The 67,300-nt window shown below is 45.0% G+C and overlaps 2 protein-coding genes, 4 long non-coding RNA genes and 1 pseudogene across 6 annotated transcripts; 4 read left to right on the top strand and 3 right to left on the bottom strand.

Moving 5' to 3' along the window:
* Positions 1 to 5,845: 5,845 nt before the first annotated feature.
* LOC123129941 (uncharacterized) lies at positions 5,846 to 7,165 on the top strand. The gene has a single exon (XM_044549900.1). It carries the CDS (start codon positions 5,846 to 5,848, stop codon positions 7,163 to 7,165), a length of 1,320 nt encoding a protein of 439 aa, XP_044405835.1.
* A 5,572-nt stretch (positions 7,166 to 12,737) lies between these two features.
* Positions 12,738 to 16,972, top strand: LOC123129276 (uncharacterized). Its single transcript, XM_044549503.1, has 6 exons — positions 12,738 to 12,788; positions 13,199 to 13,258; positions 13,369 to 14,015; positions 14,221 to 14,341; positions 16,007 to 16,066; positions 16,184 to 16,972. The coding sequence occupies exons 1-6, from the start codon at positions 12,738 to 12,740 to the stop codon at positions 16,970 to 16,972; spliced, it is 1,728 nt and encodes a 575-aa protein (XP_044405438.1).
* Positions 16,973 to 19,352: 2,380 nt separating this feature from the next.
* Positions 19,353 to 21,079, bottom strand: LOC123129275 (methylthioribose kinase 1-like; annotated as a pseudogene).
* Positions 21,080 to 39,527: 18,448 nt separating this feature from the next.
* On the top strand, positions 39,528 to 41,848 carry LOC123131620 (uncharacterized). The gene is made up of 3 exons (XR_006464221.1): positions 39,528 to 40,066; positions 40,153 to 40,389; positions 41,764 to 41,848. It is a non-coding gene; the product is annotated as an uncharacterized lncRNA (long non-coding RNA).
* Positions 41,849 to 42,448: 600 nt separating this feature from the next.
* LOC123131623 (uncharacterized) lies at positions 42,449 to 43,420 on the bottom strand. The gene is made up of 3 exons (XR_006464224.1): positions 43,313 to 43,420; positions 43,174 to 43,210; positions 42,449 to 43,094 (listed from the first exon to the last, which is right to left on the bottom strand). It is a non-coding gene; the product is annotated as an uncharacterized lncRNA (long non-coding RNA).
* A 676-nt stretch (positions 43,421 to 44,096) lies between these two features.
* LOC123131622 (uncharacterized) lies at positions 44,097 to 46,316 on the bottom strand. Its single transcript, XR_006464223.1, has 3 exons — positions 45,127 to 46,316; positions 44,790 to 45,032; positions 44,097 to 44,353 (listed from the first exon to the last, which is right to left on the bottom strand). It is a non-coding gene; the product is annotated as an uncharacterized lncRNA (long non-coding RNA).
* A 2,429-nt stretch (positions 46,317 to 48,745) lies between these two features.
* On the top strand, positions 48,746 to 49,527 carry LOC123131621 (uncharacterized). Its single transcript, XR_006464222.1, has 2 exons — positions 48,746 to 48,873; positions 48,962 to 49,527. It is a non-coding gene; the product is annotated as an uncharacterized lncRNA (long non-coding RNA).
* Positions 49,528 to 67,300: the final 17,773 nt, after the last annotated feature.

Here is a 67,300-nt window from a genome sequence, read left to right as displayed (position 1 = left end):
AATATTTGTAGAAACTATGGACACCACCCGAGACGAAGCAAAAGAAGCATTGTTGAGGGACATAATCGCACAAGGAAGTGATGCCGTCTCGTTGTTTCTCAACGACACCGATGGTCTGGAAGGAGAGGGTGAAGAAGCTGGCTACGGTGACCTAATGCCGGTGCAAGAAGAAGAACATGAGGACGGCTCCGGTGACCTAATGCCGGTGCAAGAAGGAGACCGTGATGACGGCTCCGGTGACCGAACCGAGTCCGGCCAGGTATATATATTAGTTAAGCCCGTGCTAACTAGCTGATTGATGCATTCATTATTTTGGTATGTACACATATTAATTAAGTCTTTGTTCTTTTTTCTAGCCCTCCGGATCGAGCACAACTTCGGTAAAGAGACGAGGCCCGAAGAAAAAGTTGAGCTCGGATGAAAAGCTTGAGATCATAGCAATCGCGCCCGACGGCCAACCGATTGAACCCCTCCAGACAAAGAGCGCATTTGTTGCTCAGTGCGGGGTTCTGGTTAGGGACGAGATCCCGATAAGCATCCAGCAATGGTTTAAGCCGGCTACAGAAGACCCTGAGGTGTCTTATGTCAATGATATGCAGAAAAATGATCTTTGGACTGAGCTGAAGTCAAATTTCACCCTAGCGCCAGAGGATAATCCAGAGAACCCAGTTAAAGAGCAATTAATCAAGTCTTTTGCTCTTAAGAGGATGGCAGAACTATTCAGGAGGTGGAAGAAAGAGCTGAATAAGTTTGTCGAAAATAATGAGACACCAGAATTCAAGGGCAGATATGAGAAGATCAGAGATCACTGGCCCGCATTTGTGGCCCACAAGACATCGGAAAAGAGTAAGAAGATGTCGGCGACAAACAAGCAAAATGCTGCGAAGAAGATGCTTCACCATCGCACGGGGTCAGGTGGCTACCTCGTAGCCCGGCCTAAGTGGGCCAAGACTGAGAATGATCTGGTTGATAAAGGGATCGAACCAGAGACAATTAGTTGGCCAGACCGTTGCCGGACTTGGTTCTTCAGGGCTGGCGGAACCTTGGACCTTGTAACAGGGAAGTGCATTTGGACGAACGGTCAAATGGACATACCAGTCAGGAAGCTTAAGCAGTATATCGAAGCAGTGCAGCAAGGGAAGTTCTTTCTAGACAGAGAGAACGACAAGCTTACAATGGCCCTCGGGAATCCTGAGCACCCTGGACGGACACGAGGCACGCCAAGCTCCATTCCATGGAAGGTTGGGTTTCCGGACGCAGGCGGTTACAAATCTCATGAGAGGAGGAAAAAAGTGCAGCAGACCCAAATGCAGGCGCTGCAAGCAAGGGTAGACGCGATAGAGGAACGAGAAGCAAATCGCAGCAAACGTACTGCCGAAGCTTCCCCCGAAGCTACCCCGCCATCTCAGCGCAGAAGCAGCGTGGCTTCCACCGAGCTGCTTCAGCCGGAGCATGCCTTGATGGCTCCTGCCAGCTATCCCGTGGATGCTATCACGGAGTCTCAAAATTGCCACCTTATGACGCAATGGATGAATTTGAAGGTCAAGGCAGCTGTTGGCTCTGTTTATCCTACTGAACCCGGAGCAACTTTTCACTGTCAGCCGATTCCAGAAGGATATGCTAGGGTGATGGTGGATGAAATAACGGAGGGATTTGAGGACCTCCAGCTTGACCACCTTACCGGTGAAGGGGAGACTCGGCTGGGGTTTGCTTTGAAGACTCCATGCCTATGGCGGAAGGAGCTCATCAACCTTCTGAACTGGACGCCTCCGCCTCCTCCTCCTCCTCCTCCTCCGGCGAGTCAGGGCACTCCGCCTCCTCCACCGCCTCCTCCTCCGGCGCGTGGCGGCACTCCGCCTGCGCCGGCGCGCCCGAGCAGCCAGCCTCCTCCTTCTCTGCCTTGTCAGCAAGGGCGGAAGAGACCCGCCGCCGCTCCAGTATCTGCTCCGGCGCGTCGTAGTCCTTCTCCTCCGCCTCGTAAGCAAGTAAAGAAGACAACCGCTTCGTCTTCTCGGCCGGCGTCTAGCAATACAACCAGAGGCGGGAGGACATACAGATTCGGTCCTTCTTTGAAGAGTCCACAGAAGTTACCATACGAGAGGACCTCGGAGGAGAACGCGAAGATCGCGCGAACCGAAGTGGATGACTGGTTTCAAGGGTTGAGAGCAAAGAGACATCCACCTCCGGAGGAGAAGGTAGATTCGGTGAAAGTGAAGCGCACTCTGGCTGCCCTGGCAAAATCACCCAAGTCTCCGCCGAAAGGAAACTATGAGCGCATTATTGCAAAGACATGGGCCGAAGCGGAGCGGTCGGGAAGTACAGTCAGTGATCAAAGGCTGAAAGAACGACGAGCGGCTGGGAAACAAATTGCCCAGCTTGGCAAACAAGCGAAGCAATCGTGCCCCCCCCCCTCAAGGTGCCTAGCGACATCGTCGATCCGAGGATGGTGCCCGGTTATGGCAATGTTGACGATTACCTGCCCAACGATGTACATTATGATCCCATGGAGGTGCAGATACACAGATACGAGTACGGGAAGCCTCTCGTCAAAGATGAAAAATCTTTAACAACGATGATGCGAAGATTACATGATTGGTACTTGAAAATCTGCAGAGAGTCTGGGGAAGGAGTACTTTGTATGCGAGAGTTAAACCGGAGCATGACCTCATTCGAATTGAACTGTTGCCTATTCCATTTGAGGAGTTCTATCAGTTTTTCAATCAATTGGCCCTCAATAAAACAACGATCACCTGCTACTGTCTGTAAGTACTACTACTTCTGTCATTAAGTCTCTCTATATAGCTCATCTCTTTCATTGCATGTATTTATAATTATCCTCACTATATTATGCAGAATGAAGATCGCCGAATTGAAGAAAAGACAAATCGGTGATATTGGGTTCGTTAACACATATCTCATAGATGCAACTGAGGTTGAACATCGTCCCGGAGATACCGAGGCCAACTTGCTACGATCATTAAAAACAATGAAAACAAAGATATAATACTCTTTCCTTACAACTTCAAGTGAGTGTTACTGTCTTGTGCATATTCGGTTTTCCTTATATATTAGTCCAGGTTATAGTAATGTAATTGATGAGTTATGCATGCGTGTGCAGTTTTCATTATATTCTCCTAGAGATTAGGCTTGAGCAAGGAGTAGTAACCGTCTTGGACTCTAAACGAAAAGATCCCCAGGAGTATGTGGACATGACTGAAATCCTCAAGAAGTAAGTTAAATCGATCATTATCCACCATATTAGCAACTTTGTTCATTTCCTGATATCAAGTAATTGTTTTCTTTGTCCGGCAGGGTTTAGAAAAATTCACCAGAAAAGTTCCGGGACTGCCGAAGGAGCTGGAATTTAGACACCCGAAAGTAAGTACTATAGTAGCATGTTCCGCGCATCTCCTAGTGATTCAAGCGCTAGTTTCATCAATACCATTTAGCATTCTTGCTTATCAGTTTGATTGACCTCTACTTCTTGTAAAGTGGTTGTGGCAGGAATAAGGGAATGATTTCTGTGGATACTACGTCTGCGAGTCCATCCGCCACACGACCTGTGAGCGGGGCGGGTACTCTGACGAACAATATGAAGTACGTAAATAACAACATTCACAATTTTATTGTATTACCATCATTTGTATTGAGTTTCATTCATTCATATATATATGTATTGACCCCCTTCTTCAAATTAGATGTTTCGGAAGCGGGATGAACTCCTAGCACCAGCTCGCATGCGAGCAATTCAAGAGGAATTGGCGGCATTCTTTCTTGACCACGTGATCGCTGAAGACGGAGAATACTATGTGGACCATGAGTCCGTATGATTATATTTGTAAGAGATAATTATTGTATCTATGTAGCCGGTAGTGTCGGATAGATATACGAGAACTTGTTGTTCGACCAATCTCTCGGAGAAGGAGAGGTGGTCGATATCACTTCTCTCTGTATGCATATATGTTCATGACGATCTTCTGTTTCCTTCGTTTGCTTACTAGCTAGCTAGCGTGTCTAGTCCTCTCTATACGTATGTATAGTACGTAGCGTCAATCAAGCACGGACATAAGAGAGGACACTTCTCTCTATTAATCATAGCTAGCTAACACAATATATGAAACACCTAAATTAACCCCCCAAAACCCCCAAACCCCCCCCCCCTTTTAAAAAAAACAAAAACCCCAGCCACAGAAATGCTGACGCGTGGATGCCTATTGGTCCCGGTTGGTGCCACCAACCGGGACCAAAGGGTCTCCTGCCTGGGCTCCGCGCACAGGCCACGTGGAGGCCCATCAGTCCCGGTTCTGGATTGAACCGGGACTAAAGGGATAGGGCATTAGTACCGACACTTTAGTCCCGGTTCAGGAACCAGGACTAAAGGCCCTTACGAACCGGGACAACAGGCCCTTTTTCTACCAGTGTATCTAGGTTAAATAGATGATGTGGCATGCAATAAATGAAAAAAGAGATGAAAGTGGTAACATAGCTAGTTACTAGTAGTATAAGTAACATCACACATATCAAGGCAAGATGTGTCTATAGCCTAATAAATGAAGTGCTCCATGTTACACACATATGTTACTCCCCACTATAAAGGTAGTAACATAGACTAGTAACATGAACATGTTACTAGTCTATGTTACTATCCATTGTGGCTAGTCTTGCACTATAAAGGTAGTAACATAGACTAGTAACACATGCATGTTACTAGTCTAAGTTACTCCCCACTATGACGAGTCTTACTCCCATCGTGGGTAGTCTGAGAGGGTGCTTGGATCCAAGAGACTTATTTTAGTCTGACTAAAAATAATCTCTTTAAGAGGCTAAAGTTCCAAGCACCTCTGACTAAAGAGGGCTTAAACTAGTCTTGAGACTAAATTTATTTAGTCAGGGGTACCCCTACTAAAATGTGAATTAGTCCTCTCTCTCCTCATTTAACTCTTCTCCTTTAACACAGGCGAGTTCTGGATTGTAGGGTTTGGAGGATAATAAATGCTCATTAACTTGATTTTAGTCTTTTTAGTATTTGGATCCAAATATAGGTAAGGATAGCAAGTTTTAGTCTCACTAAAGTCATGAGACTAAGAGGGTGCTTGGATACGTTTTATTCTCATGACTAAAAGTAGTGGGACTAAACGTTTTATTCTCATGACTAAAAGTAGTGGGACTAAAACTTGCTAGCCTCACCCATGTTTGGATCCAAATACTAAAGACTAAAATCAAGTTAATGAACATTTATTATCCTCCAAACCCTTTAATCCAGAACTCGCATGTGTTAAAGGCGAGGAGTTAATGAGGAGAGAGAGGACTAATTCACATTTTAGTAGGGGTACCCCTAACTAAAAAAATTTAGTCTCAAGACTAGTTTTAACTCCTTTTTAATCAGGGGTGCTTGAAACTTTAGCCTTTTAAAAAGACTATTTTTAGTTAGACTAAAATAAATCCTTTGTATCCAAGCACCCCTGAAACATGATATCGCTAAGGGGCTAAAATTGAAGCTTTGGCCCCAGGCGCGAGCTGCGTCCAAGGAGTAAAGATCGGGTTGAGGGAAAATACTAGTATTAAAAAGGAAACCCAAGCGTCAGTTTTGCCCACGCCGCCGTCTGCTCGTCTTCAAATCCTCGAAAAATACAGGAGAGCGAACCCTAGCACGGGACTCCGCTCCGCCATCGCCGCCCTCCGGCCTCCGCGCCGGGCTCTACGCCGCCTCCACCCTGTCCGCACCGAGGTGAGCTCTCCGGCACACGCCTAGCAGTTGGTTTGGTATATGGCGTGGTAGCAGAACCCTAGCCAGTTAACTCCCTTCCGCCATGGATTGGTCTCTCGTCTCACCTGTAGCAGCGCGATGGAGCTCACGAAGCAGGGGCGGCCGCCATTGCCTTCGCGGCCGCGGAGAAGCTCCGTGCCCATGACGAGCCAGCAGCCAGGGCGGCCGTCGCAGCCGTCGCCGCCGCCCAAGGCCAATCCGCAGATGCTCGAGTCCCTGAGATCCAAACTCAGGGAGGCTCTGGCCGCTGCCTTGAGCATCATGGATTCTGGGCAGCAATCCTCTGGAAATTCGGGTTCAGCTGGCGAGTACAGGATCCGTAAGGCCCGAAGCCTAGCATCTAACATTGAAGAGGAGCTGTTCAAATTGTTCGGAGGGGTCAGCAGGAAGTACAAGGAGAAAGGCGTGTCGCTCGTGTTTAATCTGGAAGGTGAACACAATCCCGTGCTGAGGGAAATGGTTTTGTCCGAACAAATATCACCTAAATGGTTGTGCGCAATGACTATTGGGGAGCTTGTAAAAATGTTTCGGCTTAAGATACAAGTTGATGATAGAGGCTTGGTGAGGAAACCACACATGGGAGAATTTCTAGTTGAGGAGGAAGAAACTGACGACGATGTTTTTCGGGTATCAGCTCGGCCTCGGGGTGATTCACTTCCTTGTGTTGTTCCATCAGAACCCATTATTGCAGCTCAAACCAAATCTGAGGATGATAAAACAGCAAGTGCACAATGCAGGGAGATCGTCAAGGAATTGGAAGGCAGTACTGTGCAAGATGATGAAGTTGTTGGGACGTGGAACAGCAACACATCAAGTGATTTAGAATATCTAGCGGGTGAGATGAATGATCTTGTGCTGCAACCAAGGTATGATGTCTTGAATGGGCCAGAGATCGTCTCATTCTCTGATTTCCTGCGGATCGTTGCTTCAGAACCACATTCTAAACATCGGCCCATTGGTGCCCCGCTGCAAGATGATCGTAATACTAACAAAGCTGAGAAAGTCAACTCAGCAAATTTCCCCAAAACTATGGACACGGCTGCTGAATCAGAATTCCAATTTCATTCTGACGGTGTGTCATCTCCACAAGGTTACTGTCAATCCAAGTTAGAATCACCCATAAACAAACCAGCTTCAGTTCGGGATCCAGTTGATGAACCAAAGGGAGATGTGTTAGCCAAATCCTGCCCACAAATGGTGGATGCTGAAGAATCACGTGTTGTTAATGGCTTGACTGCTGAATTTGGTATGCAGTGTGAGATAACTCCTGATGTTGCATTGACGCATGACAGTATATGGGAGGCAACGCTTCGACAAGAGTCTTCGCGCACAAATATTGTTGCTCTCTTCAAAAAGTTTGTTTCATTAACCTTGCTTATAGTAATTGTACGCAATTAAATTTTGGTAAGAGAGATACACAATTAACTACAAGATGTACTTCCTTTGTAATTTCTATATGCATTTTTAACAAACAACACACCAGTTCATTAAGTACGTAGAGCATCACATAAAGTTTTGGCAGCATTCTTAATTCATTGTTATGTTGTTTCCGTTTTGCAGTGGTGAAAAACCATGTACACGTGAGTGGCACCGCTTTCTTGAGATTGAGGAACCAGTGAGGCTCAGTGCTCTGAAAGAATTTCTTATAGAGCTTCGTAAATCGAGGAACCATACTATAATGGTAACTATTATTTCCATGTGTGGTTTCATATTTACTATTCTAGTTTAGTGCATCCATTGCTTATTAAAATTGGCAACTTGACTATATTCTTTCTATTACTGACATATACACATCCTTGCACTTGTTTCCTTGCAAACAATTATGTCTATCACTTTGACAGGAAGATAATTGATCGTAAGAACCCAGTGGAAGCATGTGCTCCTAAGTTTGCTTTGTTGTGGTTAAATCATAGCTACATAAGCACTAAGTTGAAAAATAATAAATCCCAGAGATTCCATCTGATGTAAGCCCGTGCTACTTACAATTTACCAAATATCTGAAATGCCACGGCAAAACAGACCCTCCTTATTTTATCACCACATCTTGAAACTGTATCGTTTTTGTTAGTATCATGGACAGCGACAAATGCCCAACTTTAGTTATTATCATGTGATCAATTTATTATAGATAGACTACGTCATGTCTTAGACTCTACCACCTTGGACTCTGAGTCGTATGGTTGCTTTTTTTAAAATTACTTTATCATAGCCAGTTATACAAGCTATGCTTTGTATCATAAAATCATAATGAAGTGATAACAATTATCTATTGTGGTCTCTCATCTCCACCCAGTCAAGTTGTCTTGGTAATCCTCTCAGCAATACCCCTCAGGAATATGACCGGGCAAATGCGGCGCATTGGATGGCTGGGCGGCATGCCTTGTATGGGTTGAGGAGAGACTGTATTAGAGAGACAACTTAGGGCTTAGGGGGAGAAATGCAGATAACTCACATTGCTTGATTACAGAAGCAATAACACTCTATAATGCAGGTATCTAATTTGCTGTAAATATTAACTTGCTGATAGCAAAATGATAGGCAAACTTGGATATTTCCCTGTCGTACTTTTATATAGTACCCATCTCGCCGTGTGGCTAGGGCCCCATCCCCTAAAACCCTAAACCATTGAAGCTGGTACCACCATCCTACATGTAATTCCTTCATCGTTCAACCCCATTGCTGCAATACAGTTGTCGCCTAGACCTTGTTGCTCGCCCTCATCATTCTTCCAAGCCTTGCCACCGCTATGCTTGAGCCTCGTCTTATCGGCTCTCTCTCTCATTATGAGGTCCTGCCTCTTGGCATTCAAGCTGCCAAGAGACCTTCCTCGTGCTGCCACCTGCTGGAGTTAGTCGCTGCATTGCCAGGTTATGATCCTAGTCTGCCATTGCATGGAGAAGATCTCTCCAAACAGACTTTCGTCCCGCTTTATATATAAAGCCACAACCGAACAAAGTACACGGCTGAATGATACAAGTTAAGGGGCATCCTTCTTACAAAGCCGATCCTAGGATAACCGGATCACGCAGAATGCACGCGACTTCAAAACTGAAAGATCACAAAGGAAGAAATGATAACAACGCCATACTATGCCCTCAGCAACTGGAGCCCACCCGGGCCATGAAGCAGCACAAAGGTTGTGGAGGAGCAACTCCACTTTGTTGCTACAATGTGTACAACACAAGTGTTGAAGGAACAACTTCAACGTGTTGCGCTAGATATCACTGTAGAGGCAAGTGTAGGCCGATATGGCAGCAAGTGTTCAATCCAGAACTCCTAGAGCACAAGATCTACTCCAAGACCTTAGATAAGAACAACAAGTTCTATTATAGGTAGTGGGTACATAGTCTGGTTTACAAAGTAGAGGTGAGGACCTATATTTATAGGGCTTTGGGAAGCCTTCATGCACTTCTACTTATAGCTGGAACACTCTAGAAAACATTGTTTAGGACTCATCTCACAACTACTTATAACTAGAGAACTCTAGAAACATCGCATAGGGTAAAGAAAACAAAAGAAATACTACGCTAGAAGTGGAAGCATCTAGAGGTAGCCAAACAGATCTGGCATGTGTTTTTCTTTCTTCTCATCTAGTGTTCCTCATCATTCTCCCCCTGGTTGTTTGGAACTCGCCCCCGAGTTATCTTCATAGAGCGCTTCTTTTGGATGGTAGAGAGTCAAGTCCGCAACATTAAAAGTGTTGGAGATACCCAGCACAAAGGTTGTGGAGGAGCAACTCCACTTTGCTGCTACAATGTGTACAACACAAGTGTTGAAGGAACAACTTCAACGTGCTGCTTCAGGCCACCCACCGCTAACTCGCTCATCGCCCACACGGCCAAGAGATGTAGCCGTCACCGCAGCCATGGAGCCCGCTGGAGAGCTCATCATGCGACCACCTTCCCGGGCGGCTGCCTCGGCCTCCAAGCCATGAGACAGCGCCAACTGCCCGCTTCACAATGCCCAAACTGTGACAGGTAAAGTCCGGCATCAGTCACTGAGCCAGGGTCAGCACCACCATCGTAGGTCACTCCAATCCTGGTGAACCGAGGGTGACATAGCCTAGTGACTGTCGATGACCATCGTTGAGAATAGATCAGACGACGCCAAGCAACCTAAGACACCGGTCTGACAGTCGGCACACCGTTGTCCTGTCCACCACATCCATGGATCGACACCGATGCTACAACAAAAGGATGACTCCCCAACCAAGCCGCAAGCACCCACCTCGGCTTAACCGGTGGCAACCCAAAGCCGAGAAGCCCGACTCTAAGGCGACACTGTGCAGGACCTCATTCAGGGAGCACCCAACCTCGGCCATGAGGACCATGTTAAATGCCATACCCGGTGGCCAGTCTGTGTCACCGGCCCACTGACAACAAATGAAACTGGACGAGGTGAGAGCCGCCCCATCAAGAGGGGGGCGCTCATGGCGACTAGCAACTGCTTCCGCTGAGCAGTCACGCCAACGCCAGCCTCGCCTCCCCATGCCAAGATCCGCCACCACCAGTCCAAGCCACGACCACCGCCCACCTCCCACTACCCCGCCTCCACACCGGCGGGAAGGCCCGCCGAAATCCACCGCTTTCAACAGTCGCGCCAGTTGCCCCATGGACACTTGACCACGCCACTTCCAGCCCAAGCCATGGGGTCACGCAGGGCACCACCGTCGCAAGCCTCCCCCCATTAGGTGCCAGACGAGCCCCACCCTCCGCCCCGCGCCACCTATCGGCGCCCCGACGACAGATCTGGTCGGGGACGAGTAGGCTTGCTACCACCTGTTGGGGAACGTAGTAATTTCAAAAAAATTCCTACGCACACACAAGATCATGGTGATGCATAGCACCGAGAGAGGAGAGTGTTGTCTACGTACCCTCGTAGACCGGCAACGGAAGCGTTGACACAACGTAGAGGAAGTAGTCGTACGTCTTCCCGATTCGACCGATCCAAGTACCGAACGTACGACACCTTCAAGTTCTGCACACGTTCAACTCGGTGACGTCCCTCGAGCTCCGATCCAGCAAAGTGTTGAGGGAGAGTTTCGTCAGCACGACGGCGTGATGACGGTGATGATGTTCTAGCGGCGCAGGGCTTCGCCTAAGAACCGCTACGATATGACCAAGGTGGAATATGGTGGAAGGGGGCACCGAATACGGCTAAGGAACGATCACGAAGATCAACTTGTGTGTCATGGGTGCCCCCTTGCCCCCGTATATAAAGGAGGGAGAGGGGGAGGTGGGGCCGGCCCAAGGGGTGCGCCTGGAGGAGTCCTACTCCCACCGGGAGTAGGACTCCCCCCTCTTGCCTTGTTGGAAAAGGAAGGGGGAAGGGAGAAAGAGGAAAGGGGGGCGCCCCCCCCCCTTCCTTGTCCTATTCGGACTAGGGGGGAGGGGCGCGTGGCGTGCCCTGGCCGACTCTCCTCTTCTCCCTTAGGGCCCATGTAGGCCCAATAACCCCCGGGGGGTTTCCGGTAACCCCCCGGTACTCCGGTAAAATCCCGATTTCACCTGGAACGTTTCCGATATCCAAATATAGGCTTTCAATATATCAATCTTTATGTCTCGACCATTTCAAGACTCCTCGTCATGTCCGTGATCACATCCGGGACACCAAACAACCTTCGGTACATCAAAACACAAAAACCCTAATTACGATCGTCACCGAACTTTAAGCGTGCGGACCCTACGGGTTCGAGAACTATGTAGACATGACCGAGACACGTCTCCGGTCAATAACCCATAGCGGAACCTGGATGCTCATATTGGCTCCTACATATTCTACGAAGATCTTTATCGGTCAGACCGTATAACAATATACGTTGTTCCCTTTGTCATCGGTATGTTACTTGCCCGAGATTCGATGACCGGTATCTCAATACCTAGTTCAATCTCGTTACCGGCAAGTCTCTTTACTCGTTCCGTAATACATCATCCCGCAACTAACTTATTAGTTGCAATGCTTGCAAGGCTTGAGTGATGTGCATTACCGAGAGGGCCCAGAGATACCTCTCCGACAATCGGAGTGACAAATCCTAATCTCGAAATACGCCAACCCAACAAATACCTTCGGAGACACCTGTAGAGCACCTTTATAATCACCCAGTTACGTTGTGACGTTTGGTAGCACACAAAGTGTTCCTCCGGTAAACGGGAGTTGCATAATCTCATAGTCATAGGAACATATATAAGTTATGAAGAAAGCAATAGCAACAAACTAAATGATCAAGTGCTAAACTAATGGAATGGGTCAAGTCAATCACATCATTCTCCTAATGATGTGATCCCGTTAACCAAATAACAACTCATGTCTATGGTTAGGAAACATAACCATCTTTGATCAACGGGCTAGTCAAGTAGAGGCATACTAGTGACACTCTGTTTGTCTATGTATTCACACATGTATTATGTTTTCGGTTAATACAATTCTAGCATGAATAATAAACATTTATCATGATATAAGGAAATAAATAATAATTTTATTATTGCCTCTAGGGCATATTTCCTTCACCACCGGCACCCCAGAACGCCAGATCAAGAGAGGAGGTTCGCCGCCGCCCGGATGCACCACGCCTAGCGAAGCTCTCCACGCACCACCACAAGCTAGCGGCACTGCCACGAACAACGAAGCCACGTAGTTGCGCACCCATCAGCGTTGCGGCATCGGCCAAGCACAAAGCCCCGCCCTGCTGACAACCGAGCACTCGCGAAGGAACCTCGCCACTACCAGCACTAAACTGGCTATGCTCGACGGTGCGAATGTGCGACGGCGAGGGAGGAAGACGGAGGGAGGGGGTTCTGGCCGGCCTGCGGCACCCTAGGGATCCCCCCCCCCCCCCCCCCGCGCGGGTCGGCCCGTGGGGATGACGCGGGAGGGAGAGGACTGGGCCGGGCTTGAGAAACAAGGACAACTGCTTCGTGCGTGGAGAACATAGGGATGGTTAGGAAGGGATCAGCTGACTGGTGGCCCAGTTATGGCGTGTGAAATATGTTGCCATGTGTACTGCCTTGTGGAACTGGAATCTGTATGCATGTATTGACATCCAGTTTTTTTTGTGAATTTGAATATTTCCTCTAATCCATATTAAGTGTCACTGATTTAGTATAAAAATGTACTAAATCAGCGACATTTAATATGGGTCGGAGGAAGTAATAAATAAACTACTCCCTCCGTCCCATAATATAAGAGCATTTTTACACTACATAATATGTAGTGTCAAAAATGCTCTTATATTAGTGTCAAAAATGCTCTTATATTATGGGACGGAGGGAGTACTATCTGGACTTCTAGTAGATTGCCATGTGCACATTGTACTGAATTCAGATGTTGAATATTTTGAATCATCTGTGCAATTTCTCGCCTTTCTAGCTTTCTTGAGTTTTAGTCCTGAAAATATATTTTTCTTACATTGATTATCTGTCACTTGTTTTATAGGTAACCGAGTTACGTTGGAAGGAGGGCTCTCCTGAGAGTGGTCGACATCATCTCTTAAAGGTTCCTCCCTACTATCCTAAAATCACTGTTCTCTACTACCCTTGAGTCAAAGCTTAGCACGGCAACCGGTCGAGCTCCTGATTTGCTAACCATCTATTATTCTTCTGCAGATTATTGACTCGTATGTCGCCGATGAGACAGTAGGGCTAGTGAAGCCAGCTCAAGGGATCACATTGTACCTATGTCCTTCTCAAGGGAAGGCAGCTCAGATACTTGCTGACCACCTGCCAAAGGAACACTTGGGTAGTTTAACCGTGCTTGGAACATCTATCATTGGAGTCGTCGTGTGGCGAACGTCCCATGCCTCATCTATGGCGCAGAATATTAATCCAGAACCACATTCTACAGGTCAGCCCATTGGTGCCCTTCTGCAAGATGATCGTAATAGTAACAAAGTAGACAAAGTGAACTCAGCAAATTTCCCCAAAACTATGAACATGGCTGCTGTATCAGAACTCCAAATTCATTCTGAGGATGTGCCATCTCCACGAGGTTATTGTGAATCCAAGTTAGAATCACCCATAAACAAATCAGCTTCAGTTCTGGATCCAGTTGAAGAACCAAAGGGAGATGTGTTAGCCAAATCCTCCCCTCAAATGGTGGATGCTGAAGAATCACGTACTGTTAATGGCTTGACTCCTGAATCTGCTATGCAGTGTAGTATAACTCCTGATGCTGCATTGACGCATTACAGTATATGGGAGGCAACGATTCAGCATGAGTCTTCGCGCACAAATATTGTTCTTATCTTTAAAAGGTTTGTTTCATTAACCTTACTTATAAAAATTGTATGCAATTAACTTTTGTTAGAGAGATCCACGATTAACTACAAGACGTACTTCCATTTGTAATTTCTATATTTATTTTTAAAAAACAACACACCAGTTCATTACATACATAGACCATCACACAAAGTTTTGGCAGCATTCTTAATTCATTGTTACGTTGTTTCTCTTTTGCAGCGGTGAAAAACCATCTACACGTCAGTGGCACCGCTTTCTTAGGATCGAGGGACGAGTGAGGCTTAGTGCTCTTAAAGAATTTATTATAGAGCTTCCCAAATCCAGGAGCCGTACTATAATGGTAACTATTATTTCTGTGTGGTTTTATATATACTATTCTAGTTTAGTGCATCCGTTGCTTATTAAAATTGGCAACTTGACTATATGCTTTCTATTACTGACATATACACATCCTTGCACTTGTTTCCTTGCAGACAATTATGTCTATCACTTTGACAGGATAATAATTGATCATAAGAACCCAGTGGAAACATGTGCTCTTAAGATTGCTTTGTTGTGATTAAATCATAGCTACATAAGCACTAAATCAAAAAAATACTAAAATCCCAGAGATTCCACCTGATGTAAGCCCGTGCTACTGGCAATTTACTGAATAGCTGAAATGCCACGGCAAAACAGACCCTCCTTATTTTGTCACCACTTCTTGAAACTGTATCGTTTTTGTTAGGTTCGTGGACAGCGACAAATGCCCAACGACTTTAGTTATTATCATGTGGTCAATTTCTTATAGACAGACTATGCCATTTCTTAGAGATAGAGTTTGTTCTTTTTATGTATAGATTAGACTTTACTACCTTAGACTCTGAGTCATAAGCTTGCTTTTTTCCAAATTACTTTATCATAGCCAGTTATACAAGCTAAGCTTTGTATCATAAATTCATAATGAAGTGATAACAATTATCTCCTGTGGTCTCCACAAGTCATCTCCCATATCAATATTCTCTCATCTTCACCCAGTCGAGCTGACCTGGTAATCCTCTCAGCAATACCCCTCGGGAATATGACCAGGCAAATGTCGTGTATAGGATGGCTGGGCGGCATGCCTTGTAACGGATGAGGAGAGACTCTATTAGAGAGATGGCTTAGGGCTTAGGGAGACAAGGACAGATAATTCACATTGCTTTATTACGGAACAATAACACGATAATGCAGGTATCTAATTTTCTGTAAATATTAACTCGCTTATAGCACAATGATAAGCAAACTTGGGTATTTCCCTGTTGTACTTTTATATAATACCCATCTCGTTGTGTAGTGAAGGCCCCATGCCCGAAACCCTTGAAGCTGGTACCACCTTCCTACATGTAATTCCTTCATCGTTCAACCCCCTTGCTGCAATACAGTTGTCGCCTATACCTTGTTGCTCGCCCTCCTAATCATTCTTCCAAGCCTTGCCATCGCTATGCTTCAGCCTTGTCTCATCGCCTCTCTCTCGTTATGAGGTCCTGCCTCTTGGCATTCAAGCTGCCAAGATACCTTCCTTGTGCTGCCACTTGCTGGAGTTTATCGCTGCATTTCCAGGTTATGATCCTAGTCTGCCATTGCATGGAGAAGATAGGGATGGTTAGGAAGGGATCAGCTGACTGGTGGCCCAGTTGTGGTTTATGAATTGTGTTGCCATATGTACTGCATTATGGAACTGGAATCATTATGCTTGTATGGACATCCAAATTTTTGTGTGAATTTGAATACTCCCTCCGATCCATATTAAGTGTCACTGATTTAGTATAAAGTAGTACTACTAAATCAGCGACATTTAAGATGGATCGGAGGGAGTAAAACTACTATCTAGACTTTTAGTAGGTTGCTAGGTGCACATTGTACTGAAATCAGATGTTGAATATTTTGAATAATCTGTGCCTATGTCGTGCCTTTCTGGCTTTCTTGATTTTTGGTCCAGAAAATATTGTTTTCTTACATTAAGTATCTGTCACTTGTTTTACAGGTAACTGAGTTACGTTGGAAGGAGGGCTCTCTTGAGAGTGGTCGACATCATCTCTTAAAGGTTCCTCCTCCCTACTATCCTAAAAACACTGTTCTCTAGTATTTGCCCTTGAGTCAAAGCTTAGCACGGCAACCGGTCGAGCTCCTGATTTGCTAACCATCTATTATTCTTATGCAGACTATTGACTCGTATACCGCCAATGAGACAGTAGGCCTAGTGAAGCCAGCTCAAGGGATCACGTTGTACCTATGTCCTCCTCAAGGGAAGGCAGGTCAGATACTTGCTGATCACCTGCCAAAGGAGCACTTGCATAGTTTAACCATGTCTAGAACATCTATCATCGGAGTCGTCGTGTGGCAAAGGCCCCATGTCTCATCTAGGGTACCCAGCAGGCAAGATTGCTCCAAGAGGCAGGCTACGATTTCCAGCAGTTCACCCATGATTTCCAAGCCATCATCTCGCTCTTCCAATGCTTCTCATCACGAAGTTCTAGCCGCTGACATTCCTCCGGGCGTTGGTTCTGGTGTTGTTAGGCACCAGGATGGTCTATCTGCTGAATACAATTTGGTTAGCGTCTCAAACTCAGCTGCCGATGTGACAAGGACACAGTCCTACAGGAGCCATCAGCATCCAGTGCACACTTCTGACCCGATAGAAGAAATTATTCGCAAGTATGACAAGCCATATTCTGAAGGTAATCTCCAGCAGGAGCGGATTGTTCAACAACCACACCACCCTTATCAACAGTATCATCAGCAGCTGCAGCACCATTCCATGCGTCAGTATCACATGGCACGGAATTCACAAAGCCCACTGGCATACACTCAGCACCAGCATACTGCCATGCCTGTGCGTGCACGACCCCTGATTTACGGGCACCCCATGCAGCCTGCTCAGCAATCCAACTCTGGTGTGCCCGACGATGGCAGTCAAACCCATGTCACCCGGCCATGGTATCTACGGTAGTTTTGTGCGATCTGTTTGTCATAGATCGCTCGAACCAGGACCTGTCAAGCAAGTGGTGAACTTAGCTAGTATGCTTTTAGTCGTATATTTGTTGCAGATTGCTCGAACTATCTATCTTTTGTGTATGTCCGACGCTATGCTATGCTATATCGTCTATGTGTTACAATTTGGTACTGTGTTCATATATGTTGCATTTGGAGTTGAGGGTTTGGATATGAGCAGGGCGGCTGTGGATGTGGGCAAACGAGGGTTTGGACGGGTCACGGGTGATGTCCGGTCGTTACTGTGAGGAAGAAACCGAAGAGATTATAGTGAGGTTGATCATTTCGTGTGTCTGTGTAACTGGGAGGTCCAGCTGGCAGAATTTTTGTGGCCATGGGTTTGCTTTATGTGTTAAGTTGCATGTGCTAGCCCTGTTTAATGGTATATGCCTCATTCATTGTGCTTTACACTTCTATTGAACTTTTATAATTAATAGATTTCATATTTCGCAAAAACAAATGGCCGAGCCAAACCAAATAGGTCGGCTGGTAGGGTACACTTTCCAGAAATGTGCAAGTGCTGTCCCGGGATGGCGGTCGAGCTCATCGGCGGGCAATGCACCATTGCAGCCTGGAGCGCCTGCTTAGATGCTGATTCAGTGTTGTCAAGTTTCTTAAGGTAATAGCTGAATAATGGTGAGGGTGAAGGTATTTGTTGATAACCTTACAAGGAAGCTGCCTCACGCTGCTGAATGGTATGCTGGCGCTTGCAGAAGGCAATTGAGCAGTAGATTCAGATTTGCTTGAAAAAAGTAATCAGTGAGTTCTTTTTCCCCGACTAAGGGCATTTCTAACCGACCCCCTATCCGCCGTCAGAGAAGGAGAAATTCGTTTTTCCTCTAACACGCACCTAGCCGATCCCCAATAACTGTTAGCGGAGGATAAATTATCCTCCGGCCCCTATCCCACCCCTATTTTTACTCCACAGCTTCGGTTCGGAGCAAAATTCATGGCCTCTCTCGCAACTCCTCACCCCCCACTACCTCGCCGCCTCGGCGCCTGATTTCGACCGGCTCCACTGCCCCCGTTGTCCCCAAGCCGCCACTGTCTTGGTCGGGAATCGTCCCCAAGCTGCCGCCGTGCCATATCTCCCTCGTCCCCGCACGCCTCGTAGATGCGCCCGTCGTGCTGGGATGCTCCCTGGCGGATGGCGGCGCAGGGCCGTAGCACTATGACGGGCTAAACGCCTTAAAAAAAGTTAGTAGGGAGCATAGTTTAGCACACGTATCCAACAGGACAACGAATTTTCTGGTTCAAGAGAAAGAAGAAACATTCACTTGTATGAGAAGCAAGGTATCATGAGTTTCAAGATGGTCATGGAATTATAAGGCCGCATCAAGTTCAGTGTGTTCATGAGACTACAAAAACTAATCACTTGACACTAAATCAGTTTTAAGAGCATAAAATATGCGAGAGCAAGTACTAAGAGTAAGAGCATTATAAACTGCACTTGAGACATACACCAAGTACTACATACAAAACTTGGAGGTGTCTTTTCTTTTCATAGGTACACAACCTTTAGTATGTCTCAACCAGAACAAATAAAACTATTTCGTAAGAGAATGCTCTACTGACAGAATGGGTATGGTAAAGTCTCACTGGCACATTGATGCAGAATCATCTTGTTACAAAAGAGGAAAGTCGTAATCACCAGCTGACCTGACCAATGGCCATGATTTTGTCTGTTAATCAGTCACACCTGCAATGAAGGTATAGTAGATCTATAAGTCACCAATTGTCTATTTACATAAAGCTGGGTAGAATTATGTATTTGACCTGTCAAAAGGAAAAAATGAATCATATATTCGTACTGTTTAAAAAACTAAACTTTGTATTGCGTGACGATACTTGTCCTCGGACTCAATTCCAAGCACTTACTGCCAATCTGAAGACCAAAAACTAAATGGAATCATTAAGTTTAGACTTTTGTGCTTGCTCTGTGACAATGTTAGTGTAGCTGTGCAAATATAAGAACCAGCCAATTCCTCTTATGCATTTTCTTGGAAGAGAACAAATATATATAGTTAATTTAGTAGACATAATGGGTTTGGTTTGTTTCTAAAAGCAGAGGTACCCAATAAGCAGGAAGGATGAAATGAACCTGTTGGTAGGCTATGCTCTTAGAACACAAATGTCCATTTGTAAAACGAATCAAACTATTATTGCACACAGAATTGAACAAAGTAATGGTTTTAGTTCTCCCATGGGGCAACCTGGTGAACAATTGATCATGGAGGAAGGGGTAGGGAGACTAGTAGAAGCGTCTGGTATACCTGGAGGTGGTACAGAGATGACTCGGGAGCGACGTCTTCTCGACGCCGAGGAGCGCGGCGAAGCAGCTACCAATGAGGCTGCTTCAACATGTCCCCTTCTCGTAGCCACAGCTGTGTCCTGCAAAACACATTGAGTTATCAATTCCTATTTTCATGACATTACCCGATAGAAGGAAGAGAGTACCAAGATTTGATCAACAATTTTATACAACATATGGGAATCTAGTTAAACCCCAAATACTCCCATGAATCCTAAGAAACAACACATAGATTCTAGCATGACATATTAGTTTTATTTGAAGACGCAAGGTATCAAACATCTAGCACCAAGAGAGATTTAGTACAATTCCCACCTAACCAGTAGGCAAATACCAAGCTAGTGTGCAGGTGTACAAATAATAACGCACCCCCCACCAGAGCTGTGGCCGACGGTGTTTCCCTTTTGGGCCTTCTTGATGGTGTGCTCCTCTATGCGGAGCACCGACATAGAAGTGCACCATGTCATGTAGTTCTTCTGCACAACACTCCAAAGCTTTGGGTTTTTGTATATGGCAGGCAGGTATGCCTCCCCATTCCCATATTTGAGTTTATTTCAGAGTCCCAAAAATTTCTGATGGAACAAATCCCGCGATTCTTCTATGTTCTTCAATATACATTACTTATAAGCCTGCAAAAGGTGGGCAGTCAAATCGCTTATTTTATAAATGGGGCAACAGGAAAGAACTAACACTTCTGCAACAGCCATGACGTAATACTGAAGATACCTGAGATTCTTATGGACTTCTAATAAGGCAAGTCATTCCAAACACGACAATCTTTTTAGGTGATAAACTCTTTCGGCAACCACCCTCCTCTACATATCGTACGACATCAGTTATTCATTCTAGTAGTAGAGAGCAGTGGCGATTCTACTAGGGGGGCTTCAGTAGGCTGAAGCCTACCCTCCAAAATTCCTATTTCAACTAAATATACTACTTGCCAATTATACCGAGGTGTTTTACATCCAATAGTTGCAATGCATTGCTAATTAGACCTAGGAACTTGCTTTGAGCCTACCCTTCATTTCCGTGCTAGATTCGCCACTAGTAGAGAGGACCATCGTATTTAAGCTGGGTATATGCCTTCTTTACAAAAACCATATTCATTCCTAAATAAGAAAGCCATATTCCAAATATTTATATTAGGAATTTCTAAATAAATAGTAAATGGTTGACAAGGTAATCACATACATGCATTAAAGAAACAAATTAGTTAACATAAAAGTACTACCGCAAAATGCATGTACGAGTAAAACTGGGTGCCAGCAAGACAATGTTAACATAGAGTTGCTGTACATACTTTATGATCAATTTTTTTATTAGCATGCCCATCTTGTGCAAAGTATGCCATTAATCAGGTTCCCCAAGAAGGCCCAATGTCGTAACCCATTGGTGCGTAGAAGGCAAACTCTGGATCAATCACTTGAGCGAAATCTGTGGTCACCATGATGAAACCAGTATGGAAATCTCCATGAATCAGAGCCTTGGCTCTCTCAATAAACCTGCAGTCCAAACTTCACATAAGAAACACAACATATGCATCACCAACCAATCTGCACAAATTCAGAGCTAGCTGATTACATTTACTTCAATTCAGCAATTTCCATTTCAGCCCATCATCCTCTCGAACCGCTTCAGCGTCAAGAAGAGGCGAATCCATCAACTTTATTTAGAAGCCATGTATGGATCTGAGAATACAACCTGCTCCGTGAGCCAGCACATCTCCACGTTCTCACAGTACCGAGCAACTGCAATTCAATCACAGCAAAACAAGTAGTTTGGTGATTGCAGTCTATTTTGAAACTAAATTCAGATTTAACTCATGAGCATTGTTCAGTACAAAAGCATAAATATGTTAGGTACCATATAGGATGTAGAGGAAATCAAAAGGAAGAAAAATAATTTCCTTTCGGCAAGATGTGTGTAAACAGCCTATAAATCAAAGCTATCCTATCTATTTATTATATTATTAAAGCGATAGAAAACGAACGGTAATGATTTGTCGTTTGAGAGTTAAGATATTTGTATGGCCATGATTCATTAACATATGTGATAGTATTATTTGGTACATACAAAACACAAGGTAAAAAAGTAACCTGAAAGACCAATGTACGTCCCGTGCGTGATCAAGAGTTCAAGACGGACACATCCTGCAGCTCAAAAAAATAAAATAAAGGACCGAGACAGACAGGGTACGGACTAAAGCAAACCGTAAGGACTCACCTGATGTGCAATTAAAAAAGGAGTATCCTGTCATGTGTCCATTGTAATCCAAACAGGATCCCACTAAAAAATAGAATTCAAACACGATAAATCAAGCAGTAAAAAAGGCCCTGTACGGGGGCCACCCCACCGTTCCATTACAAAAACAAGCACTAAAAATTCACCGTTGGCGAATCCAATATTGAGAACACTCATCAGTATTTGAAGACTCAAGTATTCAAGCCAACCCACAGAACATCAGTATGGTACTTTTATCCGCTGGTCAAAACCATCGGACCAACTCACATCAACATGAATAGAACGGAGGCCAGTGAGAGCCTGCATCGGTTGACTAATGTCCAGGATAGTGACAGAGAAAAGTGGCACTAGGAGGAACTAAAGGTTGTATACATGTTTTTAAAAGGTAAGACACGACATCGCTGTATCAACCAAGGATCACTCGAGTCATGCTCATGTGCCATAAGCAGAAGTAAGAATATTGCACAAATAAATTATTGTGTTTGTCACAAAAAAAACTGTTGCGGCCATATCAAGAAGCAATAAATTATATCATTATCAAATAAGTCACTTTGGTTGTCCACTGAAAAAATAAGTGGGATTAATTTCAGTTTCGCAAACAAAAGCTGAATAGAACATGGACATGAGATGACACGACAAACTATGAAAAGATTGCCTGGGATAATATTGATTGATGTTTGAATTTTAAATTATAACAATCCGACAAAAAAATGCAAATTCCTTTTCATAGAACATTATTTTATAAAGCATCTAAAGTACAACCAGCGCCAAGGCAAGTAGTATAAAATACATTATTCCCATACGAGTCATCAACTTTTTCAGCGAAAAATCTTACAAAATATTGGTTGGATCAATAAAAAGTAAATTGATACAAAAATAAATGGTTATGCAAGCTAGGCTGCTGACCTCGGTCAAACAAGCCAGTACATTCATCTATATTTAGGCTAATACTTATGTTTGTTGACTGCGCGAACGACCACCCAAATATATTCACCATGAGCTGATTGGGCTGTATCCTACAGGCACATGGAAAAATGCACATAAACATAACATGTGTCCTACGCTATTGTTCAAACATGAAGATTTGTGGTATAATTAGCATCTGCACTCCATATAAATATGGTAGATATGAATCTGATTGTTCATAATTATAACCCAGTAACGAGTCATATCAATTGTAACCCAGAAATCTGATTGTTCACAAGATCTTTGGATATGGCACTCTTTTTTCGGCATGACTGGTTCTCACAATGATATCAACATGCTTCAATGTTATCCGGTGTTCGCAAGGCTTGCAGAAGGCCACTGCCTAGAGGTCAACTTTAAGATCATTGGCCACCAGTACAACAAGGATACTACCTAGCTGATGGTATTTATCCTCAGTGGTCAACTCTTATGAAGGCAATATCCAATCCGGAAGGAGAGAAGAAACAAAGATTTGCCCTATAACAAGAGAGTGCTAGGGAGGACATGGAGCGTGCTCTTGATGTGCTTATCGTTCTACACGCTGCACTGACATGGAGCACCGAGAAGCTTTGGGGGTGATGACTACTTGTGTGATGATGCACAACACAATCGTGGAGGATGAACGTGATAAGAACATGTACGACCAAGGGTTTGAATTTTAGGTAGAAAATATTGTGCCTAAGAACCAAGAATCGGCAACATTTGAACAGTTCACGAGTTTCATCATGAAATGCGTGATTAGCAAAGTCATATACAATCAAAAATGACTTGGTCGAGCACATGTGAAATCACATTGGCAAACAATAATGTATCGATTCCATTTCATTGGATGTATTTGAGACAATTCAAATTTGATTGTAAACTTTATGATTTTTATTCGGTTGTGAAACTATTTATTATTATGATACCATGTGATTTATTATGTTATAAACTATATGCAGTGTTTCTTTTTAGTTAAATAAATTGTCTACATTTGGCCGCCGGCCGGCCGGGCGGACCCAATGCCTCGGCCGCGTTGGGCGCACTGGCACCAGATCCACATAAAAGGCCGAACGCCATTTTAGCCCCACCCAAACAAACAAAATTCGATCAAAACAGATGTCCGTTTGGGATGACGAGTTGGAGTTGGACTTACCATGTGTACGCACCTTTTTATTGATTTTGTGATGTCTGTTATATATGTGAGCTCATCTTTTGCAGACAGGAATGTGTCCAAGGCATCGACGAGACGTGAATGGCTAGATGGTCGAGCAAAGCTATGATGTCGACTTTCACCGACGTCACGTCCGTCCCGTTGCGTCACCCTTTTGTTCTGGATTACGACGTGATGAATTTCTTTCGAACGGACGACAAGACACATAATAGGCTACACAATAGGACACGACCACACTGGCCCTCAGGGTGGGGCATGCCCTTGGCGTGTGACACATTGGGCGTGCTTCTTTGAGGTGCTCCGGTCCCTAAAGCAGCTTCTCGCCGAGATGCAGGACGCCCTTCGCCACCGTGACGCCGCGCGCCGCTGCTCCGACCACAATCTCTCCGGCCCTGCCTCCACATTGCGCACCTTCTCGCACCGTTCTTCCTCCCCTTCCGGCAAGGCCGCGCTAGCTGAGGCCGTCGAGTACGTGACGTGCTCTGCGGCTGCTGCATCTGCCGCCATCTTTGCGGCGCTTGCCTCCTCTTCCTCCTCCTCTGCACTGCGAGAATTGACCTCTACGACTGCTGCATCTCCCTTGAAGGCCATGGAGCGGCTGGGGAGCCTGGAGGAGTGCGTCGTGGCGGCGGCGGACAGCTATGAGCAAGTGCACCGCACGCTCTTGAATGCGAGGGCGTTGCTGCTCAACATACTCACTGCAAATTAATCTGTTTCCACTGATCTTAACTTCTATTATCACTTGGTGTATGTTTAGCATAAAAAAGTTAAAAGTCTGTTTCGCCCTAATTTGAAACAGCAAAACAAGAGGTTCGTTACAAAGGTGCAAATTAGGAAGAAAAATCCATGGAGAAACAGTGGCATCCTCACTAAAGTTGTAGCTCATTTTCTTTAGGGTTTTTTTCGAGAATGACGGGGGAAATCCCCACCGGTTGTTATATTACTCGAAGGATTCGGCTGTCATACAATGTTTTCATGGAAATGATAAAACAACAAGGTAAGACACACAACAAAGTCGGGAGGAGAGGAGAGAAAAAACTGTCTATGCTAAGCAAAAGCAAGGAGCAAGGTGCAGATGATCATCAGCTGCCCGCGCCCATGGTCACAAAAACGCCTACACCAGATAAGAAGGTCGTCGGACGCCTTCTGAAGAACAGCGCTCGCAGGAGAGAACAAACAGCCTGTCCCTCCAACACGAGCTGGAGACAGGCCCGGAGGGGCAGCCTCACTAACAGAGCGTAGGGAGTCCAAGATCTCGGCAGCACGCGTACATGTGATGAAAAGGTGGTCGGTGGTCTCGTTGCCGCCGGAGGACTCGCATGGCGGGGTGGGGAGCACCTCTTGACGTTGAGGTTCACCCGCATGCTCAGGCGACCAATGGTGAGAAGATGCGCGAACACGTTGATCTTTGAGGGGAGGCGGGAGGCCCAAATCTCGGAGGAGGTGCGGTCAGTGCAGCTCTGTAAAGAGAGCACTCGGTACACCACACGCAAGGAGAACCGTGTATCTGGGCCCCAGGCCATGATCCGGCGATCGGGTCCGGGGGAGAGGTGGACGGAGTGGAGCATCTCATGCACCGGCTCCAGTTCCCGCGCGTTCACAGCGGACAGCTGCAGCGGACATTGGCGTGGCATTCGGCCCATGTCACAAATGTATTCACAGGATACCTTTATTCCGATTAATAAAAGGTACCGGAAGACATATCTTTGTACAAACGAATAAATCAGAGAACCAGATGAACGATCACCTCTTTCAGCGCATCCGTCAACTTGACGACTTCAAATCATCCATTTGTATTTCAGATAAAAGGATATACTATCGTTACTTACTTAGTATGTTGTCATGATGCCACTCTAAATTTGCAATATTTGACAGCCCTAGTCTGACTATGTCTTACGGATCAGAAAGCATTCAATCTTCTCCAATGGTTTCCTCGTTGTTGGCTTGTTGCAACGATGTACTTCATGGCCTGCGTCCTGGGAAGCGGTTGGCGGAACGTGGCTGCTGCACGAGGAGGCCTCCCATTTGTTGTTTATTCCCTCATCTAGGACCAAGGAGGCATCGTCAAGGCTCCCGCCTCTTCCGGGGTTCATGCTGCCTTTCTGAACTTGAAAGATTAGAAAACTAGCCTGCATTTGACCGCAAAGTTATCTGATAAGATTTAGTATTATCATCATCATCATCATCATCATCAGTTTTATGTTAGGAAATCCCACCCCATACCGCCCAGCTTTCTCTTAGACGGCACCACAGTGTGGCGTCCCAACCACTAGTCATTTGCATGTGGCAATATATTTGTGGCCTCATATGTGGAGGTCAGAACCATCGGTTGCTAGTAGCCTAGTACAGATTGATCTCAACAATGCTAACTTTCACCGACTCATGTTAGTTGCACTGCGTCATCTTTTGTTTTTTTATTAAAACGTGTGCCATGCCAAAATGAGGCCAATTTCTATCAGGGCAGACTGATGATGAGACACATGGTAGGCTAGGCAATCAGGCATTTTGGCAATAAATCGGCATCCGTTGCTCTTCTCTCCGGCAAATGTAGGCGGCGGAGCGACGACAACTCTTTGCTCGGAGTGGTAGCGTCCCTGGCAGTAAAGATTTCGGCCCGATGTTGGAGCCTTGTGGAAGATGGACCGGATTGCAATCTACACCTCCTGTCCAAGGACTTTTTTGTAAATTTTCTAGACTAGGTTGTAATTTAATTTTATCCAGAGGTCTTCAACTGACTTGTACTAAAATGCAAAATGAATGAGAAGGTATGGGTCCTTCCAGACCCATCTTCCTTTCAAAAAAATGCCAACTTTCGCCGAACTCGCATTAGTTGTGCCATGTCATGTTTTGTTTTTGATTGAGACGTGTGCCCTGCCAAAACGTTGCCAATTTCTTTCAGGGCAGGTTCATGATGAGACACGTGGTAGGCTACACAATCAGGCAGTTTGGCAACAAATCGGCATCTGTTGCTCTTCTCTCCGGCAAGTGTAGGCGGCGGAGTGATGGTGAACTCTTTGCCCAGAGTGGTAGCGTCCATGGTAGTAAAGATTTCGGCCCGATTTTGGAGCCTTCTAGAAGATGGACCGGATTGCAATCTACAGCTTCTGTCCAAGGACTTTTTTGTAAAGTTTTTGTACTAGGTTGTAATTTAGTTTTATCCAGAGGTCCTCAAATCAGCTGTACTAAAATGCAAAATGAATGAAAGGTTCTGGTCCTTCTAAACCCGTCTTCTGTTCAAAAGAAAAAAAAACAACTTTCGCGAGCGTCATGTTAGTTGTGCCGCATCATGTTCTGTTTTTGATTGAGACGTGTGCCATGCCAAAACGTGGCCCATTTCTTTCAGGGCAGGTTTATGATGAGACATGTGGTAGGCTAGGCAATCAGGCATTTTGGCAATAAATCGGCGTCCGTTGCTCTTCTCTCCGGCAAATGTAGGCGGCGGAGCGACGGTGAACTCTTTGCCCAGAGTGGTAGTGTCCCTAAGATTTCAGCCCGTTATTGGAGCCTTCTAGAAGATGGACCGGATTGCAATCTACAGCTTCTATCCACGGAATTTTCCGTAAAGTTTCTGGACTAGGTTGTAGTTTAGTTTTATCCAGAGGTCCTCAACTCAGGTGTACTGAAATGCAAAAATTAATGAAAGGTTCTGGTTACTTCCAGATCCATCTTCTGTTCAAAAACAGATACCAACTTTTGCCGACGTCGCGTTAGTTATGCCGTGTCATGTGTTCTGTTTTTGATTGAGATGTGCGCCACACTACAAAGTTGCCAAATTTCTTTGAGGAAAGGCGGATGACGAGACACGTGGTAGGCTACGATAATTAGACACGAGGACACTAGGGGCCCATGGTTATCCACTCGTTTTTATTTATTTATTGAGATAAGTTTGCTCACTCGTGTAGGAGCACGTTGGCTCCGGAGAGTCGTCGTGTCCTATAAAAGACATCTTCCGCCCAACAGAAGGCAGCAAGCCCAAGCCCAAGCTCAACTCTAACAACCTGATGTTCTATAGAACCTGACATTAGTTGTTTTGCTTCAGCTCATTCACATAGGACATGTCCTGTAGTTTCCCTCCTTTCCAATATCAATTTTCAGGGCTATATACTTCACGCTGTAAGATGTTATTGAGCGGCGCTTGTGCGCCTTTCTCTGTTCAAAAAAAAAAAACTCTAACAACAGTAGCAAGCAAGTCCACATCCACATACGCTGGCAACATCTTCACTTCACTAGCAAATGGGGTTCCGCCAACGGCTCGCGGCTCTGACCACCGCCCGCGCCCGCTCCACCAGCCTTCACCGCTGCTCCGACCCGGCCATCGTCGCCCTCCACAACTCCGCCAACGCCATACTCGAGTGGACCAAGGCACCGGCACAGGCATCGTGCACCGTGTGGATTGGTGCCGCAGCTTCGACCGCACTTTCTCCAACCTTGCCTTCAATTTGCGTGGCTTCTCACTCCGTGCTTCCTTCCCCACCGCGGCCACGGCTGGTCCCGGTGAGGTCTCGCTCGCTAGGGCCGTCGAGCACGCCACGTGCGCGGTAGCTGCTGCGTCCGCCGCCATCTTAGCCGGGCTCGCCATCTCCTCGTCTTCCTCTACCCTGAAAGCATCGACCTCCACGATGGCTGCGTCTCCCGCAAAGGCCATGGAGCGGCTACGGAGCCTGGAGGAGTGTGTCGTGGCGGGCGAGGATGGATGCGAGAAGGTGCACCGCGCGCTCGTGAACGCGAGGGTGGCGCTGCTCAACCTACTCAGTGGAGAGTAACCTTCTTCCATTGATCTTAGCTTTTATGTACAATAGCAGCACTGCACTTCAGTTAGCTACGGAGAGTGATTAGAATATACTAGATCACACTGTGTACTGATCCTGGATGTCGATTTGCACAGGTGCAAGTTAGGAAGAAAAATCCGTGGAGAAACAATAGTATCTTCACTAAAGTTGTACTAGCTCATTTTCTTAAGTTTGTCACAAATGTATTCACTGGATACGTTTATTCCCTTAATTAAAGGTACATGAAGACATATATTTGTACAAACGTATAGCAAATAAGAGAACCAGATGAACATCACCTCCTTTAACATATCCTTTACGTCTCGGTTGATTTGTAAGGGTGATGTGGCCTTCGTCTCGGTTGATTTCGATGAGGAGGAGGAGGAAGAAAGCGCGCAGGAGACGTGGAAGCTCATGAGCCTGTACAGATCGCAAAGACGGCCTAGTGCAAAAACCCTATCAAAACACTTTGAGAAGATTTGGCAACTCAGAACGGGGGTCGAGTTTCAGCCGATCAGGAACAATTTCTACACCGTTACTCTCTTCTCCGAGGGTGATTACAAGTTCGTCGCAAGAGGGGGGCCTTGGATCTATGATGGTGACGCGCTGCTAGTTGCTCCGTTTGACAATGAGGCTAGGCCATCGGAGACTCAGCTGGACGCAATTCCTGTTTGGGTGAGGGTCTTTGATATCCCGTGGAAAAAGCAGACGCGGGCATATGGTAATGCAGTAGGAGGTGCACTAGGGGAAGTGCTGGAGGTGGATGCTGCGGAGAACGGCCACGACACTAATGAGTTCTTGCGTATCCGCATCAAGCTGCCCTATAATAGACGACTGCAGAAAGAGATAACGCTGGAATATAAGGCCAAGGGGGTGATCAAGCGTAGTACTTTCAAGCTCAAGTATGAAAGGGTGCCTCACTTCTGTTTCCACTGTGGCTTTATGGGCCATGACAAAGATGCGTGCGAGAAGAGGAGAATAGGGATGGCCACCAAAGGATATGATTCCACTCTCCGCTGCTCCCCGTTTAAGAAGTTTGAGCAGAGGCCGGCGTACACCCCATCGCCGGGTCAACCTAGAGCCCGCCGGGCGATGGACTTCTCCCTGGGAAGTGCGGGATCGGCATCGCAGTACTCGGCGCGATCAGAGACGAGCAGGAGCCAGCAACAACAACAACAACAACAACAACAACAACAACAACAACAACAACAACAACAACAACAACAACAACAACAACAACAACAACAACAACAACAACAACAACAACAACAACAACAACCCGAGATCCCTCCCAGAGTAGATGTGCATGATGGTTTTGAGAACACTGAAGGTGTGGGTGCGATGGAGGCGGATGAGCTACTTGCAAAACATGTTGAAGGGCTGAGGTTGAGGCTTGAGAACGAAAGGCCAGAGTGTAGCAAGGTTCAACATATGAAGAAGCAGTTTGAAGCTAATTCAGCGGCCGGGACAGGGGTTACGCCAAAGCAACACCGGAAGAAGCCGGCCGGGGGGCAAAAAAAGGTGGCGGCGGTCAAGAAGAGTGGGACGATGGTGCGGAGAGATACTCAACTAGGAAGGGACGATATGATACCGGCGTTGCATGATCTGGACAATCTGGAGGTGTCCTTCGGCAGTGTTTGGGAGTCGATGGACTTTAATGATTCCCTGTTGGGCAAGAGACATATGGAAAGCCTGAGGGGCCGTCACTTGATAGCACATGATGGCAATGCAGTAGTGCCTTTCGAGGAAATGTCAGAGGGAGGAGACCAAAAAAGAGGGAAGTTAGGGGTGCAGCACGTCGAGGATGAGGTTAGCAGTTTAGAGCGTGAGGAGGATCGGGAGGCAACCAGCCTTGGGGCCGCTGGTAAGCTGACGGGGCCAAGTGAGGCGCCCCGTCAGTCGCAATGAGTTTCTTATTCTGGAATTGTCGAGTGGCGGGGAACCCTCGTACAGTTCGTGACCTTCGGGCTCTTTGTCGAGCCCATTCCCCGAAGCTGGTATTTTTATGTGAAACTAGACAACCAAAACAGAAAATGGAGAGAGTACGTAACAGACTTGGACTGAAGGGTTTTAATAGTGTAAGTAGTCAGGGAAAGAGTGGTGGCTTAGCCTTGTATTGGGATGAATCTGTGTCGTCAACATTGAGGATATAAATGAAAGGTGGATTGATGTTCTCGTAAAACTTTCTGATGACGAACCGTTATGGCGGGTGACGTTTGTTTATGGAGAACCAAGGGTGGAAAACAGGCATTTCATGTGGGAGGGCTTATGCAGACTAAGAGGCAACTCAGATTTGCCATGGCTGGTGGCCGGGGATTTCAATGAGGCTATGTGAGACTTTGAACACTTGTCGTCGACTCCTCGCCCCCGAAACCAAATGGTCGCTTCAGGGAATGCTTAGAGGTCTGCCAGCTTGCAGACTTGGGATTTGCGGGCCACCCGTTCACATATGATAACAAACATGGTGGACGGGCCAACGTACAGGTGCGGCCGGACCGGGCGGTGGCGGATAGCCAATGGCGTGACCTATTCCCGGAGTGCGAAGTGGCGCACCTCACGTCCCCCTGCTCGGATCACTGCCCCATCATCCTAGATGTGCGCGGGAGACTCGGGTGCGCACCGAAAAGACGCGTAGATACGAAGTTATGTGGGAAAGAGAACCGGCACTGCCGGAGGTAGTCGAAGCGGCCTGGAAAGCAGCCGGTGCAGAGGGCCACAATATCAGCGCGGCCATCGGTATTTCTGCCCAACTTAAATTTTGTTGGAACCGTGTGCTATATAAGTTTGTTCAGTAGTAACTCCCCACTTCTGCTGCTGCGCATATGTTTGCCGTTTACATTCGCACCTTATAGTTTAATAAGACCTCCTGCTCCAACCGTTCCAGCTTGTCGAAATTCAGCACCTAAAGATGACAATGCTGCATTTTTTTTTTGTTAGCTGAGTTACATTTTTCTTTATGTTCTGATGTACTCCCAAGTTATACTAAATCAGAGGGAGTATGTTGTAATAGTGATTTACAGTTAACCCTTGTTTTGACCTCTTGCTAGCATAGCTTTTTCTTTTGTGTCACTAGCACTCATGCGCGATTAGGTAACTCAAAAAGTGGTAAAAAAGGGAAAATGTGGTTACTGCTGATGGGGTCGGCGAGGAGATCCCCCTTGTAACTGATGTCGCGGCATGGTTGATGAGCCATGATGTGGCGCTTGCAGAATGCATTAAGAATGGTGTTTAGCTTTCTTTCTGCTATACTATAATGTATCTCTGAGCTTTTTTGGAAGTGGTTCAGTCAGTGCCTATATCGCTGATGCTGTAACAGGAGAGGTATAGTTTCTTTTTATTTGTTTTGCCTGAACCCTGATTTTATTTATTTATTTATTGCATTAGATTTCGACTCTTGTAGTTTTGATTTCAATGACGAAATCCACACAGGACAGCTCTCGTATTTTTTGCATGTATTTATATTCTGTTATGTTCAGAAATAAAGACCCCCAGGTTTGATGACGAACACACAAGAATCCAGTGTGGTATAGCAGATTGATGTCTAACAATTTTCTTTGACAATTTGTGGTATCAACAGGAACCATCTAGCAAAATTAAGGAAACATGAAGAGAATTTGTCCCTGTGCATCGGCCATGAGAAACTAAAAGTTGGAGGCAGAAACCACATGCAACCATTATTGTTGTCCTCATCGCGGTAATGGTACACCCTTGCCGCGCAGCTCGAAAATGTGTTTGGCCTGGCACGTCACTTGTTGCTCGTGCGTGTTCGGGATGCTCGCCTTGATGTCGGACATGATGTGGACCATGGTGATCATTGGAGCGCCGCGGCCTTCATTCACGGCGACCTCGCACATGAACAGCTTGGTGCGCGAGATGTCGTATAGGAACAGTTTGCGGTTGCGAGAGGGGCCATGGAGTTCGCCGTTGCAGAAGGCGATGTCCACAAGCTCCTCGTATGCTCCCGTGGTCCAGTAGACCTCCGGGTAGCCAACCCTGCAGAGTGCCTGAGGAAGGTCCGTCGTAGAAGACGACCTTCTTGATGGCACAATTATGGCGTCGTCGGTTCTCAGTGGGGCACACTCAACATCCCCATGCTTCGCGGAGAGCGCCGCCTGGATGGCAGGGAAGGGGTTCACGATCAGGAGCTGGTGCCGGTGGTCGTCGAACACCGGAACATGCATGTGGCAGTGATCCGGCCACCATCATGGGACCAAACAAGGGGTGTGTCGGGTGAATGTCACACTCCTAGATGAGTCTAGCAGCGTGATCACAGTTGTGGACACAAGACTGGAAGCAGAGGAAACAAAGCACATCAGGACAGATGAAACTGAAGCTGTTACAGCTTAGTACTTGGCGGGAAATGGTCTGGCGCCAGCAGAGGCAATCGTAGCAGCGAGGGACAAGTGAGTGTGGGATCAAGGCGGTCAGTGAGGGTAGCCGGCCCAGTTATAAGCCGAAGTGATGTACTATTGATTTAGAGAGGAAATTCTAAACTCCCTCTCCCTGTTCTTCTCCTTCCCCAAGTCTCCCTGTTCTTCTCTCCTACCCATGAAATTATAGATTTGTTGTCCCAATCATAGGTTAGGACGTTAGGTCATAACAAAATCATGTGATCTGTTAGGTCTCTTCGGGGGAGCAGCCACGGCTCCGCCGTTCAAACCAAGTGCACAATCACAGTTCATCGCAACAGGTCTCAGATCCATGGAAGAGAAGTTCCTCACCGAGATTAAGGAGAGAAAGGACATAAAAGTGGATCGAAAAAGATGTAATTGACTAGCTGAAATAACTTCTCGAGATCATCCCACTAATTAACCAGCCATCCAAATCCAACCAAGTAACCTCCATGACCAAAGTGCCACTTCGCGTTCTGTTGCCTCTCAATCCAGATCCAACATGCATGCAGAGAGACCAAAAGGCTATGCCAGAGCAGTATCGATGAGCTAGCCATGTTCACTATGTTCATTCACTTCCGTGTTTGCCCTACATGATGCATCACCCAAATGAAAAGAACTTAAACACTTTCTCTCGGCTAGCTTCCCAAAGCAACCCCATCGTTTGTAATTTATAGAGGTGCATTATTGCCCATGTTTTATTAATGCATGCCGACCAATAATTTCTCAAAAGTTACAAAGATTGGTACTACTTTCTTGTACAACTTGTTTGGTTGGAGATAATTGAAGACAGAGAAATAGAGATTTAGACGTTCTGCGACACAAAGTCACTTCTTTGCGGAATATGATAATATATGAAGGATTATGCATGACATGCAATTGGGAGTATAGCTCCAGACAGTCCGGGTGTCCCCAAACCTTCCCGGTATGTGGGGAAGAAATGGGAGATAACCGGGAGACCCCATTGGAGGGGAGGACAAATGTGGCTCAGCAAATAAGGGCTCAAATTAGGCACTTTACCCTTGAAGATGCTCTTAGCTAATCCCTTGTATATTCTCACAACCAAACATGGGAAGAAACTTCTCTCTCAAATCCCCAAATACAATTGCCATTAGATACGAAATAGAGGATTTGGACTAAAATGACACATTCAATGCCTAATTTTTCTATAACTCATATTCTACTTCCTTATAGTTGCCAAACATGTTAGTTGACTTTCTATGATGCTTGAACAATAGTCCAACCATCCAGAGTGCATTCATTCGACGGATAAAAGCATAGGGTTGGCATTGGACGGATGAATTAGTTTTCATGATGCTAAGGAGGCACCTAATCCGCGGCTATGGCGGGAGCTCGTACACCTTGAAGTATGAGCGGAGGTCGGGCCACTCACAGAACTCCATTGCGATTGCCACCTTGCCATGCAGCTCGAATATGTGTTTGGGCCCTAGCTTGTGCATGTTCGGGATGCTCTCCTCGAGGTCAGATATGATGTGCACCATGGCGATCGTTGGAGGGTCGCTGTCTTCATTTACGCCGACCTCGTACATGAACAGCTTGGTGCACGAGATGCCATATAGGAACAGTTTGTGGTTGCGAGAGAGGCCATGGAGTTCGCCATCACAGAACGCGATGTCCACAAGATCCCCATATGCTTCTGTGCCACATCCTTGTGTGGTCCAGCCGGCCTCCGGGCTGCCAACCCTGCAGAGTGCGAGATTGCCCCATGTGGTGATCGCGGCGAGCATGCATCCGCCAGAGGAAGGGTCGTCGGAGAAGACGACCTTCTTGATGGCGGGCCGGGTGATTGTGGGTTTGAAACCGGCGTCGATTGTGTGCGGCCACGCCTACTCGACGGCACTCTGGTTCGCGGTGAGCGTCACCTCGATGCCAGAAGGAGTTCGCGATCAGGAGCTGCTGCCCATGGTCGTCGGACGCACACATGGCAGCGATCCAGCCACCATCATGGGACCCAACAAGGCGCGTGCCGGGTGTCACGGCCCACGGGAGCGGGACGCGCACGGCCCTGCCGTCCTCGGGGCTGTGCGCCCACGCTGCATCATGGTCGCCGGCGGACGGTGAGGGTAGCATCAGCAGCAGAGGCAGAGCAGGCAGCGGCGGGTGCCATGAAGCGACGGTGCACCATGACGTGCAGACAGCCGCGAAGCGCGAGCGGTCGTGCGCCGAGGAGCAGCAGCGGTAGACGGCCGCCAGGAGGTCGCCGGGAAGCTCCGACCACGGCCGCTCGACGCCCTTGCCGGCTGCCATCGATGGGTTCGTCGTGATCGTTTGTTATTGTAGTCGGCGCCTTGGCTGCCCCGTCGGAATCGCTATATATAGATACGGACGTCGGACGGTACGCGAGTAGAAGTAGAACTCGAGGTCATGACCGGACTAGAGTTAGGTTAGACACACGACCGGATTTGTTTGAGAGGCAGCCACGTACTCTTTTCGAACTCAGGCCACTAGCTACTACCTTGTTCAACATCTCTTGACTGAATCAAATATAGGGTACCGGTAGAACCTACTTTGCAAACACATAATAAAAGAGTCAATTACACCACCGGTACTTAAACTTGGCAAGAAAAGTCACTTTAGTGCCATGACTTGTGGCATACATTGAACCGGTGCCACAACTTGGCTAGGGCGTGCAAATACGGTGCAAATCTCGTTTGAATACGCATGCGGCGCCGATGAGGCGTGACAGCATGTCGTGGGGCCCATTGTCAGTGACCTCCCCCTGTAGAGTAGGCATGTGGGTGTTGTTTCTCACAAAAACAACCTTGGAATTTTATTTATTTGCACGAGAAAGCCCCTGACAGGTGCGAAACCCAGCTGTAGCACAAATTTTATATTGGAATGAAAAAATAACATAAATTAAGACGAAGACACAAACTGGCCATTTGGACCATCCAGTCGCTCGGCTAGCCACCCAATCGCTACACCATTTGACGGCTTGGTGGATACACATATCTTATATCTTTTGCTTAAACAACATAAATTAATAATTTTAGTAATTCTGAAAAATGTTGGCGTGGGGTTCGAACCTTCGATTGGGGCAAAATTTAAGACAAGCCGATCACTGCATCCACATTCATTTGGTCTCTACTTACAAGTTTGTAAATAGAATATTCATGTAGGCTATAAAAGGGTTCATGCTTGAATTGTTTTAATGTTGCTTTACAAGTTTTTATGTGTTTTGATAAAGTTTATGTGTGTTAAAAAAATAATTTCAATAAATACAAATATACGTATGGGAAAAATATATGAGCTAAATGTGTCACCTGCAGTACAATTATATATATTATTCATAACTAGGATTCACATATATTTTTACAATTTTAAAAATGAAAATAAAAACAAAACACATGTTAAAAATAGGCCATACTAACTGCAGTCCATTTTTCGCCCATGACCGCGGTCAGTTGTAGAAATAAAATGTAACAATCGTATGCAAAGAAAAAATGCCTGCCTTTGTTGGGGTGGCATGCCCGTCAAATTGTGTCCCGCAGGTCCCGTGTTCTAACCCTCATGTCCACGTCTTTTTGTTGGAATTAAAATTCTTAATTAAATTATGTTGTTAAAAGCAACGATATAATGATGGAGTATCCTTGTAGGACATGAAGTGTATCCTTGTGTGTTGGTTAGCTGCGTGGTTAGATTAGCGGGCGTTCGCGGCTCGATACCTCAAGTTTGCGATATTTTCAATCTAACATAATTTGTGGTTTTGGCTGACAATGGGTCCCGCACATATAGGGTTTTTTATGCGGAAATAAAATAAAATTCGAGGCTGTTCTAGCAAAATTTACACGCCACACGCCTGGTCTACTGCCGGTCACTGACAATGAGCCCCCACGCCATGCTGTCATGCTTCATCAGCGTCGCATGCATATATAAATGAGTTTTGCACCGTATTTGTACAACGAGCCAAGTTATGGCACCAATTTAATGTATGCCGCAAGTTTTGATACTAGAGTAATTTTTTTCACTAAGTTTAAGCTTCGGTGGTGTAATTGACTCGTAATAAAACCCCCTATGTTTGTAACGCTCCTCCTGATGGATAGAGCGAAGATCAGCACAATACTGCTCATTGTTTTTCCTGCAAAGGTTAGAGCATCAACACGCGAGCTCGCGAAGCCCCAATTATTGTAACGCTCCTCCTGATGGATAAAGCGAAGATCAACACAATACTGCTCATTGTTTTCCCTGCAAAGGTTAGAGCATCAACACCCGAGCTCGCGAAGCCCCAATTATTGTAACTAGATGACCAGTTGCGCCAAATGGCGCAAAGACCTGTTTAAAACCATGTTTGTGTTGAAAATATTTGCATTTTTTCAATAACCGTATATTTGAGTACATTTTGTAAGAACTTATACCCTATATACAAAGAAAATTAAATGCAAATATTTTCTTAAGGTAATAATGCCACAAATTAGATCACTGGTAGGTCAAGATAGTTGAGCCTACAATTAGAAACACCGAGTAGCTGTAAACTTGCATTAAAAAAAGAGTAAACACAAGTGACACGATAAAATGTATTTAATACATGAACTCGTGAACATTACCTGGGGCGGTGAAGTTAGGATCTTTCGTCATGTGACGAGTGGTGTCAGGTGCTTCAGATCTATGCAAGAGTTCAACAACGATGACTACATCTCCAAGGCATTGGTCCTTAGGGGCACGTGCACGAAACTTTTTGACTATCATCGACCAGGTCAAGCTGGCTCCGATAGGGAAGTGGCGACAGCGGCGCATCAACAACATAGTGTATGCAGTGGTTTTGGAATCTCAATGTATTTTTTTATTATGTTTTATATGCTTTGTATTTCCAGTGAACATTGATGATAGATCTAAATCATTTTCGGAAAAACAATTGAGGGGTAAGATTTTGACCAGTCGTCACACTTGTTTCTGTGAATAAAACCTTCCCGATAATATAGACCCTTAAAAAAGAAAAACTACCTAACAATAGATTTTTTTTTGAGGGATTTCCCTGGCAATAGATTTTTTGTGTAGAAAACCCTGGCAATAGATGGTTGGGACCTGGGAGCACTCAGAAATGTATTTTCCTGGTGGGCCACATCGTTCACGGGTGGATGGGTGGACCTGTGGGCCACAACATTCACAGAAAGCAATAGCAGCGTGTCTGGTGTGTGAAGCCTCCCGCTGGTCCAAACCACGCGTGTCTGGTGTGTGTGGGTTTGCCTGTGCGCGTGTCCTCCCACCGGTTAGCCACTCAGCGCAGCTCTGGACAGAGCAGATTGGTGATTTGGGTGGTGCTGGGTACGCCTCGGCTCCTTGCAGTGGTTGTAGGATTGCCGTCGTCGTGATGTTCCGGCTATCAGTGCTGCTTCCCACGACTGCTTCTTGGGGCGCTGCTTCCCCGTCCATACGATCTGCGCCACTGATGTTCAGGTCATCCGTCTCTCCCTTCCGTCTGCTCGATTTGCTGCTCTTCCCTGATCTGGTTTGTATTGTTTCATCTGGTATTGGATTTGTTGTTTGCTATCTTGGGCTGGGTTCAGTATGGTGTTTCTCGAGCAACGAAGTCATTGGATTGGGCTCTGGTTTTTGTAGATGACCCGTTGCGCCCATGGCGCAAAGGCCGAGAGCAAGCCAACCATTGAAAGAGTGTGTATCAAAATATGTAGATACAGAAGAAAACATATGAAAATAAGTACAAATTGATGATAGATAGATGGTTGCTGATGATACATGTTTTCTAAGAAGCTTACGAACGACCATTTACAATGTTATGAGTAAGGCATGTAGATAGGCGGAGCTACGCTAGACAGATGTATTGCTGGATGTTTAGAACGATTTCTTTGAGGCAGGTCTTCATAGCTGATGTTCTTCATTGCCTGCATTGCTCAGAGCAAAAATTCATTCGTTATCATCGTCCAGACTCCAATAATACTTGTTTGTTTTCTGTATAACGGCTTCTAATTTTAAACTTATATCATTAAGACGATCAAAAACATATCTTATCTGTGAGAAAATATGTTTCAGATTGTTGGCTTTGGGTGTTGATCTTGTTGTGAAGTTTGTATCTATTATGCGGTAAAGTTCCTTCACTTCACCATCATGTGTCTATGTTGCTTGATTCAAGACTTTTAGAATATCTACTTCCCGTGCTCTCGCTCTTTTCTCCATGACTCTAGATGGCCCGTTGCGTCCATGGCGCAAAAAGCTAGAGGTAGCCGAGTATTCAAACAATACATATGAGATTGATTCAGGACCAACTCCAGGCGAAAGCGACGTGTGTTTGCATGTGCATCAACAGAGCATCCAGAAGCAGCATTGTTAGATTCTAACCCAAGCATCCAACATGATTGAATAGAAGGTCGAGTCAACTAAAACAAATTTTAATAAAAGCTAACATAACAAAATCAGGAAAGGCTAAAAAATGGCATAAAGCTATTTATAGAACAACACTTTTCACCAAGACCATTTTTTAAAACCTGTTCATAACATGAATTGCATGGTTCAACAACTCGATAAATGTCGAGCTGCTTTTTTTGTAACCTTGTTCATCAATCAGATTTATGAATCTTAGTGTAAAGTGAAATTTGGACAATAAGGCACATCCATTTGGACAACAACGTTAAACATAACAGTGTGAAAAGTAACAAAGCAAGGACAAATTCTTCTGATCTTATTAGGATGGAAGAGCTATCATAAATAAGTGCAGTTCATTACATTAGAACCTTTCTCTGGATGTGTTCTCATCATAAAAACATTTGAAATAATAAGATCTATGGATACTGCATATATACTGAAATTTCATAGTTATATTATATAAGTAGATATTCTAAAAATTTAGAGCATGGTAACCCTGAGAAGCTTATGAAGGAGTAAAGGAGGAAGAGATATTCCAGCCAATTTCATTTGTTTTTATTTTCTTCCAGTCCTTTGCCACTTAGTAGTGGGCCTTCCAGGTCAGGACAAAATCGCCTTATCACCATCTCGCAGGGACACGCCACACGCGCCCGTGAACCCATGCTCCTTCACCTTATCTCTTACTCCAGCCCACTGCCCTCACTTCATTTCCTCTTCTCTGGATCCCCTTCCTCGTCTAGCTCACTAGGGGTGCAGGTCGCAGTTGCAACACCAGCCGCAGGAATCGGCGGGATACGCTAGCCCTCAGTCCGGATCGACGTCGATGCCTCCGGCTCCGACATGCACGCCCGCTGGACACCGCCGTGAACCACCTTGTTTCCCGGTGCGTTCTTGCTTCTAGGTAGTTCCCCTAGCTCAATTGTTACTCCTGACATTCCTTTAATGGTGATTCTGGGCACCGACATGCAGCAGCCTCTTGGACCGAGGCTGTCTTCGTCGGTTCCGTCGCCCGCCACTGCGGCACCGCGGTCATCCTCCTCACCGAACAGCTCCAGGGACCATGACGGGCTCCGTGTTGTCCGCATCTCCTCTGGACCATGGACTCGAAGCCGCGGGTCCCTCCTACTTCTTCCCTGACGTTGACTTCCATTGTCGCTGTCCGGAGCTCGTTGCTCTGCTCCATCCAACCTTGCCACTTACAGCATGGTGAGAAATCGCCTCTGCATGTTGTTGGATGCGTGCTGCTGATGTTGTTTGCTGTTTGCTGCCACTGGCTGCTTTGCTCCTGTCCCTTCTTTGCTGTTGGCTGCTTTGCTCCTGTCCCTTGTTTGCTGTTGGCTGCTTTGCTCCGGCCCCTTCTTTGCTGCTGGCTTCTTGTTGCTTGCTGTTGATGCTTGATAGATCATAGAAAGAGAGATTGATTTGCTATGAAAAAACATGGTCATATTCAACATTGTTTAATTTGCTCGTCACACTATCAGACAAAGGCTAGACTTGCCTGTGTATAAAAGTTTTCCTTTTAACATTTGATTTATCAGGAAAATCACATAAAAAATGCTCAACCCGTTGACTTGCAATATGTATACAGACTCGTAAAGTATTTTCAGCATTGATCATCACCAGTTTAGAAAGACAAAGTAGCAGATAAAACTAACAGCGATTCGAAAAAAATAGATAAAACAAACAGCGAACCTTTGAAGCAGAAAGTATGTAAATAAGCTATAAAGTACGAAAGCAGCAGCTCCACTCCAGCATGATTAGTTAGATAGTACGTAGATAGATATTTCTGTGAGTACCTTGGTGATTGCAGATCTGCCAGAGATTATATGCACAGTTAAAAAATCTGATTGCAGCTAATATGAGAGTGCATCATCTGGATACATGCACGATATCACCAAACTATCCATCACTGAGAGCACACATATACATACATAATATTAGATGAGAATAAATTGGCCTTCATTAAAGAAGCCGGAGAATACAGCCCGCTTAATTAGTAAAAAATAGAAGAGATGAGAATGAAACTATAAACCAAATAGTATGAAAGAGCTTGATTGTTAATACTCAAAAGAACATCTATGTTTTTACTTTTTTTCATCTATGAAGAACTGATATAGCATTATCAGTTGAAAAACTTATTAAAAAACACATTCTAAACAAGGTGTGATGCATGATTTGTCAACTCGTAGTACACAGGGTATCAGTGTAAGATCTCAGAGTTGAACTTGTAAAATCCATAACAAAATCATTCTATTTTGGTTTGGAGTAGTACTAAGCTTATATATGTTGGTTGCTCCTGGGTCCCCTTTCTCGTACTACTCCATATCCCCTTTCTAAGGAATAGACATATATATGCTTATTTAGTACTGTTGCTTAAAAATAAAGGAAGATGCACTTTAACAAAATGTCTTTAAATCTTTCAAAATTCATAACTTGCATTCTAGGACTCTAAGAAAATGTTATTCCCAATTTCAGTAACTTCATTTTCAACTTTCTAGATGACATCACATACAATTCATGCACTGTACACATTCTGGAAATTCATGAATATTGATTTTCCTCCGTTTGGTTCTTTTCCAGGGTTTCTTAATCGTTTAAATAGAGTCCGGCAATGAGGGGTATTATGAGTTCGATCCACAGCTTCATCAGGACGCTGACCAGGAAGGCAAGCATCATGAATTCCCTATCTTATGTTTTACTTATGTTGAAGGATTATACTATCTTGTTGCCCATGTTGGTTACCATGTCGTACCTTTCTTTGCAATATCCACATTTAGGACATGGGTAGGAGTTGCTTGCTGTTCATGATCAGCGGGTTGTGACATATATTAATTCCGGCAATTTGTAGTCATCTTAAAATAGTACAGTTATGATATCTTCAGACCAGAAAATGCCAAACGGAGACCGAGCTCCATGGAGGCCTTTATTCAATAACTTCAAAATTCAAACTTTTCAGTTTCAAAAAATTCTGAAAATAAACACACATATACCTAGATACATAATGTACATGTGTGCAAATTATCAGGTCAAAACACATTAAAATGTGAGCTACACAAAAAAGAAAATTCTGGTGCTTTTTAGCATGTATACTGTTCATCTTCAAAGTCTATGATTTTTCTTTGTGCAGCTTGCAATTCAAGCTATTTCATAGTGAAATTTTTCGCACATACACTTAACATCCTTGCATACATGTGCATGTTTTCAGAATTTTTTTAAACTGAAATTTATGAATTTGAATTTTCCAAAATAAAGGGCTCCATGGAGCTCGGCCTCCAAAATGCCCTACTCCTTCAGACCTTATTAACAAAATTCAAACTAAAAGATAAGCACCTCAACAGCTATGTTTCAGAATAGCAGCTCAAGCACAAGCAACATTGAGAAAGATCTTGAGGGTACTAAACTTGTTAACAACCATTTTGTTCTTCAGATAAATGTAAATAGATTCAGACCTTCAAGAACAAAAGATGTCGATGCATCTCTGGATCCAATAATGCAAATCATTGGAGAAGTTAAGACCTTACTGAGTGACTGGTAGTGAAAATACGATGCAGCGAAAAATAGATGCACATATATTATTCCTATTCTACAACAGAGAAAAATAAAACAACCAACCGAAGGGACATATAACTCTTTGTGTGTTGGTTGGAGGCTATACTACTAATTTCTGATGAGTGAGAACTCGTGACAAAAGAAATTTAATATTATCATTGCTATAAATGCAGATGAAATAAAGGTCCACATTCAGTATGATTTTCTTAATTTCTTTTCAGAAATTTAACAAGGAAAGCCATAGAAATTGGAAAACACGTCAAACCACATTTTTTACCTGTGAGCTTGTCAATTAAGTTCATTTGTGGCACCGTCCTTCCAAATCTCACCTTGGCCACTTGCCTCATCAGTGACCATGGATACTTATTGAACGTAACGAGCAATCCATGTTAACATGTGATATAAATGGGGGGGTGGGGGGGGGGGCAGGTAGGTTCGTACCATTGATAATGTGTTTCCCATCGGCTAAAGTGATCCTCTTCCGTGCATATTTAGGTGATGAACAAAGATGGTTTAAAAGGATAAATCAGTAGGAGAAATAAAGTAATAAACAATATTCTTTTTCTTTGTGTAAATTTACCTTCTTTGTTGATTTCCCTACGATATATGGTTCGTGAAATCATTTGTTTCTTTGCGTCCTTACATCGATTAGCACTAACATGGACAATGTCAGATTCCACCTCCTTTTCTTTGATAACAAATAGAGTGTTAGATTGCAAACAGAGCAGAAAATAAAAGACCTAGTGGACCTGAGAGCATAAGATTATTTCTATTGGATGATTAATTAACTTGCATGCATCGACGAGGAACAAGAACAGCCAGTCAATTAACCGCGTGCATTAGTGAGCAACCGAACAAAAAGAATAGTGGTATAAGGAAGAAAAGAAAAGACCTACCAAACAGGAAAACCACATCTTAAATTTATTAGATAGCTAATTAACTTGCATGCATCAGTGGACAACAAAATAGCTAATGAACCTGAAAAGGAACCTGCCCTACCCGACCCTGAAACCAGAGGTTAATTTTACTGGATAGTTAATTAACTTGCATGCACGAGTGAGCAACAAAACAATTAACTGACCTGACAATGGGCTTTTATGTAGCAATGAGCAATAGTACGACTAAGCAACAGATAGAAGACCTATTGGACCCTGGAATAATAATGCTTTCAGATAAAATAAACAATCCAATCTGTCATGACCAAAATTCAGTATAATTTAAGTAGTAAAAGTAAGCCACTAAGTAGCAGATGTCAAACGAGTTGACAATCAATCTGCGCATCCTGGACAATGCTGGTGAGGATAGTGATCATGAAGAGATACAAAATTTTGTAGCAGAGCATGAGGCGGCCTCAAGCGATAGCTTGACGTATGCCCACACCTAGAGATTTTTTTTCAAATGGTAGAACCAAGGCCTCCTCCAACTCATTAAAAACCATATGATAAGTAATTCAGATGCAATGAAATCTTAATAACTGAACTGAATCCCTTTGACTGTGGTACATACTCGATATGTGCCTTTGCATCTTGTCAGATTTTGGCCTGCGCCTTTGTGATGCACTCGACACAATCGGAAGACCACTTGTGATGTAGACGGAGCATGCGAAACCTTAGAAAAGTTCCTACAAGCAAAAACAGAGATCAAATTCTTCCCTTCATTCATTTTCCCCAAAGTGGGTCTAAGCTGGTAAGCAAATTCAAACTCCGGTAGACTATCAATTTGAAAATAATTCATCATGGGCAGCTCTCACTTTAACATATATAGATCAAGCTTCAATACAGTTTTGATTTGCAAAACATAGAGAGTATGCTTTACTGTTCTCCTAATTTTACTTTAGAGACCATCCAACGAACAAGCCATGTAATAGATTATTTAAAATGAACTAAAGGTTGCAAAATCATTTAAAGGACAATTAGGCCTGCAATAAATTCCCCATTGCAATATTCTAGTGCAAGAAAATAGATGGTTCAAGAAGTTGTACAAACATGATAGAATAAACCATAACATCAGAACTAAAATGCGGGAACAAAGGCGGCTGTGTGAGAAATAGGATTCACCTTTTTCTTTATCAAACTCTTCCACAATATTCTTTCTCTTCTGTTCTGTCTAAAATATGGAAAACCATAAATTGAGAAATTGGAATCCCCATAGGATGATTCTAGTGCAAGAAATAGACTGTTCAAGGAAGTTGAATACAAACATATGGATACAGTAAACCATAAGATCAAAACTAAAATGTGGGGACAAACATGGCTGTGTGAGAAAGAGGATTCACCTTGTTCTTCTTTTCTATCTCAGATCTGTAAAATTATAAATTAAGAAACTGAATCGGAATCATCATACAACTGAGGTAAAAACTGGGGGAGGAAGATGGGGAGGCTGCAGATGGGCAACCTAGATTGGTGACGATGTGGGAAGTGATGGCCAGCGTGACGCAAGCACCGCCTAGAGCCCTGGCTGCGCTGCTCCCTCCCCCCATCGTCGTCCTGCTGTGCTCCTCCATGCCCATCATGAACACCATATCCCCCTGCTCTCACATGGCGGTGACCTGCGCCGGATCTGGAACAACAACTCGAGCCCTGGCTGCGCTGCTCCCTCGCCAGATCTGGAACAACAACTCGAGCCCTGGCTGCGCTGCTCCCTCGCCCCATCGTCGTCCTGCTGTGCTCCTCCATGCCCATCATGAACACCATATCCCCCTGCTCTCACATGGCGGCGACCTGCGCCGGATCTGGAACAACAACTCCCAGCAGAGAAGAAAGAACGTGGGGGTGTTGTCCTGCGGGAAGAGAGATATGAGAGGTGGCAGCGACCATGCCTTGGGATTTCGAGAGCGGGGGAGGAGAGGGGCGAGGGAGAAGAAGAGGCGCGGTGGTGGTGGAGAGCATTGGAGGAGGGAACGCGGGGCTCGAGGACGGAGGGACTGGTGGCTCGAGGGAGGAGGGGGTGCGGGGCTTGAGAACGGAAAGGATTGGCTAGGTTTTCACCGCACACCTCGCTGGTTGCATATTTCTGGTACGTAGAATCACACGCAAACCCACCTGATTGCATGGACCCTACATTTAACCAGTCCCACCAGTCATTCTCTCGTGGAGCTGCTGCAAATGTGCAAAACAACCAACGGTTGACTAAATGCCACCAAGTAAAATCGCACTACAGTGAAAAGATCGAACGGGCCAGAAGCATTAGCGCTCGCAAGTGCTCTCGCTAGGCGGGTACCCTAGCGGGGTTTATATGTTAGATGCTCCTCCTGAACCGAGTCTATCCGGCATGAATCCATATGCCCGGCCGAAGACGGAGTCGGTCCGGCGTGAATCCATTGCGTCGGTGCAACCGGTGATCGGATCCACCGGTGTTGGTCAATCGATGCTTGATTGACAAGGAGGTTAAAACCTCTCGGCCTCTGCATCAATCGATGCATGCGGGCATCTTTATTTATTATTCCATTGAGGTCTAACAAGCACATATGATCAGTCGATGCTTGATTGACAAGGAGGTTAAAACCCCTCAGTTTCTGCATCAATCGATGCATGCGGCCATCTTTATTTATTATTCCATCAAGGTGTAACAAACACATACATCAAGCCACCAGAAGCCATCACTCACACCTATAAAACTCGATAAATGGAGTGCTCTCATTCCCCATATCTAAACTGGTATCGTCGCTGATCCATCCATATAACGTATCAGAACGAGCAGCCGGTGCAGCAGACCTAAAGCGTACACCATATGCACACATATTAGACGCCGCCATCATCATCCGACCGCTGACCCATCTTTATGAAAGATATCCGCATCATCCTTGGCAGTCCGTCCATCCGTCGACGCCATCACGACGCCCAACGACGCCACCACCCTACGCTCGTCCATCCCCATGCGAAGTTTCTGGAAGATCTGTCGTGCGTAGCACCTGCCGACCAGGCATGACACAACGTGCACCTGTCGGCTAGGCATGACTTGACATCTCTACCGAAGCTCCGTGCATGACGAAGCTGCTCCACCTTCTGCCTCTGTCTTCCAGTGCTGCTCCACAAATGATACTCCGAAGAGAGAAACGACACCTCAGTACCGCCATCATCCGATCTAGAAGACCAGATCCTAGGGTTTCCCCAGAGCAGCATGAGTGGGTTGACAGTCGTTGCACGACGATGCCTTCATCGAGGTAACGACACATAATACCGCCATTGCCTGCCATCGGCTCAGTTTTCATCGGCAACTGCCTTTTCGACTCACAGCCGGAACTAAATGACGGATCTTGAGATCTGATCATCCAGCCTCAGGCCGACCACCTTCGACGGAGGACATGGCCACCACCGTCGGCTACACCGGCCAGATTAGATCTGACCGAAGGTGCCGCCAAGCAGCCCAGCAGGCCCTCCACGCGCCGCCAACCCGAAGCCGGATGACACGCCTACGTAGCATAAGTCGCGGCCGCCTGAACCAGGCAAGCCGCCGCCCACCGTAGTGAGAGGGCTAGCCACCGCCGCAGCCGGATCTGCCGTGCCTCCGCATGCGCAAGGGCTCCGCACCACCCGTGAGACACGGGAGAGAGGAAGATCCCCGCCACCGCCGTCGGCCCCCAGGCGCATCCCGATGGCGTCCTCTGACGGCGACGGGGTAAGGGAAGGTGGATTCAGCCCCGACGGCGGCTAGGGCTGGGGAACCGCCTGAGTCTCCCAAGCGGGAGCGACGCGGGGTCGAGTGAAATCTTAAAATTCGGTATGGGCTACTAAAAAACCTGCCATTAATGGAAGCCATTCCCATTCGAGCTACTAAAGAAAACCTGACATTCGTCCCTCCTCAGCCATCCTTTGAGAGTCTGGACGAACAATATTTTAGTAGGTGCGGCCCGGGCCGGGCCCATAGTTGTGCCAACTGTGTGCAGCCCGCACAGGGCCCACAAATTTGGAGGCCCCAAATTTTATATATTCCTATTTATATATTTTTCCTGGGGTAGGCGTTGGGAGCGCATGGAGCTGGGCCGCTGCCCGCAGGCGCGTGACTCCCTCGAGCGCCCCAGGCCACTGCTTGATTCCTCGATGGCTCTCGATGCCAGCCGCCAGCCCCAGGCTCAGCTGACCTGCTCGATCTCCCTAAAAAAACTGATCTGCTCGATCGGAAACCGAACGGCGGTTCAGTTTGCTTGATACTCCATCCGTTCCTAAATACTTGTCTTTTTCGACATTTCAATAAGTGACTACATACAGAGCAAAATGAGTGAATCTACACTCTAAAACATGTCTACATACATCCGTATGTAGTAGTCATTCAAAATGTCTAAAAAGACAAATATTTAGGAACGGAGGGAGTAGATCGCATCCAGACTCCATAGGCGGGCGACACGGCGCATCCTCCTGGCTCCTGCCATCACATGCAGAGGAAGGATGAGGAGACGTATAGTATGACAGTTTTGGCATTGCAAATTTTGTAAAATCCTCATTGGTTCGGAAAGTATCCTTTTGAGCTCGAGCTCTTTTTTTTTTTTTTTTTGCAATAAGCTGGAGCACATTTGAGCCTGGATGAACAGTAAATTCGTGAAAAAAATCAGAAAAAATCAAAAAAATCTGAATTTTCTTGTGGTATACTTTGACAAATGTTCCAAGTGTCTGTAAATTTTCATCATGAGATCACATTCGTGGAAGGTGTGGTAAAAAAAATCAGTGTTCCAAAATGCTTTGAAAGTAGCATTTTCAGAACTTCGTTTTTGTTTTTTTGTCACGCATTCCTCGAATGTGATCTCATGATGAAAATTTGCTAGCACTTAGAAATTTTGTCAAAGTTCATCATAAAAAAAATTCAGAATTTTTTGATTTTTTGTTTCATTTTACTGTTCGTGCGGGCTCATTTGAGCCTGAGCTCAAATACTCCACGTCCCATTGGTTCACAACTTTGCATTCATCGATTATTCCTCTCGAGATCTCGGGTTCATAGAGAGTCAGAGAGGAATACCGCTGGCTTGTACTCCAAATCTACTCATATTTTCCTAATTCCTATTTCCTTATTAACTTTTCGCAGAGATCATTAGAGTGATTGATTACAAGGAGAAGATTGATTATGAGGAATCATTGAAGATTTCATTTCACAGAATACTAATAGAATGAGGTTTCTCAAATAAATATCATGCAACCGGAAGTTGAATAGGTATGATTATTTATATACATACATTATAATTTCTCAATAGTTCATTTTTTCTAGCCAGATAGGGCCCCATTTTTTTTGTTTCGCGCAGGGCCCCGGATTTTGCCAGCTCGGCCCTAGGTGCCTCCAAACTATTTGTCTTCTTCACCTACAAATCAACCCATGATAACTGCCAAGATGAGGCCCTCCTGCCAAAGTCGAGATGGCCGCTCAATCCGACGTTGATACCCCCAGCAAATGACTAACAACTTGCGGTTAATGGGTTTAATGAGAGGGGTCTGGACAAAAAGAACATGTAATTCGCTAGCCCACAGAACCTTCGATGGTCATCGTACTAATTGACCGGTGGGCCAATGAAGTCAGCTATGTAATCACAGTGCGCATTCGTTTTCAGATCCTAATCCAAGCTAGTTGGCTCCAGTATGCATGAAGAGATCGAAAGGCCATGCGAAGGATCAGTGAGGTAGCTATGTTCAGGTTCACTCATGCTTGTGATGCCTGATGCATCACTCAAAGAAATATATAGTTGTTCTCTGGTAGCTTCTCAGAGCAACCCATCATTTTGTAATTTATAGAGCTGCACTATTTCCTGTGTTTCATTAAGTCACACACACCTACCAATAATTTATCAAAGAAGTCACGAGGATTTGATGCTTTCCCATGTTTCATTAACTTGTTTGCTTGGAGGTGATTAGAGCAAGGGATTGAAAATTTAGACATTTCAAGATATAAATTCACTAATTCATAAGTCATTAAGGTACGCCTTAGATGTTGGTTGCCTCTCATTCTTACTCAGCTAGCGCCAACATGGATGGGGAGATAATTAAAAAGGCATTGCCAGCGCATGGCCAAGTTGACAATGTTCTATTTCGCACTATGCCTGCCATGCATGATGCATCACTAAAACAACTCCCATAGTTGCTATTCGCTAGGTTCTCATAGAAAATCCATCATTTGTTACTTAAAGAGCTACACTATTGCTAGTGTTTTGTTAATGCACGCTGACCAATGAAGATTTGGCACATCCCATTATAGCTTGTTTGGTTTGAGGGAATTAAATTTCCAGGGCCTATAGGTGTCAATACTGCATTCTTCCAGTTCTGACTTGAATTTTATTTTGCTTTACATACTGTCATACCTGTCATGTCTTGATCGGCCTCTCTAACTCATCCCCAATAAAAGGCGTTAGAGGAGGATAAATTCACATTTTCTCCTCTAAAGTGCACCTAACAGAACTCTTATAACGGTTAGTGGAGAATATTCTTTCCACGGCGGCTGCGACCCTTAAATATACTCGGCTGCCCACTCATAGATAAAATTCCCAGACACCCCACCTCTCCCCCTGTTCCATTCCGCCTTTGTGAAAGCCCCGCCGGTGTGCCCCGGTCCCACTCCCATCCACTAAGGCGCCACTCCACCGCCAAAAATGGCCGAATCCAACTGCCGCTGCTACACACCGCCGATTAGAAGCGTGGATCCGTGCCACCATGCGTAATCTCGACCCATGGCCGCGACACAGCTTCTTCCTCGCACGGCAGCGTTCCCGCTTGCCGGCCTCCCAGCGATGTTGCCACTGCACAAAAATGCCTCGCCGTGCGACAGTGTTGGTGGGGGACGTGGGTCGGGTAGATCACCTACCGCGAAACACATGAGAAGATTTGGACTGGATATTTCATCTCGACGGTGCAGACCGTGTAGTAATATGACACAATGTTAGTGTGCCTCCATGGCACTAACGCATAGTGCAACTTCCCCAATGGCCTACTGCAGTAAGCCCCCGTCGACCCCGAGGTGGCCGCCATATGGGAGATGGGGGAAGACCAGGAGGCCCGCAAGCGCCTTGAGGCGGAGCAAGTCGACAAGGCGTAGCGGAGCTCTGCAGCCTATACCAGGAGCACATCGAGGAGTGCCGGTTGTACGAGATCTACAAGTCCGAGGAGACATACTAGTGAGTAGTACCTGCACACACAAAACCAAATACCTACACCAACACTGTTGCAAGAGGTTTGACAATCCCCTTGTACTCATTAATGTAAGGATCAAATCTCGTATAGGTAGAAGAATAAATTGTAAAACAAAAATAAAAATAATGAATTTCAGCAAGGTATTTTTGGATTTTAAGGTATGATAAAGGTAAACCCAGGGGCATAGTTTTCACTAGAGTTTTCTCTCTTGAATGCAATGCATATCGTGGGTAAACAAATTACTGACGATTGATAGAAAAAACACATATTTATGAGAGATTCGTTGACATTGATCACACATATAGGCATCACGTATGTGACAAGTAGACCGACTCCTGCATGCATGTACTACAATTACTCCATCAATCGATCGCTATCCAGCATGCATATATGGTATTAAGTTCATAAAATACAGAGTAACGCCTTGAGTGAAATGACATGGTGTAAACAAAGTAAACTCAATTAATATGAACAGACCCCATCATTTTATCCTGAATGACAACAATACAAATATGTGTCTTGTCCTTTTTTCTCACTAAGATATAGAACACTACAAGATTGATCCCACTACAAAGCACCTCTCCCACCGAAGAAAAATCAGTCTAGTTGGCCAAACTAAATGGATAGATCGGAGAGAAATAGAAAGCTATCATAATCATGCATAATAAAGTTCAGAAAAGACTCAATTACTTTCAATAAATAATCTGATCATGAATCCACGATTCATCGGATCCCAACAAACAGACCGTGAAAGAAGATTACATCGGATAGAACTCAAAGAAGATCGAGGAACACATGATATTAAAGATCAAAGAGAAAGATTAAGCAATCTAACTACTACCTATGGACCCGTAGGTCTGTGGTGAACTACTCACGCATCGTCGGAAGGTAGCAAGGTTGATGAATGAGCCCTCCGTGATTGATTCTTCCTCCGATAGAGTACCGGAAAAGTCCTCCAGATGGGATCATGGAAGAACAGAGACTTCCAGTGGCAGAAAAAGTGTTTCGGGCTCCCCTCTGGTGTTTTTGGAACTTTTGGGAATTTATAGAGTCGAAGTTAAATCAAATGGAATTACGAGGGGCCCATGTGCTTAGGGGCATGCCTACCCCCTAGGCCGCGCCCTGTGAACTTGTCGCTCTCTCGTATATCTTCTAGTCTCCTCCCGAAGCTTCTAGGGTCCCTTTTGGTCTAGAAAAAACCACCCTAAAGTTTAATCGTGTTTCGAGTTTGTTTGATGTTGATTTTCTTAAAAACCAAAAACAAGCAAAAAACAACAACTGACACTGCGCACTGGGTTAATAGGTTAGTCCCAAAAATGATATAAAGTAGCATAAAATGCACATAAAATACCCAAGATTGATAATATAGTAGCATGAAACAATAAAAAAAATATAGATACCTTGGAGATGTATCATAGGGCAGGGCAGTGGTGGCATTGTGGGAGCACATGACCGGGAGAGGTTGATGGACGAGAGTGCTAGCAAGTAGTTTTTTCTTAAGTTTTTATGCAATCTAATTTAAATTTCGTTTAAGCTATGTAAAATACTTTATGCAACTGGTTGAATCAAGTTTGATGAAGTTGTTTGAATAAACATTGCACCAAGTTTATGTTCAATTTTTTATGGATTTAAGTTAGAAAGAACACTTTTTTAGGGGAGCAAATATACTCCTCTAAATAATACGCGGCTGTTTGCTCCTCTAAATTATAATAGATTGGTTAGAGATGCTCTAAGTAGTTTTTACTTGATCCCTGTTAGCATATGAAGTTATATGGTTACTCATGCGATGGGTAAATAAGAACAGCATTGAAAAATTCGTTGTGCAGCTGGATTACACTACGAGAAGCTGGTAGTTTACAGCTCTGGGAAATGAATGTGGAATGCTTTCTTCTGACAATTGCATTAGGACGTGACAGTTGAGCTCTACAAAGTCATATGTACATAATCGAACTTATTGCATGTGTGAAGTTGTAAAACCAATATTACATGAATACTTGATTTTATTATGTACGCATCTTAAGAAGCTAGTTAAAAAAACAGGCTTGTGATCTCGTGAGAATTGAGTATTTGTTGTTCGATGGGAATTGGCTAGCCCTAGAGGTGAGGCGGACCCAATGGAGCTGTTGCAGATTAGGAGTTTCTCAACTCAGCTGTGGTGCCCCGGATATGCGTAGTCGAGAAGGCTATAGCGGTGTGTGCATGATCAGCAGCAGTGTGCCAGCAATCTAGGGTGACTCAGGGAAGTAGATCAAGTAAAATTCCACCCGTACATTACAACTGTAATTTTCTAAACTACCCTTCCACAGAAAGTGCCAAATAGAGATGTTACTCCTCCTAATCACAAGGAAGGTACAAGAGCACCCTAAAAACTGTCAAGCTCATAGGTACACAGCTGTTGAGCTTGTCTGCACACCACCGTTGAGGTTGTGTCTGCACGCCACTTCTGCATCTTGTGTACATCGAGACGGGTGTTGTGTAGGCCGTCCGATAGTGTAACCATCCACGACACATATGAGTTCAACGTGGGCCGACCGACATTGTAACCATCGAGGAGACAAGCGACTTATATATGTTTGACGACACATAGTACTAGCAAACCCATATGTGTCTGGTCTTACCATATGTTGATGTGCGCTAAATCCCTCATGCCTCCCAAGCCCTAATAATTCAATAAACATAATGTGATAGAACCACCCACATCATTTCAAAGGATGGCCTCTTTGACGTTAGTAAGTATAAGCAAGTATTAACAGTCAACTCGATTGACGGATTTAATTAAGAACTAGAGATAACAGGCATATATTCATGGTCTTGCAATTTGAATTCCACTCCCACCGGAAGTTGTCTGCCTCCTTCTCGATTTGATTTTGTGCATATATATGAGCATCAACTAACTAGTAAGCTGTAGTAGCGGTAGTTGGGACCAATCAGACTTCTTTACTACTACCTCCATTCCCAAATATTTATCTTTCTAGACATTTCAAATGGACTACATATGAAGCAAAATGTAGAAGAAAAATGAATGAATCTACACTCTAAACTATGTCTACATACATCCATATGTTGTAGTCCATTTGAAATATCAAGAAAGACAAATATTTGGGAACAGAGGGAGTACAACACATGGGCCTGGTTTCTCGAGTCGGCTGCAACTACATACAATGCAGCTAGTATATTAGCGCCACATGCGTGCAGAGCTCCACATGTCTATGTCTAATTGTTGCATGCATCTCTTTACATACAATGTTTTGGGTATATTTAATCTGGAATTCCGAGAAAGTATGAACTCTCTCCGGTTCATTTTATTCTGCATATAAGTTTTGTTTAAAGTCAAAGTATCTCTACTTTTACTATACTTATAGAAAAAAGTATCAACATTCACAATGCCAAATCTATATTGTTAGATTCGTTATGAAATGTAGTTTCATAGTACATATATTTGATATTATAGATGTTGATATTTTTAATATAAATTTGGTCAAACTTTGGAAATTTTGACTTGATACAAATATAATACGCAGATTGAAAATGTCCGGAGGGCGTACTATAAGCAACTAGTATCATCCCCATACTAACACATAAGAAAGTCCTGATAAGAAGAACCCATTAAAATTCTAAATTCCAGTCCATACAGATGTTTTCTCTACAGAGCAACATCAAGCACTAGGAGCAGGGTGTCATATGGTCTCTGCATCATCTGAATGACAATGCTTTTCCAGATCAAAAATGCTCGTGGTCTCATACATTTTTCATCAAAATGAACAACAGTGTCACAATGTTATGAATTCGCCAAAGATGGAGCACGTGACGGTGCTCAAGACTCTTTGGTTTATTTGGCACGTTCGCAATGATCTGACACACGGGGAACCTGCTCCACAAAGGCATAAGCAGAAGTGTTGTGTACACGTATCAAACAGTTTTCTCTCGGGAACCTATTGAAGGAGGAGATGGTCCTTGCTGATTAGCCCGTGCCACATGTTTCTCCAATAGGTCTCAGCTCATTGCAGATTACAGGGATCTAGAGTCCATGTTAAGTTGGCTGGCCATGAGCTGGTTGTTGATCACGTAGAAGAGGCTGCCAATCACTTGGCTGATGGAAACATGTGGTGTGTTGGTCAGCGTGAGAAGCGGTGGGCCCTGCAAAGGAAAGACAGGGATGTGGACAAATCCGCTAGCTGAAAGAACCTCTTCTTGTCATGTTACCAATTGACCAGCCGGTCTATATATGATGTCACCTCTGTTATCAAAGTGCGCATCCGCTTCGAGTTGCCTCTCAATCCTAATCCTAGCTAGTTAGCTACAACAAGCATGAACAAACCAAAAGGCCATGACAGTGAGCAATGAGCTAGCTATGTTCAAGTTCACGATGTTCAGTCCAAGATTTGTGATTCCTGATGCATCACTCAAATAAATCTATATTTGCTCTTTGGTAGCTTTCTCAAAGCAACTCCATGTAATTTACAGAGCTGTACTGTTTCCCATGCTTCGTTAATGCACACGTACCAATAATTTCCCAATGTCTATAGCTTGTTTGGTTGGAGGCGATTAAAGCAAACGAATTTAAATTTTGGCGTTTCAAGATACAGAATCACTAACTTGGAGGTAATTGAAGTGCACCTTGACTTTTGGTTGCCTCTCAGTCCTAGCGAGTCAGCTCCAATATGCATGGAGAGGTAAAATGGCTATGCCAGAGCATGATCACAGGGTTCTCTTCCGCTCCATTGTTGCCATGCATGTTGCATCACTAAAAAAACTCTTGGTGATTCACATTTCTCGGCAGGCCTCATGGCGGCAAATAACACGTCATGTCCACTTCAAATAATTTTAAAATAAAGGACGACTCTGAGATCCGTTCTGGATGGACAAGTGGTTGGACAACACCACTCTTCGAGAACAATATCCTGCCTTGTAACGTACTGTATGCATAAGAATGACACGCTTGCGCAAGTTCTCGGCTTTGCCCCACCGGATATCGCCTTTAGACATACGGGATTTGGTTGTTCCCTTTTGTGTCTTGGCAACATCTCCTATCTGGTTTGTATTCGGTTAGCCTGACAAAAGGACATGCTATGTTTTGTTGGAGTCTAATACTAATGGGTCCTTCAACTTTGACATATCTACCCATTATTTCCACACTCAAAGATTCCACAAGGCATTAACAATCTGATTTGCAAACTGAAGATACCACTGAAAGTTAATAGTTTCATGTGATATCTTCGGAGAGGCGTTGTACTGACAAAGCACAAACTTTCCCACCACAACTGGTATGGAGGCAATAGGTGTAGTTTTTTGTTCACAACGAGACAATCAAACACCTTTTCTTTCAACATAAGTTTGTGTATTTACATGGTTAGTTATACAAATACTCCCTTTCTTCCGGTTTATAGGGCCCATCTCAAAATTTCAGTTTTTCCATTTTATAAGTCTCATTTGTACTACTTCCCATCACATGTTCACATTTCAATGTGTATTAAATCTTTACATGCAAGTAATATGATAAAACTCACCAATGCATGTAAAGCTTCTTGGTCATTTATTGTCCATGCATTCATGCATTGCTATTGGTAAACATACTTTTTTTTAGGAAAACAAGTGCGTTAATTGTGTACTTTTCCAAACTCCAAAAAATATTCCACCACTCATCATCTACCTTGGTTGGTGAGATTTGTGAAATTAGCCCTATAAACCGGAAGGGAGGGAGTAGCATTTATTTTGTATTTGTCCACATGTGTTGCCATTATATATGATCATTGGCTCGGCAGAATACCTAATAACTTTAGTACGATAATATGGCCGGGAGTGTCTTTCTTGCTATGGTCGCGTTGGCTATGTAGTAACATGGCCGGTCCCTAAATGCTACAAAGATTTGGTACTTCCTTCTATAGCTTGTTTGGTTGAAGGTAATTAAAGAGATGGAATAAAAATTTGGACATTGTGAGATGAGAAGTCACTCATTTGCAGGACATGATAGTTTATGAGGGATTAGGCATTAGAATTGTGAGTCTAAGTGTCTAACTCATAAAATTTTCATATCAGGGACGGGTGAAAGGTTGGAGGGAATTATTTAACAAGGAACATCTTGATACTTCGTCAGAACTTCTATTATCATCACTTAGCTAATCCCTCATATATTCTCACAAACCAAACAAGCGAAGAAACTTCTCTTAAATTTCAAATAGATCTCCCACTAAAATTGCATGCCTGCACCAACACATAAGCGAGTATGACCTAAGGACCGCTGTCATTGCTCCATACTGGAGCCAGTCTGACCTTGCCGATGGTAGCCGAAAATTCTTCAAGCACGTGCTCCTAAGGACCAGCACAGTAGAGTCATAGTCGTCGCCATTGAACCCTAGAATTTATTTGAAGCACATGACACCAGATCTCGCCATCACGCAAACATGAAGAGAAACCTTAATCTCACCGCCCCAAAGAGATGACAGTAATTTACGCTAGAGCTCTGTTGATTTCGTCCTGATGGGCAAATTTGAGGAGGATCAAAGCCTGAAGGACCAACTCAAAGATGAAGCTCCGCCATCCATCCAACTGCCGCCACTATGAGGAATAAAAACCCTGACGTAAACTACTAGCTAGAGCCGAGGCACCGGGATTCCCTTCCTCGCCATCAGTTGCCAAAGCGGCAAAAACGAGGAAAGAGAATCCACAGGCTGGCCGGTGGATCTTGGAGAGGAAAAAAGTTGTCCCTAGCTGCCTTAGCATGAGGGAAAGGAAAAGACTCTCCTAATATTTTAACATGGAGGGAATTAGAAGGGACTTGTTCGACAAAGAACATACGTATACTTATACTTCACTACTGGAATCGCCTGATTTGCTAAGTGCCCGCCGTACTCGGTGAAGGACCAACAAAACTCAGCAAATCCTTTGTTCCAACTGAATTATATTTTTCTTTACATATTGTCATACCTGCCCTATCTCTGATCTATGTCGTACCAGTGAGTAATATGCTAAATACTTTCTCTTGACCTCCTATTAGCATATCAAGTTGTTAGAGTTGTGTCGAATATTACACAGTAGGTTACAGTTGGACTCTGAGTAGTATTGTGTTTACATAGGATATGGAGTCGTGTCCTAGACACTTGTATCCTAGGCCTCTCATATATAGCGGGGATAGACACACGATATAACCTATGCCAACATAATAGCACCGGAACGCAGGGGAAGCCGGCGGCATGTGCCGGCATCCAGGGCGACCGGGGTGCGGTATTGTAGCAGTGTCACGGGGAGGAGTGCACATAGGCAGGCCCCGGGGATGTAGCCATATCGGTGAACCTCGTTAACAAATCTCGGTGTCGTGCTCGTGTAATTGCTTGGTCCTCGGATGATCAACAATATGCCTTGGATTTATTCTAACACAAGTTATATGTTTCGTATGTAGTAAATAGCAAAAAACTATCACATTACGGGCTAGGGTTACAAAAAACTACCTGTTTTCTTAATTTCCCAAAAACAATCACTATTTTGGTTCACTGTTCCAAAAAAATACCATGCCACACTGATGACTATATTGTAACAACTTTAAACATGATTATGACATCTCGGTCCACTCGTCAGGTCGACCATTGACAAGTTATGACAGGTGGGGACCAAATATTGTTTGAAATGCAATCGGGTCCATACAACAAAAATTTAAAGCAGTCAGGTCCCTGTATTTAAAAAAATTGGGGCCCTAAAAATATAAAAAACAATCAGGTCCCTGAAAAATAAATCAACAAGCAATCGGGTCCTCGCTGGAGCCCATGGGTGAGCTATAGGCAGCAGGGACGGGGCTCGGAGGGCGAGCTGCAGCACCCGCCGGACGTGGTTGCGCCGGCCTTGGCATGGCTACGATGGTTTTGGTGCTGGCCACCAGTTGTGTGTTAGCCATGGGTCGGGAGAGAGATAAGGTAACGAGAGGGAGAGAAGAAAGAGAAGAGGAAGAAGAGAGACCTTACATGTGGGTCCCACATGTATGTAACGGTCAAACAAATAGTCAATGACCTGTCGTAACCTTGCTTAAATTTTAACAGTTCGGTCAGTTGGATTTATTGGAACAGCGAACCAAAATAGTGGTTGCTTTTTGGGAAATTTAGAAAACAAGTGGTATTTTTATAACCCTAGCCCGTAATGTGGTATTTGTTTTTCTATTTACTCGGTTAGGATGGGTAAGAAGACACTTGTAACTGATGCTGCCGATATATATATATATATATATATATATATATATATATATATATATATATATATATATATATATATATAGTAGCGCTAAACTAAGCGAGAGCGTAGAGTCGATTATCGTACGCGCCGGTCGCTAATTGCTCGTTCCTTGCCCCACCCCTGCCCCGCCTTAGGAATTGATGGTAAAAACTGCAGTGGAAATCGTAATGGAATTATTTCTGTTACCGCTGCTAGGTGCCCCACCTCCGCTCCACACGCCTCTATTCGCTATTGATAGTAAAAGAGATATCATATATGGTAACGGAACAAACAACTTTACTGGATTGCATGGCCCACATGATATTCCATTGCTCGTACCGTTATCCATCGTAAAAAAGACAGTTTTTATGGTAATAGAATTAAAGCCATTACGTGACGGAGAGCACCAGTCCCTAATCCATGTTTATTACCCATGCGATATTCTTATACTACACGTAAGACAGCACTTTACCATAAAGTGCAGGTAGCATGAAAATAAGTATTAACATGCCTCACACGACGTTACCATAAAGTTATAATTATCTACTATCGAGAAGGACGATCTTGTATAGTAATAGTGCTAGTACTATGAGTTTACCATTACTTGCATGTGTCATTACTACCATGACATGTAGATAGTGCGTGCTCGCACAGTGGTAATGTAGCCACATGCAATAGTAACCAAGAGAGGAGGGTAACCATAAATTGAGAGTCGTTTTAAACTAGGAGCGTCGTTCTGGTAATTGTGGCAGGCTATTTACGATCGAATTATGAAGGACGCTCGCGCGGGTGGGTTTTCCTACTTGGGGTGGTTCGAGTGGCCGGTAGCGCGCAGAATAAGATGCAGTACGCTCAGGCTTATTTTAGCATAGCTATATATATATATATATATATATATATATATATATATATATATATATATATATATATATATATATATATATATATATATATATATATATATATATATATATATATATATATATATATATATATATATATATATATATATACACGGCTGCGCTATTGTAATCGTGCGCGTATTCTTTCTTACCCTGCGCTCCGGCCGCTTTTAATTAGGCGCGCGGGTCACGTGGAGAAGGCCACTCTCCACCGCAAAAATATTTGAGGGTAATGTCATGTACAAAAGAAAGTAACACATTTAATTCTATTACCGTGTGGTTGTCCGTTACGTCCTAATTTTGGGGTCACTATTCATTGCCAGTAATATATGTAGTATAGATGGTAATGGGCCTTGGTTTTTTACCAGTCAGTGAGACATCGATGGTTTCATCTCTAAACATAGTAGTAAAACATTGCCGAGACATGTAGTAACATATTACTAAATGCTCTGTAGATAGGTTGTACTTTCGTTACTAGCAACCATCTGTGGACAGTCAATGCAAGTAATGTTGCTACTATTCCGTGCAGACTCAGTACAAGTTGGTTGGGCTACCATGAGGTAGGTAGTAATGACATTACTACATATTTTTACCTTCGTTACTATCGATTTAAGGAGGTATGCAGTAATGGCGTTACTAGATTTTTTTCTCTGTTACCAACGATTTACTGTTAGGGTAGATAGTAATGACATTACTATATTTTCGCCCTTTGTTACTATCGATCTACCACATGGATGTAGTAATGGAATTACCATGTTACGATCAGTTTACCGCATCGACCAGGATGGTTGGCTTAGACTAGTTAGAGGAAGGGTCGGTTAGTGGTGCGCTTCACAGTGGTCGGAGCGTACGTTTACTTACAATGCGCTCAGGCTTAGTTTAGCGTGTCTATATATATATATATATATATATATATATATATATATATATATATATATATATATATATATATATATACACATACATATAGTTGAAGACGCTTTTCTGGTATGTAATTATGCAGCAATTTGGGACCTATGTCGAGTGTGTGTAGCACGGTTGATCAGCTATGGCATAGTGCTTGGAGATTGGTTGAACAACAGGTTTTTGGCTTTCTGTCTGCTATGAATCTCTGAACTTATTTGGAAGTGGTCCAACCCAGCGCCATACTCCATTGATATGCGGAGTCGCCGACGGTTGCAATCTACCAAGGGTGGATCGGTTGGAGGTACGGCCGAGGACGGTGGATGGTGGAGGCCTGGGTGCAGATTGATGGGAAATCAGGAGTAAAGAAGGCAGCCACGACAGCGTGTGCATCACTGCATGACTCAGCACGCCCGCAAAATGGGCGAGACAGCGAACTAGATTGAGTCAAGGGGCATGACACCCGTACATTAGATTGACAAAATGCCTAAAACTACCCTGCCAAACTAAGGGCCACAGTTAGTTGGTACTCGCACTCATAATTGGCCAGGGAGGGACAACGATAGCATGAAAACTCTCAAGCTTGTAGACACAGAAATGATGAGCCTCTCTGCATACGACTGTTGTGTCCATGAAGAAGGTTATTGTGTAGAACTGTAGATCGACCAAACCCTCCAGGATCAGGTGACTTGTTTGTAGACCGGCAGTCTGACAGTGCAACCAGCCCTTAAATCACAGTGCTGGCAAATACACATTGCCGAGTGCTGTCTTGTGTTCCTGTATATCCATAATCCGTGGTGTCTCCCAAGCCCCAAATCAATAACCATCTATAGTATTATTTGATAGAGTCACACACATCATTGTAAAGAGGGCCTCTTTGACTTGATTGATGAATGTAATTAAGCACTGAAGTTATCGGCCTCTTTGCACGCATGGTCTTGTGATTTGAATCCCACCAAAAGCTCTCTGTCTCCTACTCGATCTGACTATGCTCATATATATGAGTATCAAGTAACTAGTAGTAAGCAGTAGTGGTGGTAGTTGGGAGCAATCAAACATTACTAGTAGTAGTTCATGTCTACAACACTTTGAGTTGGCTGCAACCACGTGCAATTCAGCTAGCTACTACGTAGTAGTACATTAACCCCACATGCATGCGTGCAAAGCTTAACTTGTGTATCCACAACTATTAGCTGTTGCATGCAACTCTTTGCATAGAAAGTTTGATCCGAATTTTCGGAAAATAAGTACCATAATCAGTTGCTACCAAGTACGGGTAAGCAAAACACATCAAAGTTTCAAATTTCACAGTACCTAGTTCGCTGCGTACATGTTTTCTCAGCAGAACGTCTACTGAATGGCACTATCCTTTACTGAACGTCTACTGAATAAGAGCGTTTTTCATAATATAAGAGTGGATCAAAAGGCTCGCAGTCTGTTCCATTTACGTTAAAAAGTTGAATTTCACGGTACCTAGCTACTGCTTACATGTTTTATCTGTAGAACGTCTTTTCTCGAAAAGGAGGATTAATCTCGGCCCCTGCATCAAGCAATACATGCAACCAATTTATTAAAATGAACCAAGTATCAAAGTGCCAAACACATCTCTTGAAAAATAAGGAATTACTCCATCTGTCCTATAATATGAGAGCATTTTTGACACTACACTATTGTCAAAACCAATCTTATATTATGAGACGGAGGGAATACATAACAAAATGCCACACCCGGCAAAAATAAGACACAATGACTACACACATATTCTATTATTGGACAGCCATCCAAACTGGTTATATGTAGCCCGTGCTACCATCTCCCATCGGTTGCACTCAAAGGCCATAATCTCCCCCATTTCCACATGGTGTAATAATAATCACGTATGGATCCATCCAGATGCTATGCAGATAACCTGCAACAAAAATAAGATTTTTTGTTCCGTTAAACACACAATACGTTCCGACAATTTCATATTACCCAAAGTAATGCACAAACTCCCATCACAATTCCTGTCGCCGTATTAGGCTCCACCCTACCTAACCATTTCCCAAACATAGTAGGTGGAGGTACGTTAAACGATACATGTGTATTTCGCCACAAAAGGTTGACAAGTGGGCAAGTAAGAAATAAGTGTTGAGTTGTTTCCTTGTCATGAAAACAACAACGTGTACTACCTTCCCACCTAGGTTGCCAAATTTTCATTGGTGAGAATCACACACTTGTCCACAAATCATATGAAAATATCATTTCGATTAAAAGGTTCGCGACATGTTCCATTTTACATTAAAATGAACTACATTGTTATAGTGGCGCGAATTCGCCGGAGATGAAGGGCACACATCTACTCACGACTCTTCGGAGAATTCGGCACATTGAAAATGACTAATGCACTAAGCTTACTGCACCAATAGAAGCATGGAAGTGCTTCTTATGCAGCTATCCTGGGTACCATTTATTCATGTATCAAACAATTTCCTTTTCTACATCTATCAAACAGTTTCCTCGCTGCGGTCGTGTGAAGGAGACAATGTCGGCCCTGAGGGGGGGGGGGGGGGGGGAGGAGGGGCGGCCGCCCCCTCCCCCTCCACCAAAATCAGGGGGCCCCGCCCGGGTATGTGGGAGCACCTCTACCAGATCCTTAACCGCTCGGATGCGCCATGAAACTCTAGAAACTATTCGATCTGTCTCCACAAAGGTGAAGCCTGAATCGTTCGAAATCACTAATTAACTCCCACGTCCTCAGGTTGCGACACATGGTGCACTGCATGCATGCCACTTGTCGTAACCTAAGTGTTTTCCCTTTTTTCGTACATCTGTTTATTCAAAATGTATTATCTCTTAAACCATGCGTCCAAATCTCGAACCATTTTCGCCATTGGGTTCTCCGCCTCGAGATCTTCAAAACTAGGTGATGAAGCTATGTACCTAGGGTAGGGTCATGGACCTATCCTAACTGCCCTACCCAAGTACATCCCTAGAAGAAATCACCTTTCAATCGACTTGGAGGTGTTCCACTCGACAGATTTAAAGACACTCGACCACGAAGCTATCACTCGATCAAGACCCAACCACTCGACTGCCAGGAGATCTAAAGTCACTCCGCAAGCAAACGGTCAGTCATTAAGTAGTTTTTATGGTCATCATAGCACTTTATTAGAGGCGTTACCAGTAATGCCCAGCCTTAATGTACTTTAAACCCTGCATAACTGAGGGCCGGAGGGGTCTGGCGAACTCTATATAAGGCACCCCCCTCCTCAGTGTAAAGGGTTCGCACCCCTGTAATCCAGACACACATAATCTAGTCGACCGCCTCCGGGCTCCGAGACGTATGGCTATTACTTCCTCCGAGAAGGGCCTGAACTCGTAAACCTCGTGTGCTTACAACTACTCCATAGCTAAGATCTTGCCTCTCCATACCTACCCCCCTACATTACTGTCAGAGTTAGAACCACGACAGTTGGCGCCCACCTTGGGGCAGGAGTCTTAGCGCCTAGTTGGAGAAGTTGCGATTTTTCCGATCCCTTTGATCATGGTTTCGGGCGGAGTTTTGGTGGAGGCCGCGAGATCCGTCTCGGCGCGCTCACGTTCATCGCCGACGACTCCGCTTGGCTTCAGGAGGCCCCACTTGACGTCGACGCGCTCCCCGTCCGCGGGGCGACGCGCTTTCGCGCATGCATCCGTGGTGTCCTCCTGCGGCAGCCGTCGACCCAGTATCGGTCGGCTCCTGTGGCGTCCTCCCTCCCTGTCTCCCACCGGCGCAAGCGCTCTGGTCGGTCGAGGCTTCAGAGGTGGGTGAGGCATGCGGTGGCCCGCCAGTCAGCCATCCCACAAGTCGCGGCGATCGAGCCCGACGAATCCCTCTATGGCCTGTTCGACCTGTCGACTGGCTCCGCAGAGACCGCGTCCGAATGCGACAGCAGTGACCCAGCGGCGGAGGTTTTGGTAATCGATGGACCATGCAGTCCTCCCGGTTTTCCCCGCACCGACGGAGGCGCAGGCGGAGGCGACCCGTCGCATCGCCATGAGGAGTATCTCCCCGAGCCTCTCACGTCGCTGCAGAGAGAGGAACTTCGTCGCCGGAACATGGATGCACTTCACACTCCTATAATTGGACAAACCCCCGAGGCCCGTGCCTTGGAGGACGCGCGCTTGGCTAACTTGGCTGAGCGCACTCGACTAGAGAACCTCCAGCGAGCACTCGACGAGCGAGCGCGTCAACGGGATCCGGAATCCAATCGACGTCAGCTCTTTCCGCCCCCACAGGTATATCGAATTCTGATTCAGAATTTAGCAGCTGCAGCCCGTATAGAAGAGTCAATTCAGCCCTCCCAGTCAGAGGCTGGTAGAGGCCTGTTGCAGATCAGAGCGTTACTCTGGGCAGCAGGAGACCAGAATTCCGTTGTTTCTCAGTCGCAGAACAGGATCCATAGCCGATCCATTGCAGCAGACACAGTCCAGTCGGCTCATAGCCCAAGATCGCCCCCGAGGCATGAGGGACGTGGAGACCGGCATGATCAGCACAGGAACCGTGAGCAGTATGATCACCGATTCGATTGTGATGATCGACGTCGAGTGCCCACCCCTCCCCCAAGGAGTGGATCATATGTGCCTCGACAGCAGGATGACAAACGCCCTCATAGTGTTGGGCGGAGGATTCCAGTCGACCCCAGGGAACCAGGCTTTGATGCGAGATCCATTCTCGTTCAAGGTTTGGTCGACAGGAACAGGGCTCACCGAGAAGGCAATGACAGAGATGCGCCTACCAGTAGCAGAGTACATGTTTCAGGGCCGGAGTGTTTCAGTCGAGCCATCAGAGCCGCTGTGATTCCTCCCAACTTCAGGTTGGCGACTGGAGTCAGTAAGTTCACCGGAGAGTCTAAGCCCGATACTTGGCTTGAAGACTACCGAGTGGCTATCCAGATTGGCGGTGGCAATGATGAGGTAGCCATGAAGCACCTGCCTCTCATGTTAGAGGGCTCGGCCAGAGCATGGCTGAATCAGTTATCACCCTGCATCATTTACACTTGGGAGGATCTCGCCCGAGTGTTTGTCACAACATTTGAAGGAACATGCAAGCGACCTGCAGGTCTTACGGAACTGCGGTCTTGCGTGCAGAAGCCGAATGAAACTTTGAGGGATTACATCCAGAGATGGATCACATTGCATCACACGGTAGAAAATGTGCCCGATCACCAAGCAGTGTGTGCCTTCAAGGAAGGCGTCAAGTACAGAGAATTGAGTCTGAAATTCGGTCAAACCGCAGAGATGTCTCTGAATCGGATGATGGAGATTGCCACCAAGTACGCTAATGGTGAAGATGAGGATCGACTCCGGAGTGGCAAGCACAAGTCAGTTGCCCGGAGGAGGAAATTCCAATCGGAAACAGAAGCGGAAAGCCGAGCCAGCTGCTCCTGGAGAAGCCCTGGCCGTAACCCAAAGAAAGTTTAAGGGGAAACCCAAGGGACCTTGGAACCCCAAGAAAGTTAAAGACCAAGACGGTAATGATGTGTTGGATCTGCCGTGTCACATCCACACCAAGAAAGATGAAGAGGGTAAACTCATTTACCCGAAACATACCACTCGACAATGTCGGCTCTTGATCCAGCAGTTCCAGGGCAAACAACCCAAAGATAAGGAAAAGGAGTCGGACAAAGTTGAGGACAAGGAAGATAGTGACGATGGATACCCCCAGGTCAATTCCACCCTGATGATTTTTGCTGATGTCGAAAGCAAAAGTCGACTGAAAGTTATTAACCGTGAGGTGAATATGGTTGCTCCCGCAACACCCAGTTATCTGAAGTGGTCTCAGACTGCCATCACATTCGACCAGTCCGATCATCCAACGCACATTGCCACCCCTGGGAGGCAAGCTTTGGTGGTCGACCCAGTTGTCGAAGGCACTCGAATGACCAAAGTCCTGATGGATGGTGGTAGTGGTTTGAACATACTGTACGCAGAAATGTTGAAAGGGATGGGCATTCCGATGTCCAGACTTAGTTCCAGCAACATGAGCTTCCACAGAGTCATTCCTGGGAAGAAGGCTGAGTCACTCGGCCAAATTGCTCTTGATGTGGTTTTCGGTGATTCCAAGAATTACCGCAAAGAAAAGTTGACATTCGAGGTTGTGGATTTTCAGAGTGCTTATCACGCCATTTTGGGCAGGCCAGCTTATGCACGCTTCATGGCTCGCCATGTTATGTGTATCTCAAATTGAAGATGCCTGGTCCCAAAGGTGTGATCATTGTTACGGGCAATCGGAAGAAGGCAGAAGAGTGTTTTCAGAAAGGCTCAAAGATTGCAGATGCTCAGATGGCAGTGGTCGAGCTGCAGGAGTATCAGAAGACTGCAGATCCGAGTGATTTGTTACGAGCCAAGAAGCCCGCTTCAGAATCCGCTTTTCAGTCGTCTGGTGAAACGAAGCCGGTTCATATTCACCCGACCAATCCCAGTGCTGCTCCGACTCATATC

The sequence above is a fragment of the Triticum aestivum genome, chromosome 6A, assembly GCF_018294505.1.
Source record: "Triticum aestivum cultivar Chinese Spring chromosome 6A, IWGSC CS RefSeq v2.1, whole genome shotgun sequence".
Classification (NCBI taxonomy): domain Eukaryota; kingdom Viridiplantae; phylum Streptophyta; class Magnoliopsida; order Poales; family Poaceae; genus Triticum; species Triticum aestivum.
This window is presented reverse-complemented; position numbering and strand designations above follow the sequence as displayed.

Excerpts from the sequence above, each read along its gene's own strand:
- LOC123129941 (XM_044549900.1), top strand. The coding sequence starts at position 5,846 with ATGGAGCTCACGAAGCAGGGGCGGCCGCCATTGCCTTCGCGGCCGCGG.
- LOC123129276 (XM_044549503.1), top strand. The coding sequence starts at position 12,738 with ATGGCGTGTGAAATATGTTGCCATGTGTACTGCCTTGTGGAACTGGAA. Across the intron at positions 13,259-13,368 it reads GTCGACATCATCTCTTAAAG|ATTATTGACTCGTATGTCGC; the intron begins GTTCCTCCCTAC and ends ATTCTTCTGCAG. Across the intron at positions 14,342-16,006 it reads CCAGGAGCCGTACTATAATG|GTAACTGAGTTACGTTGGAA; the intron begins GTAACTATTATT and ends CTTGTTTTACAG.